Source organism: Pinus tabuliformis, chromosome 7, assembly GCF_031772625.1.
Source record: "Pinus tabuliformis cultivar Carrire ecotype Pingquan chromosome 7, CPIR1, whole genome shotgun sequence".
In the NCBI taxonomy this organism is placed as follows: Eukaryota; Viridiplantae; Streptophyta; class Pinopsida; order Pinales; family Pinaceae; genus Pinus; species Pinus tabuliformis.
Window position 1 is genome coordinate 362,818,016 of NC_142293.1, and position 72,089 is coordinate 362,890,104.

Here is a 72,089-nt window from a genome sequence, read left to right on the forward strand (position 1 = left end):
GTTAATAAAAAATTATAAACGGGTACAAAAAATGTTAATGAAAAAATAGATACCCAGAATATCTAGCGAAAGTAGGGGTTTTTTAAATTGGGAAGGTGTATTGGGTTCATATTAGCAGGGGTTTAAATACTGTGATTTATAGAGGCATTTTCCAATATGTAGTCAATTTAGGGGTATTGTTTTGTATGCCACGAACACACATGATATGTTAGAGGTTCATTGAGTGAAACCCCTGTGATGTATACATACTTTTTGTACAGTAAATCCGCTTGTATATGCTCTTTTTGTACAGTGAACCCACGTATACAACTTAACATACCTGGAAACATTCTTTTTCCTCAATTGCTTGATTCTGATCTGTAGTCCTTTGTTCCATCATCCTATTCTTTTGTACCATTACTCTGTTACCTCTGAATAGACCTGCTATAATGTGATTTTCCATTGTATATTACTTTTGAACTGATTCCTTTGAACTGTGCTGCATTTTTTCGCATTTGCAAACACAACTGCCATGCATTCTTTCACATCATGTTTATACTTTTATCAATTAGTTAATTCATCAAATGACAATAGTTATCAAGGACAACACACACTAACAATCTCCCTATATCAAACCTTTGACCATTATTTTATTCCATCAGTTTGTCACCTCTGATTTGTCATGTAGATTCATCTAGTTACCACATATTTGTTCTGCTACAAGTGGGTTGACATCAAGTACAACACATGCATCATAATGCCAACAAAATCAAAATCTAAAGCTTCCAATACTTGCTTCCCTGTAATGTGCCCTTTTATGCCTGCAAAACTTAATTTATCAGTTGCTTTGCTCTAAAGTTTATGGCAGTAATATTCCAAACTAATAAGCCTATCATTTGGAGCCACTAATCATGCAATCCTCTCTGATTAAGTAAATTAAACTTAAAGGGAAACCTTTGAACATAGGTCCTTAATGCTTTACATTTAGTTTCTAGTCGTGTCATAAATTTCTTCTTTTGGAGAACCTTCTTGATCTCCAAAATGGTTTCTGTTCTGTCAAAAATCTATATTTTCTCTAACTTTGTCCTTTTCTTTGAATTAAGAACTCTGATCATATCAGTAGCCTCACTTGGTTTATCTTTAAGCAACTATTTCACTTCATCAATGGCTACTTGACATTTGTTGTTGAGTTCCTCTTGCTAAAAAATTATCTGAATGGATGGCCATATTTCAGTGATGGCTTGATTAATGTCTGACCAAATTCTTTCGCTGGCTTGGACCAAGGTCTATGCCATCAGTAACTGATTGCAATTCTTTGATCCTTCTATTCAACCTGTGTGTTTTCTGCATTTCCTCAACATACAAACTGTCATTTTTTATTTTTTGTGCTTCCAAAGTCTGAAATTTCTTATGGAGCCTTTTGTTCTCTTGCTTTTGATGAATGAGTTCCTGTGAAAGTTTGTTCAAATCCTCTGTTGTTGATGTAGATTCCCTATGGATGATGAAGATGTAATAGGAATACTTGTGAGGGGGCTATAGATAATTGAGTAAATTGTTCTTTTTTTAAGCAACTTCTCAATCTGTTCCTCCATAGTTTTAATCTATACATTTTTCTCAATTATAATTTTGAGAATTTATTCCTTATGTTGTTCAATCTATGTTATTTCCTTAGTTTGGGGGTCCTCTGTAGAAGGAATTTTCAACTTTTTTCTCAATGCTGCAATATCTATGTTCTTTCTTCTGATTATATCTTCTGCTTCTTTTACATCATTAGGGTCATATCCTATTTTAATGACTAAGTCCTCCAATGACTTAACCCTATTATCCTTGTTTATATTATCTTCTGGATACATCGCATAAGGATTCTTTTTCATCGACGTTTAGATTATCCTATTATCCTTAGTTGGAGATGATATTTTCTCAATTTTCAATCGAGACTGCACATTTGATGGAGCAGTTTTAAGCTTAGACAATGCCATAGCTGTGTTCGTCATGGTTGAGAACAACATATCACCAAAATTCCTATGCATGTCCATTTGGTCAATAGGATGAATCTGATTGGCATCAAATGAGAATATAGTTTTCTTATAATCAACAAAACCTTTGGGAAAAGGTACTTGAGCCTGCAGAAAGGCCATCTGCATTCTTCCCTTCTCGTTGTCAAATGATGTTAGTAACCTATGTTGTGAAGTTGAAGTCTGCTTCTAGAATTGTGCATAGACATTAGCATTTAAAGCTTCATTCTTTTGCTTGATCTCAAGAAAGTTAGTGACAAAACTTGACTCCTATGTTTCACTTGGTCTAGCAGAGTAAGTAATTTCTATCAAATTTTGTGAAGTGGAAGAGGAATAAAGAGTAGTAATTACAGGCTCCTCAGTACCTATATATACCTGTGAATAATCCAGATTGATGACAATAGGCTACTTTTGACCTTGAGTTGAAGTAGTAGTAGTGGCCTTTGATTCAATCCTTGGTTTCTTCTGGTAGTGGATGAACTCCCTTTTTTCCATTGTTGATGATGATGATCCTTCACTTGGCATTTTTTTTAGCTTAGTTTGAGAAATTGGATTCTGATGAGTAGAAGGAGGCAAGACTTGTTCTTATTCTTCTTGAAGAGTATTCTCTTCCCAATGTTCCTGATTTCTAAATTTCTCAATTTCAGGCTTAGGTGTGTGATTATAAGGAGTAGTCTTAAGTTGCACCCTTAAATCTGAAATAATGTTGAATGGATCGTAGGACCAAGTGAAGCTGGGTTCAAAACCCATCTGTTTGAGTATGGCATTTACTTCTGAGCCAGCTGATCTAGTGTTGCAAATGAATAACCCAACCTGTGCTTAAATCTTAAACTGTGGTTTTCTCTTTCCTGAGATGAAATGTAGCTCATCCATATTCATCATTTGCCTGATATATTCCAAAGATAAAATTCTCATTGGAACATACTTTGGAAACTTATATGGAGCCAACTCACACCCATATACTCTGATCTCTGTGTAGTTCTGGTAGAGATACTAGTCTCCTATTCTGACTTGATCACTAAGGTGCAAGATCCTGTTGATTTCGAGACTGATTCTTGGTTCACTTTCATTGCTGAAAAGTTGTGCTATTTGGTGAATGAAAATGTCTATGAAATTTGCAAATTTGAACTTAGTTGAGTTCTTTCTAATCAATGAGGTCCAATGAAGAGTTGATTGATCTTCTTGCTGCTCATCCTTCTTGTGTAAAACAATGGGTAATTTGTCTCCCTACTGAGAAAAAAAAACATGTGAAATGAGACAAAAGAGTATTTGAATACTCCTTAGATTATGATATTCATAAGTTCCTCATGCATAACATAAGCCAAAAATTGACTGTAGTTATACATGAAGGTAGGCTTGTTTTCTTTTGAAAAGATAGATAAATAACCTAAGATAGCCTCGTCTACCCATTGATATGATGGGTAGCTCAACAATCAGGAAATGAGGGAAATAATTTGCTTGGATCTCTCTGGAAACATGGATGTTGAGTAAGGAGGATTTTTCTTGGGAAGCTCAGCATCTTCAGGGAGAAAAATCTCAAAGATCTGAGCTCTCTAGGGGAATGTAAGTTTATGATATAGGTCAATCATAGATGCAGGGGAGAAAAAGTTGAGGGAATAACTCTTAGGTATCAAAAAGATTTTGTTTATAGCTTCAGCATTGATGGTTATAGGATAGTCACACATAGGGTAATGCTTTGTCTTGTTGTTCTCGTGGTCTATGTTGTCGCATTGTTGAATGATGTTAAGTGTGTGATCACAAGTTTAAGTTCTACAAAAGTTCACCTTCCTCTCACACTTAGCCATTTCTTCAAAAATATTCTCGACCGAGAAACTTAGTTTCACTGAACCCCAACTGAAATTTTCATTTCATAGTCTCATCCCTCACTGATGCAACCATACTACCTAGAAATACGCAGTGCACAGTCACTTTCCCCCAGGAAAATTTCACTACGCAATTCCAGAGCTTAGTAGTCTCCCTTCATGCCTAGAATTGTGCAACAGTTCCTCCCAATCTTATTTGAACTGTACATTTTTCAATCCAAATCCTCAAGCTTCTCCCCTCGCCTTATCAAACCTCGCAATGCACAGAGAACCCAACTTTCCTTGCCACCCAAAACTGTGCAGAAGTGTCACCTAATGTCCTCCCTTAGTCGGAGCTCACTGATCTCAATAACTACGTAGGTATGTCCTCAAGGTCTCTCTGTTGCCCAATCCTCCTTGCCTCTAAAAACTGCACAAATCTGTCTCTTGGGGCCCCATCCTGCATCAACCACTGACTGTCTCAAATGCACAATCTTGTCTCGTAGTGGTCCCTACGCAATTTTCCCCTAAGTGAGGGTTTTTCTCAAAAGTTCCTCAGTCAAGCCTGTTCTACACTATACGCAGTCTCAGTGACCAACCTCTCTCCCTGTCACTTGGAACTGTGTAGTGTGCAATTACTGGGCCCTCTTTCCTAGACTGTCACATGTTCGGGTCTCATTCCATGGATAAAAATGCATCATATTAGACTAAGGAGTTTTTGGATTGATGTGGTCCCGTCATGAGTGAATTCTAGGAATAGGTACATTGTCAGATCATGGTGAGATGATGAAGAAGGACGAAACATGCTTGAAGACTCACTTGTAGTTGGACGGACAAAGGAATCTATCAAGAGCAAGTAAAAGGAACACATGTATGAAACCACCTCTCAAGAAGAAAGATCATTGAAGACCCTGCATCAACAAGCTATGTGGAGGAGAAGAGAAGGCATATCCAAGAACACGTCTATCACTCAGCAGTAATATAAACTTGGCATTGCCACATCAGCAAGCTAGTACATGTTAGCAGTCTCATGTCAAGTCGTGTCATGAGTTGTCAAAGGCCACATCATTATTATGGACCATGTATATTGTAAATCAAATGTATTGTAAAGTTGAAGTCCAATGGACACATATGAATACGAAGATTCATGTCAGTTGAAAAGTCATAGGAAGTTGAACAGTCGTGAGGGAATTCAAAGAGTCATGAGGGTCAAGCATCACTCCTTGGTGTTGTATACCCCCTCATTGTATGAGCAAAGGAATTTTCACCTTGGCTCCTCCTGTAAAGCACAGAGAGTTTGGTCAGTTCTTTGAGGAGCAAGGACTGGTTCCAATGTCCCGTTATTGGGGCTAGTGACGTATAATGTAAATATGTGTCTTGGAAATTTTTCTTAATTATAAAATCCTTCTTAGGCCAACACATTTCCATGCATGAATTATGGATGTTTGTAAGACTATTATGTAAGCATTTGTATTTCATGTTTGCTTTCATATGTACTAAGATAGTTGAACTATTTCGGTTGTTTTAATGCTTATCTTCCTGGGAATGTACTGTAATGGTTGTCACTATTGTCTCATCCTTGTGGACTATTCTGCAGGATACTAGACATACATTTTCTTACTCATCAGTTATAATGACCGTCCCAGTCAATAGTTGGAAAAATGTCCTAGTCAATAGTTGCAGATGCAACATCATCAAGATTCAAACTTCATTGGATTTTGGGAATAAATTGCTTTCATGGCTAGTGCTTTTTGTATGCTAAAAATTTGGTGAAAATTTGTTTGAATTTCAAATTTAAGTTATTGAGATGGTATAATGAGTGTTCTAGGGTTTTTTAAGAGCCAAGAATTCATTTGTAAATTCAAATGTGTAATTTAGATAACAAAATATTGTGATTTCACCATCAAATGTAAAGCCAATGTACCTATAAATTGTTGGAATTATAAATTCCATTTCTTGAAACTATATAATTTAAGTGTCCTAGAGTTTTATAAAGGTTTCGAATCTATTTATATATATTAAAAAATGGAATTTAGGTGACAAAAAACATGTGATTTTACCAACAACTTTATAGCCGGATTCTAATGATGATTGTTGGAACAATGCAAACAATTCTATATTCTGATGCCATTGTTGCAACAACTCATTGATGTGTCATTGATGGAAAAGTGTCTTAATCAATAGTTATAGATGCAACATCATTAAATTTCACACCTCATTGGATTTTTGGGAACAAAACTTCAACGTTGTGAAAATTCATTGGGTAACTATTGCAACAACTCACATATGTGATGTTGCCAACAAAATGTCTCAGTCAAGAGTTGCAGATGTAACATCATCAATATTCACACCTCATTGGGTTTTGGGAATAAATTTCTTTCAGGACTAATGCTCTTGGATTGCTAGAAATTTGGTCAAAAATTGTTGGAATTGCAAATTTTTGTTATCGAGATTGTATAATCTAAGTATTTTGGGTTTTTTAAGAGCCAAGAATTCATTTGTAAATACAAAAGTGCAACTTAAATAACAAAATAGTGTGATTCCACCATTAATTGTAAAGTGAGAAATCTAGTTGGAAATTGTTGGAATTATAGATTTAAATTCTTGAGGCTGTATAATTTGGGTTTCCTAGGGTTTTCTCAAGGTTTTGAATCCATTTAAATAACAAAATAATTGGGATTTCACCAATAATGCATCAACTTCTACTATGGGCATGTTGCCATTACCTCCCGTGCAAACCCCAAATGAAGCGATGCCCTCCCCTCCGTCTGTCTTTTTCTTTCACATGTCAAACTATACAGAAAAATTAAATTATTACTATTTATAACAATATTAGATTATCAATATATCATTATATAATTAATATTAAAACAATTTTATAAGTTAACTATGCTTACCATTTTTAATATACTTTTATATATATGAAGAATTTAGCCATAAATAATAACTTTATAGTTATAAAATATAATCAATAATATCAGATAGGATGATATTCATAACATTGTTTTATATAAAAAAAAATTAAAAATATAAATTAATTTTAAAAGAAAAAACGAAATTACAATAGAGATTCGAAACCTCACATCTTAACTCTTATATACCATAGGATTTAAATACTTAAAATTTAAATTTAACCATAAATACCCACAAGGTCGTTGTGGTGGTTATCGTTTCCCTATTTAACGACAATCATAACCGTTGCGGTGGTTCTTGTTTTCGTTATTCATGACATATCATTTCCGTTATTGCAACTAGATGACGTGCATTCAAAGTATTTGAAACTAATTCATCTGTATGTGCGTTATCGATGTGGTTTAATTATTTATTACGATGATAAGATGAGATGAGATGAAAAGATAAGATGAGATGAGATGAAAAGAAAATCTTGTCCGGTGCCCCATAGAAATTCAAGATAAACGTCTCATTGATGTTTGCGATATCGAAACAATTGGCCCTCGCCCGTCACGGTCAGGGTAAGGTCCGTTGGCAAAAAGCAAAACTGAGACGATGATACCGTAACTGTCACGCCCCTACACCTGCGGTAGTCTTTCAACCGCTTATAGCGAGGTGTGGCACTACCAACCATTTTCTTTTCACCAATACTCACAATTGTAGACTGCGCCTTAATATTCCATACTTAGTTTTAAGTTCATTACCAAGTATTATTAATGTGCCTTTATACCAATGAACACCCATACACATCCATTATCAACAACATTAAACAAGAGAAATGCACAACAGTATAAAGGGAGGGGCAACTCCCTGCAATATGAGTCTGCCCGAATATCAATATATGTATAATTTTCCACTTTTACAAAGTATAGACTAAGTCCTTGGGAAACCCCAAATTTATACTTAGCTAAATTTCCAACTTTGGAAAACTCAGTTGCCCAGCTCATCAGCACCTCCGCACGGTCGCCACATGACTCACCAACCCATCGTTCACCTCGTCGCACGTCCTCGCCAGCTCGCTCTTCGTTTGGTCGCAAATGCCCAAACCGTGTACACCTACCCACACGCAGTCCCACTTGCCAACATTTGACAAATGCCCAAATCGTGTGAACAACACGTAGCACCGCCTGCCCAACTCTATGAAATCCGGTTCCAACCTTCGTTCACCTTCGTGCACACTTGCACAATGGGCGGGCGCTCACCCGAGCCACCAAGACACCCTCGCCAAGTCTCGGCACAACAACACCTCCGCACAATCAACCCGGCATGTCTTGCCCAACGCATTCACCTCTCACCAAGAGCATTTCCACCAAGTGCGTTCTACCAAGGAGAGCGCATGAGCTATGCACTCATCTCTCCTCAAACTTGCGCACAAGTGTCTCTCCCCCAAGAGCGAAGTGCGTATGAGAAGTGTGAAGTTCGTTGGTCGAGTTTTGAGCTCCAACACTCCAACATATATAGCCATCTTCATGTGTGGGTGGGCTGCCCAGCCGACTGCCCACACACCCCATACTCGCATTGTTCGAGTGCTTGTAAAGTCGGCCACACCCTTCCACCATGGGTCGGCCAACCCCCATCGCAAACGCTCCTCACATATGGGTATAAGCAATGCTTCGTGCCTTAGTCGTTTCACCAAGCTCGCACTTATCGTCGCATACATCGCACATCGGTCGGTCGCTCCTCCGTCGTTCGGTCGCACGACTGCCCATCGCACCTCCAACATGCGCCCGTCGTGCCCGCGCGCCCGGTCGCCTGGCGCCCAACCGTCGCACAACTCCGAAGGCGTTACATCCTCCTCCACCTGAAATCGTTGTCGTCCTCGACAACATATCATCCTGGTAGCCACCCACCAAGATCAACCATGATGTCAACTCCTCCACATACTGCAAACATCTCTGCAACATATGTAGAACCACTATCTCCACCATGTCTCGCCTCAGCAACCATCTGTCACCAAGATCACCATACCAAGGTATACACCCCATCGGTATGTCATACATCAGAGATCATCTCAATCCATGATCATCGATCACCCTGTCACAATCTCCACATGCTGCTCTCCACCATGGAAGGCTAGCCCCTCCATCTAAGCTACATGTCCAGTGCAACATCCTGTGTCGACCTCATCATGTGTCATCATGTGAACTGCTGCCATGATACTCCAACAAATACTAACACATCTCTGCACACTTCCGGACCCCATGTTTGAACTAGTCGGGTGATCAGTCGAACTATCACACTCAAACCATGAGAATGCACATCCTCATGCCATCATCAGTCGTTTCTTTGAACATCCCGTCACATCCTCGACTCGATCAAGAATCCATCTCCATATAAGTAAGCCATGCTCAGGTCCATGAAGTAGTCCTCATCTCATCTGCAACATGCTGTCCATGATGTCTGGTACTAATGTGCTGCATGAAATCAGCCACATCTACCCCAACATCATCATCCATATGTGTATCTCCTCCATATGAAGAGATCATCTCATCAATCTCCAACTCTCAGTGTGCCACATCCAAGTCCATGAAGCAACCTCCATCATATCTGCAATGTGCCATCCCTCAAGTCTGCCATAGAAACAAGTATACACCTGTCTCATCTATCCATGTGCTACCCATGATCATAGATCAATCAGCTCTCATGTCAAAAGGTAGTTGAGTCTCGGCTCAACCCATGCCCAAGTGTTGCCACCAAGGCATCATCATCGTCGTGACTCCATCACTCCAAAGTGTCTCATATCGATCCTCCACATCAAGTCACTCTTTCAAGCCATTCCCATACATGTACTTGAAAGTATGCACCCCATCCTGCATCAAAGTCTCTGACCTCAGCTCCTCAATGCATCAGATCCTCCAAGTCCACCATATATGAAGTCCCCAAAAGTCACAACAATCTCATGTCATCATGAGCTCCATAAGTCATCCCCAACCAACATCTTAGCAAGCATACAAGTCTCGACCCAAAGGACTCTGCAAGATGCTTCAGCTCTCCATGTAGTAGGAATGCTCCATAGTCTGCTCACAACTCAATCCAAGTCCATGGCCTTGTTGTACAAGAGTGCACAACCTCTCCATCGGCTCATAAGTAATAAGTCTCCATGTCACACTAGCAAATCCATCTGCACAACACCCCTGCCCTGGCACTCGTTATTGGATGTCCATAAGTGACACCTCTACAAGTGCTCCCACATAATGTCCCTGCATAAGACTGCCATGCTCCATGTCTCCAACCTGATGTCCATGACTAAGTTGCCCATGTAGTCCAACCAAGTAGACCCATCACAACAATTGATCATCCTCATCCAAGTCTGCAATCTTTGGTCTAGTGAACTCGGTCACCCAACCATGTCATCATCATGAGTCCCTTCCATCATAGCTCTCCCACTGAAGGTTCCACCAAGACTATCTCTTGGTCTCGGCCATGAGAAGTCCACCCAAGCATCATCATACCCAAGAGTGTGCCCTCCAATCTATCCATGAGCCATGCCGGGCACTTAGCCAAAGTGGCTAAAGCATGACCCAATCCTCCACAACGATCATCATGTTCCTCCCTTGTCACGAGCCTTCATACCTTCTACCATAAGGTCACAAACAACCCCAACAAGTCCTGCAAGAGTCAAAAATCCTTGCTTCTCCATACAAGGTCTCATCATAGTCATCCATGGCAAGATCCTCCATAGCATCGACAAACTGGCTTTGCCTTTCCCTGCATACGGTCCATCTACCAAATGCTCAAGTGAAACACAAGTATCAATACCTACTTCATCATCATGAGGCTCCTCCATGTGAGTATCCTCATCCATCCATGTCTGCAAACTGCACGATCCTGGTCCAACTTGATCAATCTCAAGTTCATCCTCCATCGTTGTCACATCTGCAACATCTTCAATCATCACGGCTTCCTCCTCCTTGTTAGCACAATCTGAAACTTCATCCTACTCCATTGTCCAACCAAGTTGAAGAATTTCGTCTTCAACATTCTTTTCCAAGACTTCTAGTTCCTTTCAAATCCGAGGATTCTCTTCTTTCATCCGCTTCAACCTGTATAAGGTAAGCAAGAGCTTCCCTTCGCATTTTTCCAAACCTGCCATGTCTTGCCGTTAAGCTTGGTCCAAGCACGATGCTTCAACTCTGCTAAACCTGTTTCACCATTCACCAGCTTCACCAAGTTTCCTGCAACCATGAATCGGCCCTTGTTCCAATTGTATGTGAAACCAGCTTCCTTCACCTGCAAGTACCTGCTTCCACTGTCATCAACTGTCAAGTTTCCAAGTGTACCCACACCTGCACTTCGTCACGTACCAGCTCTGATACCAACTGTCAAGTTGTGTATCAGCTTCAATGCTTCAACACCCGAACCTATTCAACAGCTCTGATACCAACTGTCACACCCCTACACCTGTGGTAGTCTTTCAACCGCTTATAGCGAGGTGCGGCACTACCAACCGTTTTCTTTTCACCAATACTCATGATTGTAGACTACGCCTTAACATTCCATACTTAGTTTTAAGTTCGTTACCAAGATTTATTAATGTGCCTTTATACCAATGAACACCCATACACATTCATTATCAACAACATTAAACAAGAGAAATGCACAACAGTATAAAGGGAGGGGCAACTCCCTGCAATATGAGTCTGTCCGAATATCAATATATGTATAATTTTCCACTTTTACAAAGTACAGACTAAGTCCTTGGGAAACCCCAAATTTATACTTAGCCAAATTTCCAACTTTGGCAAACTCGGTTGCCCAGCTTGTCGGCACCTCCGCACGGTCGCCGCACGACTGACCAACCCGTCGTTCACCTCGTCGCACGTCTTTGCTGGTTCGCTCTTCGTTTGGTTGAAAACACCCAAACCGCGTACACCTGCCCACACACAGTCCCAGTTGCCAACCTTTGACAAATGCCCAAATTGTGTGAACAGCACGTAGTACCGCCTACCCAACTCTACGACATCCGGTTCCAACCTTCGTTCACCTTCGTGCACACTTGCACGATGGGCGAGCGCTCACCCGAGCCACCAAGACACCCTTGCCAAGTCTCGGCACAACAACACCTTCGCACAATCAACCCGGGCACATCTTGCCCAATGCGTTCACCTCTCACCAAGAGCGTTTCCACCAAGTGCGTTCTACCAAGGAGAGCGCATGAGCTATGCACTCATCTCTCCTCAAACCTGCGCACAAGTGTCTCTCCCCCAAGAGCGAAGTGCATATGAGAAGTGCGAAGTTTGTTGGTTGAGTTTTGAGCTCCAACGCTCCAACATATATAGCCATCTTCGTGTGTGGGTGGGCTGCCCAGCCGACCGCCCACACACCCCATACTCACATCGTTTGGGCGCTTGTAAAGTCAGCCACACCCTTCCACCATGGGTCGGCCAACCCCCATCACAAACGCTCCTCACATATGGGTATAAGCAATGCTCGCACTTATCGTCGCATCCTTTGTCGCATATCGTCGCACATCGCTCGGTCGCTCCTCCGTTGTTCGGTCGCACAACCGCCCGTCGCAACTCCAACATGCGCCCGTCGTGCGCGCGCGCCCTGTCGCCCGACGCTCAGTCGTCGCACAAGTCCGAAGGCATTACAGTAATGATCCCTTGCGCGGGCCCTACCCTCCTTATGATATTTTGGCACCGACATTGTGGTAACCCGATGTCGGTTCCATCTGACCATTGTGGGCATGGTGCGTGTGCGACGCGTAGGAGCAATACGAAAGAGGCAAAGAGACCGCCACACCAAAACTATAAATACCACATTCTCCTCCCTTATTTCCATCTACTGCGTTCTCTCCATTTGTTGTTTGTTATATCGTCTGCAATTTTTACCAACATATTTACTCATCTTAGCAAATTTTTACGAAGTTATTTACTAGATGGCGGAAGAAGCTCCAGAGCACCAGGACCGCGGTATGTTCGGTCTATTCGGCAAAAAGAAGGAAGCTGAGGGAAAGCAATGTGATCACATTGTGCAGACTCCTGCTCAAACTGAGGCTGCCTCTTATTATCCGGCTCCTCCTCTGTATGGAGCCAAACATGGCCAAGGTAATGGTTACGAGGGGCAGTTTACCCCTAAGGAACCTGAGCAACAGAAACACACGAGATAGCTTCACCGCACGAACAGTTCGAACTCCAGCTCTGTAAGTCTCTCTTTCTTTCTAATTCTTTTATTCCTCACTCATTGCTTCGTTTCTTTATACCTCATCTTTTTTCGTGTGAGCTGAAAAATGAGTTTATATATATATATGTATAATTGTAGTCAAGCGATGAAGAGGAGGAAGGCGGAAAGAAGAAAGGCGGCAGAAGGAAGAAGAAAGGGTCGAAGGAAAAGCTCCCCGATGACGGAAAGAAGTATTCCAGTCAGCATGGGGGTGAAGAGGAAAAGAAGCCAGGTATGGTTGATAAAATAAAAAAGAAGCTGTCGGGACACCAAAATAAGAATGACGTGGAGTAAGAGAAGGTAGTGTAAAGAAGACCCTCTACCCATATAATATGTGAATCTGTGTTTACTCGTTCAGGGCGTTGCTTAGGAGCATGCATGGATGAGAATATTGGTATGTGCGTGTTGATTAGTAACGTGTTGTGTTTCAAGAGGGGATCAAAGTTACGGCTGTAATCTGAGGTCGGAATTTACGGTTTTATAATAAATGGGGTTTCAGGTACTAGCTTACCTGAGCGTCTATCTAATTTATTGGTTACGAGTTATGAATTAGAAACAGTTTATGTGACCAAACTTTCAGCAATGTTCATCACGAACATTTTTAGTCGCAACAAGAAGCCGCAGTCTAAGTGTCACACCTCCAACCTAGCGGTAGTCTTTCAACCGCTCTTGGCGAGGTGCGACACCACCGAACACTTTCTTTTCACCAATACTTATGTTCGTGGACTATGCCTAATTCACTTTTCCCTACTTAGTTTGTGTTTTGCAACCAAGTATAATTATGTTTATCCTTTATACCAATGAACACCCATACACATTCATTATCAACAACAATTATAAAAGAGAACACAATTGCATAGTATAAAGGGAGGGGCAACTCCCTAAACAATGAGTCTACCCGAACAATATATTATAACAGTTTACAACGCTTTACAAGTATACTTGGAAACTCCAAGTTTCATACTTAGCCAAGTTTACAATGTTCGACATTCACCAAAGTTTCATCGTGCACACTTGCACGACGGGCGGGCGCTCACCCGAGCCACCCAAGAACCCATGCCAAGTCGTTGCACAAACGGGCGCTCCTCCGTTTCACCGTTGGGCACCTTCACACAAACCGGGCGCCACACCCGTGCACACCTCAACCGTCCGTCGGGCGCCACACACCCGTGCACGCCCTCACCCAACCGTCGGGCGCTCCTTCCCGCACCTTCACCCACAACCGCGCTTCACCGTGCACGCTTGCCCAAGAATGGGCACATACTAAACCTGCACCTTTCCTTAGCTTCTGTGCACTAGAACTGCACACTTCTTCCTTAGAGCGAAGATGTATGAGCGTTGGATTGTTGTCCAAATGCCTCCATGCATTCACCAATATATATCCATTGTAGGGCGAAGTCTGGCTGCCTAGCCGACTTGCCCAGCGCCCACAAACTATCACAAACTTGTCCAAAACATGTGTCGGCTTGCCCAAGTTTGTAGGTCGGCCTCCATATGTTATCACACATGCTCCATGACATATAAATGGTAGCTCGCCCTCTCACATATGCGCATACACATCGTACACTTCAAAAGAGCTCACACTTCGTCGTTCCAACCGGTCGTTCGGTTCAACCGCACACTCGTTCAGCGTTTGCCCACGGTCGCACATCAACCGAATGCGGTCGCACTTCGGGTGGAACCGCAGGTCATTACATCCTCCTCCACCTGAAGTCGTTGTCGTCCTCAACAACATATCATCCTGGTAGCCATCCACCAAGATCAATATCAATGTCTGTCTCATCCTCGGTCCATGATGTCAACTCCTCCACATACTACAAACATCCCTGCAACATATGTAGAACTCCATCTCCACCATGTGTCGTCCTCATCCTATGAACTGTTATCCTTCTTGCCTTCCTGATGTCAACATCTCTCTGGTACACTGCTAGCTCCCATGACTTGAACTAGTCGGGTGATCAATCCAACTGTCACGCTCAAATCATAAGAATTTCCCTCCTTATGCCTTCCACCAGTCTATCTTGGATTCTGCCACATCTCGAACTCACCAAGAATCTCTCCACCATGTTCAGGTCCATGGAAACTCCATCCATCTACAACATGTCATGATGCTTGATTCCAAGCCATCCCTGCACCATCTGTCATACCTGCTCAACATGTTTTAAGGACTCACTGCCATGAGCAGCTAACAATGAGCCCCATCTTCTATATCACCTAAGAAGATGTGGAGGGAGTAGAGCCTGAAGGCTCACCCTCACTAATCAACTCAATCCACCTGTCAGAATCTTCTATCTCCATCCTCTGTAGATAAGTGACCTGATCCTCCTCCCAGACATTCAGCCTCACATATGCCTCCTCATCATCATCATCATCCTCAACCACTTCTAGCCTTCTTGACAAATCCAAGATACTATCTGAAAGTGTCCTGATGACCAATGACTGTTCGGTAAGCTTTGCCTCAACAGCAGACAACCGCTTACTCATGTCTTCCATTCGCTTCTCATCCTCCATTTGCATCACTGCTAACTTACAATCAGGTCTGGTCACACCAATGGTTGGAACACCAATGGGTACATCTTCCCTTCCATCGTAAATGTACAACTTCTTCAAATGTGGAACAATCATAGCATCAAATTGTTTCATGAATTCCATCCCCAGCACAGCCTCATAGTCATCAATCCAAACTATAGTGAAGTCGACCTTCCCTATCCACTCACCTAGTGTTATGTCCACCTTTTCAGCTACACCAAGAACTTCAGCCGGAGGAGAATTCACTGTCTTCATCTGTGCCTTCACTGGTACAAATTTCAGCCCAATTCTTCTCGCAGTATCTTCACCCATGAAGTTGTGAGAAGCCCCACTATCCACCATAGTGAGTAAGTCAGCACCTCCAACCTTCATTCGAACATATTCCAAACAATTCCTCTCAGGATCCCTCCGAGAGACCACCTCCGTAGCAGTAGCAGCTCCAAGAATCTGCATCGTCCCCACAGAAGCTTCTTTTGCATTAGATTGTGCAATAGCAGCCACTTTTGGTTTAGAAGGACAATTCTTCACCATATGTGGTCCAACACATATCCAACACTTCAAGGCTTTCTTCATCTTCGAATCATCATTCGATTTTGAAGCATCATCCTTCTTCTTCTCTTTCGGCTTATCGGACTTCTGCTTCCGATCATCAGAAGTCTCATCATAATGCTCCACCAACCTGTCCACAGCAGCAAAAGCTTCCTCAAGTGTTCTAATCCTCTGCCTCTTCACTTCATTGCGTGCCCAAGGCTTCAACCCAATAATGAAATTGAACACCTTGTCCCTCTCCGCCATGTCAGGAAGTTCCAGAACCGCACTTGCAAACTCCCGCTGATATGTCTCTAGGTTCCCTGTCTGCTTTATGAACTTAATTTTCATCCTTGCTTCCCACGTTTCATCCTGAGGACTGAAATGAGCATGCAAAGCTTTCTTCATGTCATCCCACGAAGTAATGTCACCAGCACTGCCATTGGAAATCTGATCCATCCTCCTTCGCCACCACATCTTAGCATCCTTTTTTAAGAACTGAGCAACTACTTTCACCTTTGTCTCATCATCAGATAGACCCAAGCGTTCCAAGTATTGCTCCACGTCCCATAGAAAGTTGCCAAGAGTCTTTGCACTCCTTGTACCATCGTAAGGTTTCGGTTCCTTGACTTTCACATGAGGCACTCCTCCAAGAGATTTATGCAAGCCCATGATCTCATCTCTGGCTTCATCAAGAGATTTATGCAAGCCCATGATCTTTGCAAGACCTCGGTCCCTTGCCTCTTCAATCTCCTTGACCTTTACTTCAAGTTGTGTACACATAAGATCAATGTACTCGTGTTGAGTCCGAAGTTCATCGAGTTCCTCCCGCATCTTCGAATTGGAGTCTTGTTCCTTATCGAACAAGTCCACCTTCTTAGTCCAGAAGTTCTCCATGTCCTCCATTCTTTCCAACACTTTTTCCATAAGTGCTAAGGTAGCATCCTTCACACCGTGACTAGACCTAGCCTAAGATTCAACTGCCATTGCTAACAACTTCCTTCTCTTTTGCAATCTAGTTTCGACCATCAACAGCTTCACCAAGGTGCCTGCAACCCAAGTCCTTGATGCAACACTTATCAGGAAGTGTTTCACCAACCTCTTTCACCTGCAAGTACCTGCTTTACTGTCACCAGCTTCCAAGCTTCTTCAACCCTGAATACCACCTGTCAAGCTTCCAAGTGTATCCACACCTGCACTTCGTCACGAGCAGCCCTGCTCTAACACCAGCTCCAACCGAGCTCTGATACCAACTTCACTTCGGTGAAGTTGTGTAGCAACTTTAACCAGGATATCAGCTGTGATACCAACTGTCACGAAGTGACAGTGGGATCAGCTTCGTCTGCAAATCCCCTCTACGCTTCACCAGCTCTTATACCAACTGTCACGCCCCCAACCTGGCAGTAGTCTTTCAACCGCTCTTGGCGAGGTGCGGCACCGCCGAACACTTTCTTTTCACCAATACTTATGTTCGTGGACTACACCTAATTCACTTTTCCCTACTTAGTTTGTGTTTCGCAACCAAGTATAATTATGTTTATCCTTTATACCAATGAACACCCATACACATTCATTATCAACAACAATTATAAAAGAGAACACAATTGCACAGTATAAAGGGAGGGGCAACTCCCTGAACAATGAGTCTGCCCGAACAATATATTATAACAGTTTACAACGCTTTACAAGTATACTTGGAAACTCCAAGTTTCATACTTAGCCAATTTTACAATGTTCAACTTTCACCAAAGTCTCACCGTGCACACTTGCACGACGGGCGGGCGCTCACCTGAGCCACCCAAGAACCCGTGCCAAGTCGTTGCACAAACGGGCGCTCCTCTGTTTCACCGTCGGGCACCTTCACACAAACCGGGCGCCACACCCGTGCATGCCTCAACAGTCTGTCGGGCGCCACACACCCGTGCACGCCCTCACCCAACTGCTGGGCACTCCTGCCCGCACCTTCACCCACAACCACGCTTCACCATGCACGCTTGCCCAAGAATGGGCGCATACTAAACCTGCGCCTTTCCTTAGCTTCTGCGCACTAGAACTGCGCACTTCTTCCTTAGAGCAAAGATGTATGAGCATTGGATTGTTGTCCAAATGCCTCCACGCATTCACCAATATATATCCATTGTAGGGTGAAGTCTGGCTGCCCAGCCGACTTTCCCAGCGCCCACAAACTATCGCAAACTTCTCCAAAACATGTGTCGGCTTGCCCAAGTTTGTAGGTCGGCCTCCATATGTTATCACACATGCTCCACGCCATATAAATGTCAGCTCTCCCTCTCACATATGCGCATACACATCGCATACTTCAAAAGAGCTCGCACTTCGTCGTTCCAACCAGTCGTTCGGTTCAACCGCACGCTCGTTCAGCGTTTGCCCATGGTCGCACATCAACTGAACGCGGTCGCACTTCGAGTGGAACCGCAGGTCGTTACACTAAGTAAATTTCACGAACATTTTTAGTCACAACGAGAAGCCGCAGTCTAAGTAAACTCCTAATTCGATGTTTTGTTTTTTTAAAGATATATTTATGTTTGCAAGTAAACGACCAATTCATGTTTTTACGTTTTACGTTGCACTTAGTGATTTTCATGGACAATTTTTTTAACTAAGAATTAATCATGTTTTTAGGTCGCACTCGGATAATTTTTTAACTACTATAATAAGAATTAATGTAAAGAAATTTTGTTTACTCTTAGTGCATATAACTTAGTTATATATTTTGATATTTAAAATGGTATATCTTAATCATTTTTATATATTCTTATCTTCAAATGAGTTATTCAAAATTATTTAACATTCTAATTTTAATAATATATTTGAAGTATAAAGATTTTTTTTTAAGATTATTATAATTTTGCTAACTTAAAAAGTCAAAATTTATAACATATAATATTTTTTGAAAATTATATTGAATAAGTTTCTCTAAATAATACACTCATTTATTCTATAATATTTTGAAAATTAATTAAGAACTAATTCTATTATAAAATATAAAAAGTTATTAAACTAAATCTTATAAACCTTATAAAATTGAAATTTATATAATAAATATTTATATACTAAAGTGCTCTCTATCTATTAAGAAAAAATAAATTGTTTTTTATTGTTAAATATTATATAGATGGCCATGATTCAATAAATTGTATTCCACTCACCAAAATAAGCCCCCTTTAAAATTCATGTCTTCATTTAAAATTCGAATCGTGGGTGTCTATTCATTTCAAATTCGAATTGTGCATTTTCTTATTGGGTTTTAATTTAAGTACATGCATTTCTATTTAAGCGTTGACTTTATGTCTGTGTTTATTTATTATGTCTTTGTTTTGACTTTATCTATCTTGATTGCAGATTTCAATCTAACAAATGGTACATTGGCTAAAAGGTTACCCTCATCCTTATTCATCAAAATTTAGAACAAACTTTGGTTAAAATGTTACCCTCATCCTAATTCCTTAGTATTTAGAACAATTTTGAAATCTGTAATAGAATTGAATTAAGTCTAGTTGTTTTTTTGCATATTTTATGATGCATTTATTTTATATTTCATTTTAAAACTGCCCTCTTTCATAGTCATCCTTATCTTGATTATTTTCTTGTAAATTTTCCTCCCTATTTCTTTTATAAATAAGAGCCCCTAGTTCTCTTATAAATAAGAGCAACCATCACTCTCATCAATTAGGTTGTGCGCCATTTTCGCTCTTACATGTAGATAGATGTTATTGCTTTTATATATATATGTTCATGTTTTTTTCCTTTCAAATTGTTTTTATATAAATAATCTAATTAGGTTGTTAATATTTAGAAAATTCCCAACACATACTTTGATGGATGTTGCTCTCTTTAGTGAATTGGTTATACTTTGATGCATGTTGCTCTCTTCAGTGAATTGGTTAGAGCACCCGTCTGGTAGCAAGGATTTCATGAGTCCAAGTTACATTTCCAGTGACTTTGGAGATGGTTCTCAGCAATTGATGTATGTTGCTAGAATTATATAAGTGTGCTTCTCATGAGAGGACATGTTCTTGATATAGGAAGAATAATAGAAGGAACACAGAGTTAGCTCCAACTGGTGGAAACAACAACAATGAGGAGGTTGGGCTTATAGATGTGGAGGCTTCAATTTCCTCTTAGTTGCTCATATGTTAAAGTTTATTTTATTTTATTTTATTTATATATATATATATATATATATATATATATATATATATATATATATATATATATATATATATATATATATACATACATACATACATACATACATACATACATACATACATATATATATATATATATATATATATATATATATATATATATATATATATATATATATATATATATATATATATATATATATATATATATTGTTGGGTTTGTATAAGCTTGTCTCAACAGGCAAACTCTCTAGATACTTGAGAGTCTCACTATCAATTGGTCTAGGTTTAGGAATTCTGTTTTTTCAATTTAATTTTGACTTTGGACAATGCATGGACAAAAAAATTATTGTTTTGTCAATTATTTGGTTTCCCCAAAAATAGACCAAAGACCAATAATGATAATAATGACTTTAAAATTATGTATTTTTATTTATTTATTTATGAGAATCAACAAAATTTAGTTTGTCCAAAAAAACTAATTCTAATAATAGGTGAAAAATCTTGTAATTTGATATCAATTTTATAAAATATTTTCAAATATTTATTTTAATTATAAAACTTAATTAAACATTTATTTTAATTATAGATTTGTAAAATTTAATTAAACATTTAAAATATATTATATTTTTCTAATCTTTTTATATAAAAAATTCTTAAATTTTCAAAATAATATATAATTATATTTTAGGCGGTATGTATCTGAGATGAATCACTTTTAATGTGATTATGAAAATTGCCTAAATTAAAAACTTAAAATAATTATGGAAACTTTGAAAAGTCATGGATTAAAGTTAAGCATATACGATGACACCATAACGTCATAATAATTCAATAAACGAAGATAATAATAATAGCTAAAAGTGCTACCTTAAAGCCACCAGGAAAATCATTTCATTCATCGAAAAATCTGAGTATTCTCCTTTAGTATTCAATCAATTGATGCTTCCTCGATGTGATGAATTTAAGCACCATTTGTTTACGAACTTTGAGATATCTTTATTGAATGACCAGAGAAGAAAAGAAAACAATGAAGATGCACAAAGGAATTGTGATTAAGGGAAAGAGAAGTAAAACAATAACCATCAGGAAAAAGATGTTGGAAGAGGAAACACCATAAGCCCACATGCCATAGCTGAAGAGTTTATGAAGGCGCAATGAAGTGCTGCGTTACACAACAATTTTCAATGAATAAAACCTAAATGGCCAAATGATATATCCAAACGTTTTATGCGACCGTTGGACCTTGTGAGCACATCACAAGAACTTTAATTACGCCAATAAGCATCGAAAATCAGACCAGACCAACCTTCGTCTACCTTTTCGTCGTGTGATGACATATGTGCTAGACAAGAGCCAAAGACCACCAGCTGGGAACGCTAAAACCCCTAGCTACGAGCAGAAAACAGCCTAGGAGAAGCTTATCTTATTCTTTAACAGTGTGTATGGCCGCCCCAAGTAAAGTGCTCTCCAGAAATTCCATGTGGCGTGAATTCTATGAACATATTGTGAGACGTCCTTATCTGCCGCTTGCTACAAAACCTTATAGGCTACCTACTACAAAAACGCCAGCACAATCACTCGCAGGAGAGGGATTTCAGTCATGCAAAAGGAAAGAAACAGAAATTCCGTGATAGAAATTCAAGAGGGGTTCATATCGAAATGTGATTTATCTTCGTCGTCTTCTTTTTCTGGAAACCCTATTTTCTTTATGGGAAACCATGGCAGAAGAGGGGTTCATATCGAAATGTGATTTATCTTTGTCTTCTTCTTTATCTAATTTTTCAGCAGATTGGATGGCCTCCTTGGCTTCCTCGGATGATATGACGGACAACGGAAATTTTTCGTGGGCTTTCTCGCCTCCATTGATACCCCATGGAAACGCTACATTTCGAACAGGACTGTTGCAATCTTTTGCTGATTTTGGTTGTTTGTTTGAGTAATTTTCAGGAGGGGTTTGTCCAATTTTTTCAATGGCAAGTCGCAATCATACATGTGTCTAGAAAATATGAAATGCGTAGAAGACCTCACCAAACCGGTGAAAAATCTCAAGGCTCCCGTAGCTGGGAACTCACGATAAAATCATCATATAATAATCAAACCAGCAGAATGTCAATATTCTAGGCAACTCATGGTAAAATCATCATATAATAATCAAACCAGTGGAATGTCAATATTCTCGGCAACTCATGGTAAAATCATCATATAATAATCAAACCAGTGGAATGTCAATATTCTCGGCAAGCTCAAATGAATCCATGAAAATACCCCGAAAGACTTCCCATAGATCGAAGATGGGCCAGAAAAATGGTCGCTTAATTCCCACGAAACCAGATAGGCTACGGTTATCGCCTCCTAAATAAATAATATACAGCACACAATACGGAAATTTATAGATCCATACCCAACATAGTGTCTAAATAAATAATATACAGCGGACAATATAGAAATTTACAGATCCATACCCAACATAGAGTGTTAAACGTTGTACATAGAGCTCACCCCTCCACAACAGCTTGTTGGTTAATTGTAAACTTCCACAACAACTTTTTGGTTAATTGTAAACCTCTAAAACCTTGACGGGTTTCGAATCAGGGTGGAAGAAAACCCTGCTATATTGCTTCAATGCATTCATTTTTAATTTTATTTCATACTATTTATTTATTCATGGTTGGTTTGTTCATGCTCCATGTTAAATTAGGGAAAATTTAAAAGGAACTCTTCATTTTCACGAAAGAAGCTAATCAATAACAAAATAGCGACTGTTGTAGTGGTAGTCCATGCCGGGGTGTTAGAAGCATGAACATTGCCATATACGAATTCAAGTTATGCTTCACTTATGGCTTTTACAGGGCTTCATAGGTATATCTTGTCTTCTCTATGACTATACATATTTTCCATGTTCCTGCTCACTTGGAGAGTACTCAAAAAACATGTGCACTGTTCCAAGTTAGTTCTTTTCAGTTGCAAGGACATAACCAAGAATAGGTAATTCAAAAAAGGAAATGTATTCTTGATTTTGGTAGTTTATATTTATCTTGTGAGGTACAATCAGTGAACTGGTGATCCAGCAATCAAATTTTTGTTCCTTATAAAATAAAATATAGTGGTATGAATTTATGTTGCTTTTAAAATCCAGTTGTAAGAATTTTTTTTTAAATAAAATCCAGTTGTAAGAATTTATGTTGATTTTAACATAAAATCCAGCTGTAATAGTAGTTGTTTTATGGGTAGGCCGTCTAAGAAAGAACGTGCATAACACTATCAAGCATAGCGAAATTAAGGCGGGAAACTTGTATGCTTGCACAACTAACACCTCAATGACAAATAGCTGCACAATTCAAGCTATAAAATCAAAATTCATAATATGCCATTAACATTTTTTAGCAGATACCAAGCAGTCTATATATGCAAAACATTGCATCACCAATGAAATCAGTAGTTAACAAAAGTGAAATGCATATACATTTGAAGGATTACTGCAAAAACAGTGCGAAAACGGTGTAGAGAAATCCTAAACAATGTTAAACCCCAAGATTGTGTAAGCCCAAGAAATTTTTTGAGCCCAAAAAATGTCACGACCATACCTATCAAATAAGACTTCAACTTCTTGCCAATTTTGGAAGAGTTCCGGGAGCTGCACTAAGCGTTCCAGTGTTGGTGGTCATCCTTAAACCACCGCCCTTTATACCAACATTTTAGAGAGCACATTCAGCCTAGTGTTGCCATGCATTTTTGCACATTTTATATTACAGCTCTCTTCTTGGACTCATACATAACCCTTCAGATTAAGGGGGGGAATGTTGGACACCTAATCCTCAATGGGTTAGTGTGGAAGCTGAATAGACAAAAGGAGTCCAAGAGGCCTTGGGATGTGAAACCCAACAGTCACAATATGTACTATAAATGTATATCTCTTGTTAATAAAAAATGATTCTCATGTTTTATCTTTCATATTTGTTGCTGCCATGTGGGTGTTTAACATGGTATCATAGCTGCAGGAATATTCCTGCCCTGCATAATTACTTTGAGCCATTTGTTTTATGGCCTTTATGTGCAGATCATTTCTGCCATCAATTCTGCATTTCATGAATATTTTCTTAGCTAAATTTTAGCTGCAACCTGTCATTTCTCTAGTGCCATTTTTAGCCTCTATCTGCCATATTCTTCTCATTCTTCTTTGTGTGATAATCTGGCTCTACTCTCTGCATGGTAATATGGGTAACGCTTGGTATTCCCATACATGCTCCTACAATGTTGTCAATGTTCCATTGCCAGCATTCCTATAGTGCTGCCAACGTTTCGGTGCAGCGTGAGATTTGACAACGGAAGTCTGGTATTACAATGCCCCCAGGTCTGTCTGTCAGTTTGAATAATTAAATTCTGTGTTAATGATAATGGTGGTTGTTCATTGAATAATGAGCTGTTCGTTGTGACTGTGGTTGGTTGTTCGTTGAATAATGAGCTGTTCGTTGTGACTGTGCTTGGCTGTTCGTTGAATAATGAGCTATTCGTTGTCTACGCCATTCTACGCTCTGTGTTACCCACTGTGTGGCTTTTGCGCATAACCATTGTCTGCCATATTCCATATATTCCGACATGCCGGATACGAACCAGAGATTCCCTTGCTCTTGCACTTTTCTATGATCTGTGGAACTCATGGAGGTCTGAGGTTGATGCCACTCACGGCCACTGTGATTAATCAACACTTTTTTTACGAAACCCATTTCTAGCATCCATCCATCCGCACGTATATTTTAGCATCAGAGCAATAATTTAAATTCTTGCCTGCGTATGCCTCAGATTCAGATAACTTCATGAATGTTCCTTTCTTGGTCATGGATCTCTGTTAGCAATGATCCGCTTGCGGAGTTGAAAACTCTCCATGCCATTGGCGACCACAGATTGAAATGTTGATGGCTAACCTGGGATGCTTGGATATACTTGAGGTGAAACTCGAAGTGTTGCAAAAGTAGGACAATGCAGGAGCTGATCTAACATTTGTATATGGATAGCGATTTTATCCCGCCTTATATGAATTTCCAGGATCAAAGCAAACAAGACCTCATCGTCAGGTACATTATCTACCAATTGTATGCCACTGTGAAGCAGCGCATAGAATAGTATGCGACATCTCATGAGTTACAGGTTTACGATCGTGTTTGAATCCAACTAGCACAACCTTGCAAACAAGCTGACGAAGACAACTCATTACAGTACCTGGAGAATCCAATACCCCTTGAGGGGATCTGCTGTCCACTGTAGGATGGATCAAAACCCTTAACCAGAGATTGATTTATACTTGTTGCTGGATCAGTTACCCCATGAGGAGGTGAGCTGATAATGTGCAGTAAGGTCATTGAGGAAGCCAGATTGGAAGCTTGTGCAATTGATAAATTAGAAATAGACATGACTGTGCATTAGCCATTTTTTAGGACCGCGGATGCATATAATCTGTGTTGAGGACTGTTGATATTCACCATTCACTATTTTTAGTCATTGTTCTCTAACTCTCTCTATCTCACGTTGGAATTCGAACTGGTTTTCGTTGCTGGGACATGAAACAAATCGAGCATCTATCAAGGTTTTTCATGGTGCTCTGATCGCTGGATTTTATTAGTCTTTTGAACATGAAAGGCGCAGCAGAGTCAAGGACGAAGTTGTCATTGCTGGTCATGCTGGCACAGGTCGACATCCATGGATCAATTAAATAAATAGTGATTTTGCTATAATCGATGTAAATATGGGATAAGAGCCTGAGTTCCCGCGTCCCTGCAAGGCCATCCTGCGACTGAAGGTACCGAAATCAAGCAGCAGAGAGACACGACCTTTCTTCAGCCTGGACGTTCATGGTTTAACACTCCAGTGAGGCGTTGTCTTGTGTGTCAAATTACACACCTTAGAAAAAGTCTTGGAAAATAGCAATTTGAATTGCATTAAGGAAGCATGAGACAAAGGCTATACATTGTAGTTTTGACGATTGGACTGTGCATTATTTTTGGATGGAATTATGCATGAGGTGTTTTACATAAGTCTGTATGTTGGGTTGACATAGTTTTTATGGCCGTGTGTTGTTTCCTTTTTGATATGTTTTAATGGTGTGTTGATCGTCATTTCAAGCTCTAACATATAGAGACAATATAGAAACCCTAACAAGTGACATCACTTTGACATTTCTTGATATCTGATATTTACCTTCCAGCACATGTTTCTCTATCCCGTCGATTCGTTATCAGCAGTCGGAGGAGTCAAGTTTCCAACATTAGTGAAAGAGGATGGGATAACTTGAAGAGAAATGTAAGGGTTCTCTATTGAAGCTGGTAGAATAAGGTGATTATTTGAGACAATGGACAAATGAACATTATGTGAACTGTATTGTGAGCTTGAACTCTTCCAATGTACTTATTGTTTGTTGGCATACAATAGAGGAATTTATTTGACAGCCGGACATAAAGGAGAATCATTTTTCAAGGGAAATATTTATTTCTTGCAAAGGATTATCAATTGATTAGATTTCCGTCTTATCATTGGGCACATTTAATTTTGAAGAACATTGCATTGTTAGCTATTTGCCTTTACAAGCACATTTGTGATCATTTTCTGACTTGAGTTGTTTAAATAATGACAAAAATTCATCTATTATTGGAGTTATTGAGAACTCTAATCGTGTCAACTACTAACAACACAGTGCAAATCAGTAAAGACGCTCTCTATGACATTCAGGTCTGTCTACAAAATCCACAAGAGAAGATAGAATTTTTGCAGCTCGAAACTCAGCTACAACAAGAAGAATTAAAACAGAAGAGTCATCATTCTGAACATGTTTATGTTAAGAACATTAAGACTGTAACCCATCAGAAGCAAGTCAATAATATTACAGTTGATTCAGATTTAGTACCCAATAAAGCAACAGTTGTACATGCAGATGCAGAAACTCAGTCTGCACTTCCCAAGCCCATCATCAGACCTTGGGAACAGCTTGTCCATAACCAGCACAAAACTGGTCTTGAATATGAGAAGGACTTATCCTTTCATATTCCAAACTACTCAAAGCCCATTCAGTTTCAGAGTGTTGGATTCCTTCATGATAGTTCACATCTAGCTATTCGAGATTCTGCCCCTCTTCCACAGCAACAACAACAACAACAAATTGTGAAATGCCAACACTGTGATCGATTTGGCCATTTGAAAGATCACTGTTTTGATCTTCATCCATGTAAGCACTGTCATAAAACCACCCATTCTTCACACAGATGCTTCAGAAACAAACGTCTTGCAAGAAAAAAGATTCATCTTGGATGGATCGCTTCTTGGCAATGGGCATCAACAACCAAGAAGATATTCCAATCACATGTCAAAACTTGTTCTAGAGTATTGAATAGTCTTGCAGTTGAGTTTTCTCCATCATCTTACCTTGTATCTGACAGGGGAGGAAATGATGGTCATCTACAAGCTTCAAAGTCACATCAAGCGAGCCTGAGCCACAACCTGCCACACCAGTTTCAGAGTTGTAGCCATAGACAAAGATGCCCGTGAACATGCCTTCAGTTGGTAATCTAGGACACTTCCTCTAGCAGAAGATTTCAGCTTCTTGCCAGTTTCGAAAGAATTCTAGGAACAAAATTGAGAACACTTCCTCTAGCAGAAGACTCCAGCTTCTTGCCAGTTTTGGAAGAGTTCAAGGAATTGCATTAAGCATTCTAGAGTTGTTGGTCATCCTTAAACCATCACAGGTTGAGACTTCCCTTTTCAGGTTTAAGTTCTCCCTCTTATGCAGGGTGAGACCTCCCTTTCATGGTTGAAGGTTTCCCACTTCAAAACAATAGGAGCACTTCCTCTAGCAGAAGACTTCAGCTTCTTGCTAGTTTTGGAAGAGTTCTGGGAACTGCACTAAGCGTTCTAGTGTTGGTGGTCATCCTTAAACCACCGCCCTTTATACCAACATTTCACAGAGCACATTCAGCATAGTGCTACCATGCATTTTTGCACATTTTGTATTACAACTCTCTTCTTGGACTCATACATAACCCTTCGGATTGGGGGGGGGGGGATGTTGGACACCTAATCCTCAATGGGTTAGTGTGGAAGCCGAATAGACAAAAGGAGTCCAAGAGACCTTGGGATGTGAAACCCAACGGTCACAATATGTACTATAAATGTATATCTCTTGTTAATAAAAATTGATTCTCATGTTTTATCTTTCATATTTGTTGCTGCCATGTGTGTGTTTAGCATGGACCTCAAAGGTTGTCAAATTAAACTGGACTTCAAAAGTTGTAGTAGTTCACTGCTTTGAAACTGTAATGTATAGAGGTAAAGACAAATTGTAACGTATCAAGCTAAAGACAGAGCTTTTAAAGCAATCCAAAATTCAAACATAGTCTATAATTTCAAAGAAATCTAAATTCCTTTTCATGAAAAATGTAATAACACTTTATGTTATGGACTAATGCTAACGTAAAATGGACTAATGCTAATCTAAAATAGAAATGTTCATATGAACTTTGGTTAAAACCAACAATTCTTTGGATAATGCTAATATGAACTTTGGTTAAAAAAGATCATTCAGGCAACTGCACAATAAGGCGTCAAATTTTTATAGCGAATAATATTTGAAAGAAATGGTATTTAAAATATAATTTATATTTGTACTTATGGAAACTTTGGTTTAAGAAAATGCAATAGTTTAGATATGTATTTCACAATTTTCACAATACCACGAGGTAGTGAACTTTCTCCACCTCTGACGCTTGAAAATAGTATAACTAGTCCATGTAGGAGAAGCAAAAGTAGATTTAGAGTAGCATTAAGTGTTACATACCACAAAAATAGATTTAGAGTAGCATTAAGTGATACATATTGCTTCTTCCGTACAGAAATGATGCTCCATGAGATCTAAGATAGTTGACTTGTTCTTTGTTTCAGGGCATGTTGTGCTTATGAGTTGATGAGAGAGCTTTTATTCCAGGTAATGTAGCTGTTATACAATCACACTAAAATATGTCAGTGGGAGATGCTTAGTGCGAGACATATACAATGAACATGTATGCATTGCATTAAGTTGAGATAGAGACAATTATTTTGAAAGAAAATGTACCTGAAGATCGAACTGTTCATTTGCAAAGCAGAATTCTCTTTCTGGTGTTGACATATTAATTCTCTTTCTGATGTTGACATATTGATAAAGGAGGAAAGCAGATGTAGCAGACCTGAATCATACAAAATTCAATTTGAACATCAGTATAGATGCAAATATCAAAAGAAAACATAATTTAATTCTAGAGACAGATCAGGAGACATACCATAGTCGAAATTTGCAAGTCGAACAATACAATTGCAGAAGTTTTCTCGAAAAGATGAAAAGCTCCAGAGACATCTACCAACTGGCAGAGTTGTCAAATCAAGGGTGTTTCTATTTTAGAAGTTGGGAGATGCAGAAGCTTTCTTGAAAAGCTGGTCCAGAGACATCTACCAATTGGTAGAGTTGTCAGATTGGGGGTGGTTCTTGATAAATGACTGTTTTTTTAGATCAAATTTGCAGATTTGCGGAACTCGATATGAAAATTGACAAAATTTTGGAATGTCAGCAATCGTTGCAGGAATAATGTATGTGACACCAAAAGCAAATCATGAATTAAATGATCTATCTGACATCAGAGGCAAATCACAAATAAAATCTTGGTGTTAGATTGCAAAAGTTTCATTGGCTGCCAATCATAAATGACTAGATTAGATGTTTTTTCAAAGTTACAACTACCTTCACTAACTTTCATCTACCCAATTAACTGCTTGGAAAAACAATAAAGGACATCGGTTGTCAAGTTTAGCAGTTGAGTCCAATAGGCTCCAAATTCTTGGTTCTGTTGTAGTTAACAATTTATTCTATGGACAGTTTTAGAGTGTTAGATACAGTAGTGACTTTCAGTCAGGTTTAGCGGTTCAGTCCAATAGGCTTCAACTTCTTGGTTCTGTTGTAGTAAGCAATCTCATCCATGGTTTTTCTAGCTTGGCCATTGTTAAGGTTATTGTGACATAAGATCAATTAGAAGTTGCAATGGTAACCTTGAAGGCAATATTCATTACAGTAATGACAAATTTTGCAGTAGCATAAACTACACCAAATGCAACAGTTCAGCCTTGTAATTGTTAAGTTGATTGTGATATAATATCAATCAGAAGTTGTAGTGGACAACATCATATGATTAATAGTTGGATAGGAATTATTTTGCTTAATAGGCTTCAAGGCAATGTTCATTACAATAATGACAAATTTTGCACCAGCGTAAACTACACCAAATCCAATAGTAATAGCATCTCCAGCCTACAGATTCTTTAGCTAATTCTACATGATTTTCTGGCAGTTCTGGCCCCCATGTGCAATGCATGATAAATTTACTTGTGTTAAGGTAAAAGCTGATGACTATGTAGAAATTTTCTGAGGATTTCTATTACCTGTCATGGATGCTGTAGAGGCAGAAGCATTGGATGGATAGTCTAATAGCCGAGGATTTGTCATAGATTCCTATGCTCCCCATGATTGATAGTTGGGGTTCCTATTCGAGATGTTATTGTTAGTGGTTGTTTCTTGGTTTCCTTTTCCTTTGTGCTTCTACTTTTAGGATGTCCATAATCAGAAGAGTCACAAGAAAAAGCGCTAAAAGAAACAACACTGCCAGTTGAGTAAGTTCGGTTATGCTAATGGATTCCATGTAGCTTGTTACTACATTGATCAAAAATGGTATTCAGATTGAGGCTATGTTATATGAAGTAGAGAGATGTATGTCAATATATAGGTGCAGAAAGAAGTTATGTCTTCCAGGAAAGTGAGAAGTTGGGCATTGCTTTTGCCAATTTATAGAAAAGTTCAAGGTGTTTGCAAGTTGGTTTTAAGTGTGAATGGAACTAAGTTTTTGGGAATATTTAATGCTAAGCAAGAGGTAATTAGTTGAAAAGATTGAAAGATAGTGGGTAATGGATGTCATTATGTACAAATGGCTTAGCTGGCAAAAAGCATGATGAAATTTTGACAATTAGCAAAGGTGTCATAAAATTTAGTTTGTTGATGGTTGGTGTAGTTTGTAGAACCTCGTGGAATGAGCCTTTTTGGGGCTTGCTAAACTAAAGGCCATAGGAAAAGAAAGCAAGGAAGAGCTACCTAAGGAAAAGAACTTCAAGTAAATCTAAAGTACATGGAAGATTATTTTATCTTTTATTAAAAGACAAGCTGAACAGGATTCCAAATGGGCAGGGAGAGACATTTCATAAATGTTTGTTCCCCGTTGCATTTGATAGTTATGCTCCCACCTCTATTTCTATCTTTGTGATAGACTACCTCCCATCAAACTACGAACGAGACAAGGGAGGGAGAGGTGACATATGAACTCAGGAAAGATGACATCATAGTAAAAAGACTACGAACAAAGCTTGATGGGGTCCGCCTCTTTAGGTTTCCCTTTGTGGAACCTATAATCTGGCACCGTGGGTGCTCCCAAGTGGGTTGGATAATAGGTAGGTAGGTTATTTAGCAGCTCCACTAGTGGAATATTAAGTAGGGACAAATGTGTCCATCGGAGTATATATTGATATTCATTTATTGAATTGTTCTATAAAGCAATTTATATGTTTTTTCTTCAAAATAAAATATGTTAGGAAAGAGGTAAAAACAAAGGAATAGAGGAATTCCCAACAAAGAAATGTAATTGAGATTTCTTTCAAACATGTGGAAGTGTTGGAATCTCAATGCTGGAACCACTCTCAAACGGTGACATAAAAGGAGGAAACTACTCATTACTTCAGATTAATTTTACTGACCACAAAAATTCTCAGATTGAAAGGCAAAAAAAATACTGGGGCATTTTATGAGCACTTAACAAGGGAAAATATCGCAGGAAATGAGAGATACTTGGAAGAATAGAGGAAAAAACCCAAATGGAAAATTTATGAAAAAAACAGATTCATCAAGGACAACTCTATGGGAGAGCAAAAATTTCAATCTTGAAACTTCATCTAGTCAGGGTTGGCGTGACGTAGATAATCCACGTGACTGGGTTTTAAATGGTCAAAATCTTCTTCATTTGATTACCATAACATAACATATAAAACAACTCCCTCTAGATAATCATGGCATCCTAACACATAAGGTTCTTGGCAGAGCTCTTAAATTTCTGCTTTATCTTCCAGGCAAAAGTTGTATTAAGTGGCAGAGCTCTTAAATTTCTACTTGATCTTCAAGGAAAAAGTTGTATTGAGTGGTTATAACTATAAAGTGGTTATATCTCATACAATTATAGATGTTAAATTTGCTTCCCTAGAAATAAAATATTCTGCACTATAATCCACAACCGCCTGGTGCTAGATATATGAAAATGTGTGCAACCTCTAATATTTTGGGAGTATTCCCCAGAGTTACTTTAATAGACTAGGAACCCAATTATATAGATATCAATAGTCCGCATCTCATAATATAAAGCATAACTAGTAATAAACACACATTGAACAGAAAATCAAGATAGTTCTACAAAGATGAAAATCTACTAATTGCTACTGTACATGCACATACCAACATAATCATGACTATATTTTGGGGATAGTTGGATTGCTTGATGAAAAGCAAGATCAGTCCCTTGAAAAGAGAAGACAAAATAACATTACCATATCATAATGGTTTCCATTCTCTATAACTGGAAATTAGGGGAAGTAGACCACAAGGATACATACCCAAATTAAAGTCTTCTTTCCATTTTTGTTCTCCCTGTTATGATCCATCTCAAGCTCAACCAATGCCTTCCTTCCTGTCAACATTTCTCAAGTAAAATATTTGGTATAAGCAGTGTCCAAATTATTTGCATGAGCATTTATATATGTCCTTTATAAAGCTACCACATGACATTTTAAAATTTTCCGACAAGAAGCAGCAGAAGAAGGTTTCTTGCATACCATCTGCAAGTTCGGATATCCTTTGCAACAGTAAAATGGTTGCAGATAGGTGTTCAATGTTGTACTGAAGGCGAGAATGCAAAAGATTTGTTGCTGCCTCAACAATGATCCCTTCACATATACAGAGAAAATCTACAACATAAAATCATTATATCACTAAAATAACCCACAAAATTTTAAGATGTATCAAGGAATCTATCTATGTCTGCTTCTGATCTTAGCATGTAAAGATCACCTTTACTCTACAGAAGTACAATTAACTCTGGTAAATCTCTCTCTTTTTGTAAGAAGGCTCTACAATGCAATATGAAATATTGTTACATTTAGATGTCATTTCATCATCGTAAAACGTTAGTGATAAAATGAAATTAGATTTCATTTCATCATTGTAAAACCTCAGTGACAAAATAAAACAGAAATCACCTCTGTGTATCATTTAGCAACAAAAAAAGAACTTCACTGGAAGCCTAGATTTCACATATGATATATAGCTAGATTATTTGAAAAACAGTATCTGAAATGAATTATAGGTTATGGTGACTTTGGGTCAACTTCTATATTCAGAGGCAAGACAGTGAACACGAATTTTCAAAAAAGAACACAGATTTTCAAAAAAATAAAGATGAGTTTTCACAAATTCAGAATTTGCTAGAGAAGGGCTAGTAATGCAGCTAATTTTATGTAAAAAATGATGCCTTAACCACGGTCTACCAGCAAAACACGTACGTTTACCATTACAGGGAATCCATCTCGATGACGAATTCCACGATAATGAGAAATAGAAATTAATCTTTCAATGAATGCTTGTTTTACCCTATGAAATTCCCAACAAACAACATGATCCTGACTCATTTCTGGTTAAATTTGATCAATTTGAGACTTATTTCACTCATTGACCTTTATATTATCACTAATAACTAACTAATAACAAACCTGAGTGGCTTCTTTAAGTGCAATTCCTGAGATTTCGGGCTTTTTCAGAATAAATTGTGACCTCCAGGGAAGGGTCTGTGGTCTTTGTTTTCCCCAATCATGAACATGCAAGTTTATTTTGAAAATAAATTTCATCAAGGTAAAAGGTGGCCGCAATTATGTAAGAATCCAGAGCAGAGGAATCTTACAGAAGCAAAGGGAGTGGAGTATTCTTTGTTGGATTCTTGGGAAGCTTAATTTCACAAATGCAAGGGGCACATGTTGAGTGAATTCATGAACTTGTTGGTCTCAAAGCCAATGCACTAAGCAAAGGTAGAAGGATCCATTAAAAAAAAATTGTTCTTTTATAACAAAATATTACCAAATTGTGTACTTTTATAAGAATGTGAAAATATATTCTTCTGGAAAGAAGGGAACTGAACACAGACAATAAAATTTGGATGACTAAGAAGCAATTTTACATAGTAATTACAAGCAACAATCCTCCTTTTAAACTGAGATCTTTATTAAGCATAAAACTGGAGAAAATAACTCAAAGAGAAAAAGAACTTCAATATATTACCCAAAGGCTAGTTTTTTTGTGATTTCAAGTACACTGATTTGCAGTAATTTGCTACTGACAAATTTGCAATCAATGACTTGAACATTACAAGGTTAGTATTTGAGCATGTCAATACAGAAACACTTAATGAGAAAATTTAATAATGCAATGAATAGTATGCATAGGCCAAAAGAAACTCACACATCTGGGGTGTCAGTGATAAAAGAACTGGTACAATATAGTAACGCACTGTTAAGAGACCTTTTCAGTCCTCACCTTTCACCCCAACCACAAGAACACCACATGGACCAGTTGGTTCTCATAATAATGCACTTGTATGAAACACAAAATAGAGTTTCTCATATCAATGTTATTTTTTTAGGCAAAACGAAGTACTCATGTAAATATTGGCCAAATGAAAGTAAAAAGAAATAAAAATGAACAACACCGAAGATAATGGGAGTTACATGGACTCTAGTGGCCTTTGAATTTCTCTTCATCTCTGCCCCTAAACTTGTCCTAACCAATAGCACCGAATGTACCCTGTTGCACCGTTAATCGATCCTCCAACCCCGTCTTCACAAAGCCTCGCACAGAAAAAAGGAAATGACAGTCAGCCATATGACCTTGTTCATGAAGAAAACAAAGGAGTTTAAGTTAATTGCAATGGTGAGGCCAAGGAATTCCCACACCCCCATCGAGAGAGGGCTAAGATCATGCCCCATTATGTTAGAGATAAAAATGGAGAATGATTAGCAGCCTTACAAAGTAAGGGCTGCAGGAACACTCTAAGTTATCAATAGTGAGAAATTATTGAATCACTGATTTCACAATAAACTATTTCACCGATGCAATAATCTATTGGAATTATTGTTCACCCATCCAACTAGATTTTACTATTTGAATCAGTTACACTGTTGATGCAAATGCAGATTTGAACATGGAAACCCCAACTAAATTTCTGTCATGATATACCGATAGTGTGTCCACTGACTTGGGTAGAGGGCCATAATTTCTGATAGCATAGAACTCCTGAGTTCATGAGTTACAATTTCCCATAAAATGCAGATAATAAATTATAAGATGAAAAATAAACATCATGAAGTAAATGGCAATACTAGCATTAAGAATCACTTATTACAAGATAGGAAATCAAATATTCAAGAAATAATATAACATTACAAGGTTGCTTCTCACCTTAGTTGGACATTTTCTAGACATGTTATGAATGTAAACCCTGATAGGAAATCAAATATTCAAGAAATAAGATAACATTACAAAGTTGGTTCTCACTTCAGTTGGAGATACAATTCACTGTTGCAAATAACGTTTTCTCCATGCATAGCTATAGTAGCTGCCCATGCATTGATACTTGCAGTCATAGTATAATAAAAAGCCATTGGTATTGTACTATGAGTGGCATATCCTTGGAAATAAAAGAGAAGTATTCATAGCATATAGGATATCTACTTATTGCATACTAAGAAAGGAGCAGTGAATGCTCAAAACCAGAGTAATGAATTTCAGAATTTCAGAGAGACTTTTTAAAAATTATGGGTAGAAGTAGGACAAAAATAGAACAATTTCTTTTAGATAATCAGCAGAAATTATGGAACATTATGATAATCAAAAAATAGTGTACAAGAGTATTGTGCCATAAGTACATTTTCTTGGTAAATGAGTGGAAACTGCAAGTTAAATAGTTCTATTAGAATAAGACCATAATATGAAGAAACATATTCATATGACTTTTCCATTTGTTGTTTACGTGAAGGCAGTCAATCACATTGAACAAGCTATTGGATTCCAATAGTTGCCATGTTGCTGGTTTTTGTGATTTGTGCAACAAATAATTAGTTAAAATAAAATGATAACATTATGAATTGAACAGAGGACATATTTGAAAGAAAATATGTTAAGGCATATGTTGATGTACCTTCCATTTGTCAGCTGACATGTAATAGTTCACTATCTTCATTCAGTGTGAACTTGCTGTGAATTTTGAGGTCACTTAACATGTATACAGTGGTAGCTTTCTGTTCCAGATATGCTTCATACGACATTGGATTTAAATCAGGAAGTAAGTCATGTAGTAAAGGCTGTCTGATAATGCAATGCATAATGTTATTCGTAATAGATTCTATTACAGTATTTATACAAGGCTTGTAGATGAAAGGGCAATTATTATTGCATTGTGAACAATAGATTGTCCCATTGGTTATCAGTATGGATGAACTGATTAGAGAGTTACAAACAACACAAACATGTTCAAAAGGAGTTGAATATGAATTTGCTGCCATCAGGATACCTTCAACCTATTTATAAAATATTCAAATTTTAATGTACATTATTACATATGAAATACAAAGTTAGTAAGAAGATCATTATTGTTATACTTACAACATAAGTAGATGTAGTTAGTTTTGTGAGATTCTTTACTGCATCTGTGTTAAGTTCAGTTATGAATGTTGACTTTGTTGTTTTGAATATTTTTTCTTTTGTGTCTGTCCTTTTTGTTATATTCTTGAAAAGAATCAGGGGGAACTCTCCTTTTTGAAGTTGTTGTTCCATTAAAATAAAATATTGTTCGTATGTGTCGAACAATTGCAACTGCAAGAGACAAATTACAATAATTATATAATGAAGTAATGCATGTTATCTATTAAAAATTACGAATAAGTAATATGCAAATACATATTGTTGCATTGTCATTTTCAGAATCTCCATCTTTGATATGGAGTAGGTAATGCAATCCAACCCTTTTGGAAAGTGTAACGGCTACAACAATTGTACCAATTGGGTACATTTCCTTTTTGTTTTCAAAATGCTTAATGGTTGTATCTGGAATGAAACAATATTCTTTGCAAACCTCAGGCACAGTTTCTATGATACTTGATTCATTGAGTGAAATTATTTTGTCACAGTCACCGTGATCATAAATAGTTTTAGGCAATATTCTAAAATTTGTAATTCATATGTTGTTGCCTTGCAAAATTTTTTGTTCATGTTGCTCAACTAAATGTGTAGGTATAGTTAATGTTATAGTGATCATTCCTTTAGCATCTGTCAAATCAGCGCATAATATTTGGCGTGATTTGTTTACTTTATCAAGAAATGTGTTATACACAACCATTATGTCTCCAACAAATAACTGTCCAATTCTACGACTGTTCAAGTCTTCAATTGATACTTTAACCGGGAGTATCTGTTTTTGCCTATAAAAATTGCTTAGTTAGATACTTCTATAAACATTTCTACAATGCTATGTTTTTCTATAAACTGTAGAAGTATAAATAGATTATAATGTTGCATTTCATATGCATACCTTTTTAATGTATCATTTCATAGATTTGTTGAATCAACTTTTGTTGTTTCTATTTCAGTTGCACTAAAAAAAGTAGTTTCATATTTCAATATGATCTAGCTATTATCGCATGTATTTTGCATAAGCAATGAATAAAAATTTTATGCTTTCTAACCTGTACATATATTGTTGCTGCATTGTCTGGGAGGACTTACTACTAGTGCTTTCTTCACTTCTCCAACATTTTCTAATTTATATACATTTAATTATACATATGTAAAAACAGAATGCATATATAGTAAAACATTAATATTGTAAATACAAATTAGCATATTTGTATAGTTGTCATAGACATACCTTTTTAAAACAAGTGGTTGGCTTGCATTGTCTATTTGGCCTATGCTTGTTGCTATCCTGTTGCAATTACAGAATAGGAACATATTTTGAGTTTGATTTTCCAAATACAAAAACATATGCCATGTTTAAAAATTATTTGTATTTAATTAGTTATACAAAATCTTCTTGTACATATTGTTGCTGCGTTGTCTGGAAGGAATGACTAGTGGTGCTTTCTTCACTTATCCAACATTTTTTAGTTTATATACATTTAATTATACATATGTAAAAACATAATGCATATATAGTAAGCATTAATATTGTAAATACAAATTAGCATATTTGTATAGTTGTCATAGACATACCTTTTTAAAACAAGTGGTTGGCTTGCATTTTCTATTTGGCTTATGCTCTCTATCTCTTCAGTCGTTTCTATTCTGTCGCAATTACAGAACAGAAAGATATTTTAAGTTTGATTTTCCAAATACGAAAACATATGTCATGTTTAAAAATTATTTGTAGCTAATTAGTTATACAAAATATTTTAACTGCATCAATGTAAGTAATTTGTGACAAGTAAAATTGAAATAAAAGAAATGATGGAGATACTTATCGGCATACTCTTTGGTAGGTTCTTGCTCAGCCTGTTCTTTGGTGTCGCTAAACTTTTTTTGTTCTTCTTGATGTGTTTTCTCTTTTCCTTTTTCAAGAGTTATACCATGCTATAGAATAGTAGCATATATTTAGTTCAATTTAAAAAAACATATAAAAGTAAAAAAGTGAACAAGAATATAAAAACCATATAAAAGAAAAGGCAAGAAGAATATACTTTCTTGCTTCATGTTCCATGTTCTTGTTCTTTTTTCTCATTCGTTTTGTTTAATTGAAAAGGGTTTTACTGGTACAATCTGAATTCAAGAATATATGAAGTCATATGTGTAAATTTACAATAGGGTTCTTGTTTTGCTTAATTGAAAAGGGTTTCATTGGCACAATTTGCATTCAAGAATATATGAGGTCATATATGTGAATGTATAATAGGATGCATAATATATATGGTCTTATTATTTGGTTTATTACAGAGAGAATATGCTAATATGCTTTAGTAAAATAGAAATGGCAAAAACAATGACATATTTCAAAAGTATCAAAATTTGCAATTTTGTAAAGTGTTTCATGTGTATATCATAGTTGAAGGACAAGAGATATTGTATCTTGATCGACCAATATGTACCTAATATGAAAATTTTAAATTCTATATTTGTTAGATTTGCCCAAACATGGTCAATGAATGATTTATGGATGTTATTAGTTTTTTTAATAAGAAAATGAAGATTGTAGTTTTTCATGTAGCTTTCTAGCTCTTTTGTTTTTTGATTGCAATGTACCATATCAATATTGAAGTCCCCCATTATAATTATGATATTGTTTATATCTAAGTGGCATAAAGCTTTTGCAATGACATTCAAAATATTGTTCAAATTTATATGTGGTGATGCATATATATTGAGTACTACAATTTGTGATCCATGAACTTTTATTTTTGCCAACAATGCTTCTACAAGTTGCTCTTCAAAATGGATATGTTCAAGGATAGTTTTTTTTATCAGTATCATTAGTCCATGCTTAATGCAACTTGAGATGCAATTGAAATTTTTGAAGTACTCATTTTGCATACACAATGACATATATGTTTCTTGTAAGCATAAGATAGTAGATTGCATTGTTTCATAATCATTGCATATGTCATTAAGATGTGCATGAAGATTACGAGTGTTCAATGAAAGAGTAGAGATGGATTGCAATGATTGTATTGATGAATAGTCATATTCTAATTGCCATTTTGCAGTGCTTTGCAAACGTTGCATTTCACAATTTACTTTCTGCTTAACCTTAAAATTATTGCTTCTAAGAGCATTAAGCAAATACAATGATTCTATGTTTCTAACACGTGATAGTGTTGTGTATACTAAGCCATGCACTTGTACTCCAGTAGGGTCGAATGCAAGCCTATCCAAGGTTAAGCCCTGTGATCTATGTATTGTGCGTGCACATGCAAGTTGAATTGGGAATTGTTTCTGTATCTTCAAATGAGTCATCTTTGGTGTGATAAGCATTGCTTTTGATATTCGCAATATTGGTGTCCAATTATGTGTTATGTCTGAAGTATACAAATAAGCCAGTTTTCTAGATTGTTGATGACCAATATTAGGGTCATGGAACTTAATCCATAGAACATCGACCTTATCTATATGGGTATATGATTTAACTATTCCATATGCACCATTTACTAGCCCATCTGGTGGATCATAATTGCAAGCATACATTTCAACTAACATGTTCAACTTTATCACAAGTTGTGAAGGAAAATTAGCTGTATGTTGATGTCTTGGAAAATTGTTGTTATTCTCCTCATTTTCATCAATTGCATTAATTAAAATTTCATTGCCAGACATGAGCATTAGCATTGTCTTGTTATGCATTGCAACATCCTTGTTTTTGTAAAATAAATAGGGAAATGTTGGTTCATTTGGTACAGGGCACATATAAGTAGTATTAATATATGTTAGATCATCAGATGTTTGACAATTTGTTCACATTCTATTTAAAACTGATATGAATCTCTCATATATTTGTCACATAGTCATATGCAATTGGAAGCACTTGACATTATTCTTCCAAAAATCATGTGTTATTGTTTGATTGTTGATTCTTGGTTGTTCAAAAATAAGAGAGTCTTGAATAGGTTGCGCTTGATAGAAATCACCACAAAATATGATGTCAATGTTTCCAAAGTATTTGGTTTGGACATGTTTTATGTTTCTGAGTCTATTGTCAATAGAATATAAGAATCAACTACCGATCATAGAGGCCTCATCTATGAAAGCTAGTTGAAATTTTTGATATAGCTTTGATAAGTTGTCTAATACTTCTTTGCTAAGTGGCAACAATTGAGACTTGTTGAAAGGCATTAGTAATGCAGAATGGATTGTTGTTCCACCTGCATTATATGCAACTTTTCCTGTATATGCTAATATTAGACCCTTTGGTTTCATAGGATCAATTGTGTTCTATGAATCATAAATTTGTATAAGCATTTGGAAAATTGCTTTTGCTGTCAGTGTTTTACCTACCCCTGCTCCACCTGTAATAAATAGGTAAATTGGTTCATCGAGGTTTCTTTTTTTTTTATTCCAACGTCTTTTACAATTGCTTGTTGCTCTTTGTTCAACATTCTTCTGAGTTTGTAATACTCATTATTCTCCATTAAAAATGGATGAGCAGTTATTTGAAATCCAAGATTGATTTTTTTCTTCATCTCAAATTGTTTTGGAAATTGCAAGTCTGATTACAAATCATATTCCTCATAATGGGATCTGTTTTCTTGGTTTCACATATTTATTTGATTGGTATTCAAAGAACTAATTTGTTCATTTGTTGCAGTCTCTAAATCACCCCATGTTGGATTGATGTTATATGTAAATTTAGCTTCATTGGTCTGAACTGTTTTTTCATGTAATGTATATGAAGATAGCCATGTAAGAAACGCTTGTTTCAATGTATTTTCATAATTTTCAAATTGCATATATAATAATAATTTATTTCTACAAAAATTTTCAACATCATTGTATTTGTTATATTTGACAAATCGGATAACATTTGGTTTTTTCCTTTTGGATATGTGTGTGCCATCTTTCTTGTAATTTGATACAAATTCTGCAACGCAGATTTTGCTAAAGGAACTTGGGCATCCGATATAGTAGTCAATAATGGAGTGGCACATCACATCCTCTGAATCATCAGGTTCTTGTTTCAAGAGAATAGGTGGTTTAAGCATAAATGTGTGTTCATCAACTAGAGATGTGTTTATGAATATACATTCTCTTGAACTACAACTCAATGGCAATGAAAGTGCTATATGCACTGCTTGTTGAGCTGACAATTGTTGGAGATTAAGTAATGTATTTCCGAGTTTACAAATCATTTGCATAGCATCAATTTCATTTTTCTCATGCTCTTTGCATATTCTTCTAAATGCATTTGTCATAGACTTGTCAATTTTGGTCATATATGAACTACAATATGATGCTGCAGCATATGCATTTAGCACAAATCGTGCATCTATATTTGTATTCCATATAGTAGGCATAACCTTTGCAAAACTGTTAATCCAAATGTGAGAAGGTTTTCGTTTCAAGAAAATTGTTGGTTGCTTTATTGTACATTGTAATAGTTGTATGTACTCACTTTCTATTAGTCCTATTTCTACCAAGAAATTGTCACGGGTTATTGAATCATTGTAGTTTGTTTGCTCCAAAAATGCCAAAAGTGATATTGATTTCTCTGTGAGTTTTTTATTCGGTACACTGGTTGGTTCAATGATCATTGTTGATTTCATTGGTGGCATGGGGAAATTGTATCTACAGTTTGAATTTTTTCGCTTCTTACAGCTTCTTCTATGGTGATGTTTATGCAATTTAGCAACATCTGGCCCCAAATGATTTGTATCACAAGTTATGTAATTTTCAAGAAACTTCTCAATTTCTGAATTGCTTTGTTTTCCATATATTGGAGCATTTTCTATCCATAATAGTCCATGTTCATGTTCGGTTCCTCTATTTTGAAATTCTGTTATGAAATAGTAATCAGATATTTTTCCAAAGAATGTAGTATCATGACATATCATTCGCTTTACAACACTAATTCTATGTCTATAGTATTGGCTACATGTGACTGGATATTTTCTTATAAGGTAATCAATGTCATCATCTTCTAATGTATCAGTATCATTTTTACTTGCTTTATTTCTAAACAATGTGACCAATGTATCTACTAATGGTTTCCACTGATGTTCTACACTTGTAAATGTCACAAAGAAAGTTGGAGGTCCCAATTGTCGTATCACTGCAAATATGTTTTTCTTATTTTGTTCCAAATGATAAGGAGATATGCGAATGTTTATAAAATCTATGTATCCAATATCAGATTTCAATAATTTTTCCAAATTTGCTTGATACTTGACATCTCTTGCTAATATTTTTCTCCCTCTTAGTTGTCCTTTTCTTATTCATACCCATATGCAGGAAAGCACTTTATCAATAATTATTCGCATTGTCTTGAAAAAAAAATTGTTGTATGATATGAGAAGTCACCACTTGCTTGTAACAATTCCCATTGTACAATTTTTTGGTCGCTAAACATATTGTGATGTCATCATCACGCGCATCACCATAGAATAATGTTGGAAAGTTCATTTCTTCTTCATATTTGTCCTTGAAAATCCCCAGTGGTGATTGTCCTCCAGCAGGTGCAAGTTCAATAATCTTGTCTTGCAAATTGTAGATGCGTTGTGACTCTATTAATCCATGTACCAATGTTTTAGTAGGTGCTTCATTATTTGCATCACTGTTTGTATCACTTTTGTTAGCCTCCTATTGCAATAGGTTTTCACATTTCGTGATTGACAGTGGAAGTGCCAAAAATGTTCATCTTTTCCATGCTGCAAAAGTTCCATTTTTGAAGGATTTCACAGTTAAGGGAAGGCCAAACAGCTTAATCTTGGCCTCCCTAGTTTTTCTCATTAACCATCCTCCCAATGCTTTGGACCCCTTCCAAAGCATAAAATCCTTCTTCCTATGCGTTCAACCCTCCATCACCCATGTTTTAACCTTTTCAAGGCTCAAAACCCTCATTCATACTTTCGGACCCCTTCCGAAGTATTAGAAATCCCTCATTTTCCCCATAAAACCCTTTTCCCATATATAAAAACCCCCTCCGATTTGATATTCCCCATCTCCGATGCATAATATCCTTCCTCCAATCGGAGAAGCCATCTTCCGATCACATTATGCCTTGGCCGAATCATAAAATATGCTTCTGATCCCATGTTCCTCCCCTCCGACGCGAAATCGCTGTCGAAGGTCACAGCAACCATGAATTGGCCCTTTTATAGCCTCCCCGACGCGATGTAGCGATTAGATCGCAACCGTCCAATCTAATCGCTCATCCGACGGTCCATATGAAGTCGCTTGCCCCCATATATCGCATCACTTATAAACAATATCGCAGCGCCCATTCCTCCTCCGATCGCCGATGCGATATCGGCGATCGCGCCATCGCAATCCACATACGCATATAGCCCTCCGCCCCGCCGATAGCGATATCGTCGACATAACCCCAGTCGTCTGATCGCCCTGCCAATCTAACGGTCCAGATCACGTCACAACCTTCGTTTATCGCTGTATATATATATATATATATATATATATATATATATATATATATATATATATATATATATATATATATATATATATATATATATATATATATATATATATATATATATATATATATGTATGACCCCTCGCTCCCCCACCGATGCGATATTGCGACTTCATCACAGCCGTAGGATCTGCCTTCGCGCGATCCAACGGCCCACGTTCAATCTTCCCTATTTTATTCAATATTGGTCGCTCCAACCTGGAAAAGCAGCCATTCCCTGTGTAAAGTGCTTTTTGCCCACCTATGGGTTAAAAAGGCTTTTTCTTCATATTTTTGATTCGGCGCCCACTCGCACTTCAGTAGCAAAGGTACTAGGTCATTTTCTTCATCGCCTCCATGTGGAAAAGCTCCAGACATCAAGTTTAAGGCCTCAAGCACAGTTATCATTGTGCGGATCTTCCGCCATTTTGCAATATTCCTCATTTTTTATGATATTTGGATCGGCCAAGCGCCGAAACACTTCTAAAGCCCGCGGAAAAGCAACAAAAGCACAACAGCAGTTATATTTTGCCTTTTTAGTGATAAAGCAAGGGTGATTAGCCGAATAAGGAGTATCAGTGGAGAAAAGTCCATCAATTCAGCATTAAAGTGTATCAATCCAGTTAAAGTGTATCGGTTCAAGCGAAACATTAAAGTGTATAAGTGGAGCAGTAAAGCCACAGCAAACGAGCATTTAAGAGGATCCAGCAAAGTCAAAGAGTATTGGAGCAGGAGTTAAAGCCATTAAAGGCCAAATCTGATCACAGTTAAGGAAAGCAGAGCCGAATAAAAGCAGCAGTTCAGGAATAAAGAGCAATCATTGTAAAATTGACAGCACAGAGCCTAAAGGACTCCCATAGTCTCATGTTTTGAATGTTGTTGCCTCATGCGCAACCTTAGATGGATATTTTGAGATGCTAGCTGCCCCAGTGCGGCTGTTAGATAGATATTTTATTGCATTTATGTTCAGTAGAAGGTAGCTAGATCATAGTTATTGCCACAGATCTTCCATGAGATCTGTTTTGTAGATATTTTTGGATATTTTCTCTATTTAAACCACCCTATGTTATGAAAAAAGGGTTGGTTGTTTGATATGCTCCAAGAGAGACTCGCACTGTATGTTTGAGAGCTTCTATAATCAAAGATAGCTGAAGAGTTTGTTGATGGACTTTCTGTTGGATGTTTTAATGGCTGAAGAGTGACTACAGGATCCTCGCGCTCCCACATGGCTCAATAAGTCTTCCTTGTCTCTATTTTTCAATTTATATATGTTATACCATCTATATGTCATGATCCAAGTTGCAGAAAGAAAGATTAACTTAGAATTTGCCTAGCAACAACCTATGCTCAGTTTCTGTGATTTCCATATGTTTTCTTCTAATTTAGGCATAAATATGAATACCTCATGGCTCATATCTGCTCTATTTCATCCATATATGTCTATTATTTAGGAATCCTTGACTGCTCCTAGATAAATTTCATTCAACTTTCCCTCTGTTAGTTGGATGAAAGATCCTTAGTTGCCTTTCATTTCTGACTTCCATCTCACCCTTATTTCAGCTTGAATGTTGTTCTGTGTGTAGCTATCCTGCTCTGTATTCCTCTTGTGACCAAGAAAACGCACCAGCAGCCCTAAACCATGACTCCACGCCCAATGGTTTGAACCTCTCACACTATACATGCCTCCCTACTTGAAAACATCAATCATCCCACCAAAATCAAAACAAAACCCAAGGACATCATAACTAGCCTAAAATCAACCCAAAACAAAGCTAAATTATAAAGAGAGAGCCCTCTCTGATTGCAGGTAGGCTAGGACCTGCAATCGAAAGATTGGTTTGCGGTTACCTCGGTCGTGTCCCTTAAGGAGCTTTGGGACAACCTGAGTGTTAACAACTTTCATTGTCACTGTTTGCATTTGGTACGATGTATTCATTATTTTCTTGTAAAACATGGGTCCAATTCTCATTTATAAAAATGTTCTCAGCCTTATATAGACTTATAGAACATAGTTCGTTCAATGCTTTCATGACAATAATTGGATGTACTTTACCTGTTTGGTATGCATTTTTTTATTGCAATCGTCTTTTCAATGCAACTGCAATTGTCATTGTATCACTTGGATATTGTGGCAATGCTTTTTGCACAACGTCCATATGAACTGGTACATTGATAATTGATCCTGTTAGGCAAATCTGTGATCGCTTATATCCCCATTGTCTGATTTGTGCAAATGCAATTCTTAGTGACACAAGTCTTTCTTCTAAATCTGAAAGTGTATTTATAGTTGGTAATGGAATGTTACATCTTATTTGTTCAGGTGTTGCAAATTGTGGAAGCTTTCCATTGTGAAGTGATTTTTTGCAAGCAACACATATGTTTTCATTGTTGAAGGTCCTATTTTTCAATGTCAAATTCATATGCTTTTCTTGCAATTCTCTAGTGAAGCATGTGATATTTTTTTGCAAAATGCAATTTGGTACAAACTGCACATGTATTCCTAGGTGTGTCTTGGACTTTGTTTCATATAAATGTATTTTGCATCTTTCTTGCTTGGATGGATTTGTTTCCTTATTGTATTTTTCTTATTGTTTCCGATGTTGTGCAATATTTGTTTTAATCCAACAAATGTCATTCTTGTCTTCTTATTAGAAGATGCTTTTTTATATGAAGTTTGCATAGTTCCATCATGGGCATGTCTGGTTGTTTTGAAATCATTATTGGATATTTCATTGCATCTACTTCTTGTACGCATAAATTGTTTTATTTTGTGATAACTAAGCCTTGGACACTTAGTCAGAGTCATTTGTTGTGAATCATATGCTATCTCAGATTCAATGTTGTTGTTAAATGTATCTGGGAAAGAGAATTTTTTTGCTTCTAGTAGATGCTTATTTGGCAATATGTTATCATTGTTGAATATTTCATTGCATTTGCCTCTTGTACGTATGAATTTCTTCATTTGGTGATAAGAAAGCTTATGACACTTGGTCAATTGTTGTAAACGAGATGCTATTTCAAGTTCAATGTTGTTATTGAGATGTATGCGAGAAGTAGATTGTTGATTTTCTAGTACATGCTTATGACAAAAGATGTTATCATTGTTATGTACATCACTGCATTTGATTTTTGTACATATGAATTTCTTCATTTTGTGATAATTAAGCCTACGACGCTTAGTTGGTTGCATTTTTTCTAAATGAGATGCTATCTCAAATTCAATATTATTGTTAAAATGTACTTGAGATATACATTTTTGTTTTTCTAGTATATGCTTATGACGCAATTGATTACAATCCTCTTTTTCTTCCATGTACACTTATTGAGAATTGCGATCATATTGTTTTTGTAGCATTGCGTGGTAGTGAATATGTAACGTATCTGTTTTGAATGACATGATGTTAACAAGACGATTGCATCTTGAATGAGCAGAACTGTAACTAACAAAGTTATTAGCAACAAAGGACCATAGTTGGATGTTCACTTTGAATATGACAGATATCCATTGCAAATAGAATGGTCCACCCTCTACCTGCCCTTTCTCATATGGCATTGCCATATTTATGAGATATTGTTGCCAGTTGTTATTAATTGTATAGTGTATCACATCAACTATTAGGTATTGTTCTAAACAATGCAATGCTTCTTGATTCTTATGCATAAGTGCATTGCAAAAATATTGGACAATGTAAAGTCGTAAACACTGTGCATCGAATATTGTTGCTACTAAATATCAAATTGCATTAAAAAGACTGTCACCGCAATTAGATGTCATTTGTTTTGCCATCGTTAATTAATTTAAAAGCATATTATGTGCAATATGCATCCAATGGCTTTGAATATTTTTCCAAATAGATGACAGGTAGATATTAGATTGTTTATAAATGCATATTGGGAAATTTTGGTAAAGCAATGGTTCATAATGACCACTAACAAGATTTGCATCATGGAAGAGGATGCAATATGGAATTGTATTTTCATGTTGATTAAAAAGCAAATATCTTGTTTGCCTTGTTAATGACCAAACTCCAATTGATATATTTAGCCATTTAGCTAACCAACGCATGCAAAAGGTATCCCTCCATAGCCCTCGTTCAGACTCCTTTATATTTGTAGATGCAGAACAACGCATTTTATGAAGATATGTACCAATATCATTAATTCCATGTAAGTCGTATAGGAAGTCAGATGCTAGTTCATATTCATATGACTCTATTGCTTCAACATCATTATTGTTTAAGCAAAAAAGATAGTGTTCTATTAACCCATTTCGTAGTTGATTTGAAGTATAACGAACATGTAGAAGCACTTCGAATGAGTCAAATAGACAATCCCCTACAGTCTAAAGAGACCATTTCTTTTTAATACACAATCAATGTTGTTAGGCACAATGCATTGTAATCTAAATTTGTAAATGTCAACATCTATTATTTCTTCCATCATTTCCAATTTCTTACCAGATTTTCCTTGTGCAATTGTCTTTGCAGAAACTCAATTACTTTAGCAATTTTTTCTATTTCTCTTTTCTACAGATTTGCAAAGGAATCTGTAGTAACAATAGGCTCTAGTAACAAGTCATTTTTAGAAATGGCAAAGGAATTGAAAATGAAAAAATCACTTTGGAAAGCAATATAACTTGATAAAGAAAGCAGTGGAAAGACATAATGAAAATGACAAGTAGTGTTATCTGTATAAAAAATGAATGCATTAAAAATGCTTAGAAAAACTGGAAGAAGGGAAAAACAAATTGTTAACATATTTATGTGACCTTGAAAATGATAGGGTTGCTTAAGAATCCTCTGCCTCACTCCACCATAGTCAAAGAGGTCAATCAATACCCTAATGAAGATACAGAAGAGGATACAACAATGGATATTTCTGTTGTAAACTCTATTTCAGAACAATGTATTCGTACATCATCTGAACTGAGCATGTTAGACTGGGATGGAAGAGTTGCAACCGAGTCCCTTGTCAAGCCTCAGTTAGTGGATTGGCGGAATCACTGCAACTTTCATGTTAGTATTGACGACCCTTAATTTCAAATGATATTTAGTTTGCCAATACAATTGTTTGATGGACTTTGTCATCTTTTTTATTATTGTGGAAAGTCCACAGTGGTCAAAGTGATCAACGAATCTTGAGCTTGCATGCAATGAGTCATCCATTGATTGGTATAACCATTGGCAGAATTGCAGTATGCAACAAAGGTTATTGTCAAATTACAACTACATTTACTGAAAAAGCCATGTCTGCTTTGTCATCATACATAATATCTAGATATCTAACAACTTCAAATGCCAAATCCCATAACACCGATCACTTATTTCTAAGCACAAGAAAAGGTAAAAATGTAGCAAATATTCATAGGGAATAAACATTAAATGCTCAACTTACATTAAAGTCAATACAAAATAATGCTAATTGTTATAGGTATCTATAACTGTTTAAATAGGATATTAATTAAAAAATCTCTATAGCTAGCATTTCTAGTGGCTTAACTTAAATGTAATTTGATGGTTTTTCAAGCTTTAATGGAAGAAGGGGGCTGCAATTAGTTGTTTTCCTCAAAACTACTTCTTCTTACATGGCAATAGAATGTTAATTGCACACCTCCCTCATAAATAATAATGCTCCTAGATTTTTGAATTCTGAGACCAGTGATGTATGGTATGCTTTTAATATAACTCCCTACACAAGAAGCTTAACAAGGATATTTTCAACATGAAAAAGAGATCTGAAGATTCTTTGATTGTATCTATCTACTACTCTAGATTTAAATACTAAAGATTGGAAAACAAAGACCATACATTAAATTATATTGTTGTGAGTCCATGTGTAAGATCGTTCTTCGAGATTAACAAACGGATTGTGAGTAGTTAGTCATGAGTAGTTGTTGAAAGGGAGACTCTAAATTCACATTTCTTTAATTTCCTGAATTTCCTTAATCTCTTATCATGTAGCCTAGTAGGACTCTAAATTCACATTTCCTTAATTCCCTAAATTTCTTTAATTTCCTATCATGCAGCCTAATAAAATTTGAAGGCTACAACCTTTGAGTCCATGTGTAACCTTGTTATCCAAGAATAGCAAATGAATTGTGAGTAGTCAGCCATGAGTAACTTTACATTTTACACATTTATATTATTTCTTTTAAACTCATAATTCAATAATCCCATATAATGATGATGACAACTTATCAGACTGTCAGTAAACATAGTTGCAGCCTACATGATTCATTTCATGAACCCTTTGACATTCAAAGTTGAGGGTTTGCAGGATATGGCAGCCCACCCATTTCAGCACCCTTTGTAGGTGAAAAAAAAATAGTAGACTAATTAAACCATCCAACAGCAATATTTACACAATTTGTGTATAAATATAGTAACATATCGTAATTTTCCTTCCCAGAAACAAATGTTTAACTAGAAATATCATTGTTAATATTTAAGTTGGAAAAGACTAATATTACATTAGGTAGATGGTGAATCTTCTAATGTTATAGAGGTTGTGTAGATTCATCGTTGTGAACTAAAATGTAAGAAACTGGAGAAGACTAATATTACATTGGGTAGATAGTGAATCTTCTAATGTTATAGAGGTTGTGTAGATTCATCGTTGTGAATCTTCTAATCCTGAACTTTGAATGTCAGAGGGTTCATGAAATGAACCATGCAGGCTGCAACTATGTTCACTGACATTCTGATAAGTTTTCATCATCATTTTCATGGGAAAACATGGGAAGAAACAAAGCTTCCCTCTAGGTTCAGGGTATTGATCATGTTCAATGTAGCACTGTGGAGGGCTTATTGATTGCCCCTTGGAAATGCCTATTAGGTTGGAAGTTGTGTTCCACTCCTTTCGTGGTTGTTCTCCTTCCAGTTCTTGCTTTGACCACCATTGGATCCCAATAACACTGCCAAGGTTCTAGTTTCAGTTGCCTTCCACATTATGAGGAGGATACAAAGCCTTCATAGCCTATCCAAAATATTATTCCTCAAACTTTAGGGCCATCAACAGTGGAGGAAGAAGACAATTCCTTAGTAATGCACAACGGGCTCCACTGACGGTTGGACGTGCCTTTCTACCAACCCCGCCATCACTTGCCCCTTCCCAACAATATTGGTAGGTATGGTAGTCCTTGTAGCCCTTTGTTTTTTTAAAGAGTTCTTCTCTCATTCGTGGAGCAAAGAAAGCGGGATTCGCGCAAAGCACAAAAGATCCATGGATGTGAGGCCTATCAGAGACAACATTCCTGCAATTCCAACGAATAAATATAATGCTACAGAATGTCATCGCAAATGTGTGCCCTCATAGGAACTTGCAGCAGTATCATTTCGCATTTCAAACACAAAAGTTGTACTTAGTTTCCCATTCATTGTTGAAAATGAAACAAAAATCTCATTAGGCAAAGTGGTTCCGCGACCCCAAATTGGTAGGTCGCAGAACCATCCTTCCGCTTGTGTTTTTGCTGTGAGATATAGTGGACAATGTTGTCGTGAGATACAATAGACAGAGCCAACCATGGGTTGTTTGAGAGAGAGGTCTGAAAAAATATTCTTTGGTACTTTTCACCTATTTGTAAATTAAAAGAAAATAAATCCCAATCATCTTGACTACTTTTGGCCATTGTTGGGTATTAATATATGTTATGCTTACTACTGTTATGCATTGGTATAAAAAGATTTCCCACTCTTTTGCGCCTATTTTTTTGTGTATCATTAATGCAAACCAAGCTTGAAGAAAAGGTATCCCTTGTATTTATTTTTCATTGAAAATAGGTGTTTTGATATTAAACAAACAAGCTAGAAAAAAACATCAAAAAGCTAATTTAATCATCTATAACTGTATCATGATAACTCTTTTGCGCATATATTATTAAGACAAGGGATACTCATTTTTGAAGGGAATGCCTAGTAAAATCATTGACATAGACTAGCCTGCATGACCAAGAGGATTCAAACTGGGAACCTACCAACACGGAACAAGCCAAATGTTGAACAAAAATGGCAACAACCAATTGAACTTGGTGGGCTAATATTTTTCCAAGGTCAATCTCACAGGTAAGTCCAAAAGGTTCTTCCCTACATTCATGGCCCTAGTAAATAACATAGACTAGTGTGCTTAAACTAGGGAGGCTCAAACTAGGCACCTGAACAGTGAATAACATTGGCCATATATGTTTTGAAAATGGTAGGTTTGCCCATCTGTGTTATGAAAATGGTAAAAATAAATCATCAAACCTTTATTACAAGACACCTTCTTATATAAAGGCATACATTACTGTGATTAAATAAATGGAAGTAATTTCTTTTTAGTTGTTGTAGATGGTGCATGGTTGGATGTTCAAATATGGTATGATGGTTTTATGAGGTATAAATGTCGATGGGGTTAGTTTCAGGCGAGCGAGCTCAAAGGTATCGCTTTTTATACCAAGTATAGCCAAGGAGGAATGATCATATACTTTTGGTGCTATGGAGCTGGGCTTGCTACTATAACTGCTACTTTGAACAATCTTCCTTATTGTTTCAAGACTTCCAAATATGTTCTACAGAGATAAGTAAGACCCACTATGGGTAGGGCATAGATAACTAAGACCCATTATGGGCGAAGTCTCGGTCCTTTCCAGGTCATCAATATATCCAGGCGAGGAGGAACATGAAAAATATGTGTAGGTCATAGAGAAGACAGGATATACCTATGAATGGGTACAAGAAGCCCTGCACCTGCAAGTGTCGCTTTATTGATCAAAGAAAGGATTCAGGTGCTTGAACAGGAAGATCAAATCCATCTGTCATTGGAATTTTAAGATTCTGGAGAAGAACAATGAGAGAAACTTTTGCATAAATTTACCTCCATAAACGGGCATATAATATGGGTTACTTGAACATATCTGAGGCATTTTTTTGTGAAGAACCTAGTGAGGGAGCCTTGATCCTTACTATAAAAGCAGCCAGACCAAAATCAGCAGGTAGTATTGCAACAATAAGTGTTGTACATGAAGGCCAAATCTACCCAATAAGGAGAGATGGAGTTGTTTGTGAAATATCAAGTGTTGTACATGAAGACCAAATCTACCCAATAAGGGGAGATGGAGTTGTTTGTGAATTAGAGAAAAGAGAGAATTTCCCCAATTTAAACGTTGATGGGTATTGTTAGCCCTCTATCAGCTGGGGTACGTAGACTTTTTTCACCAAAGGTCTTTCTCTTGCAACCTATTTAAGGCTATCCTCCATTCCTACATCATATTGCAATAAGGTCGTTTGATCTTCTTAAAATCTTGCAAAGGGCATTTCCCAGGAAGTCCAGGGATTCTTGGTTTGTTTGGGATGCCAAGGAGAATTCCAGACTACCCATATGAATACACCTAGTGTAATCTATTCTCATGAATTAGTCAAATGATTTCAGTTATTACTTATCTTCGGATATGTTCACCCTTCTGCAGGACTTTCAGAAACTGATATACAGAATATGGTAAAATTAGTGGAGATGTATTCTCAAAAAGATCAAGAGAGAAAGAAATTGATTGAGGCAAAGAGCCAGGCAGACAACACCATATAGACAGACTCCTCATGGACTTATGGACGAGGCAAACCCAAACCCTCTAAGGACAGTTGCTTTGACTACGTTCATGGAGCAGTAACTTGCAGGGGAACCCTTTGGATGTGAAGACTCTCTCATGGATTATACAGACTATTTTTCATCACCCTTGAATCTGACGATGAACAGGGGGTCACGGATCAATTGTGATTCACTCAGCCAGGCACAACTAACACCTCAATGACAAATAGCTGCACAATTCAAGCTATAAAATCAAAATTCATAATATGCCATTAACATTTTTGAGAAGATACCAAGCAGCTTATATATGCAAAACATTGCATCACTAATGAAATTAGTAGTTAACAGAAGTGAAATGCATATATATTTGAAGGATTACTACAAAAACGATGCAAAAATGATGCAAAGAAATCCTAAACAATGTTAAACCGCAAGATTGTCTAAGCCCAAGAAATTCTTTGAGCCCAAAAAATGTCATGACCATACCTATCAAATGAAGATGGACCTCAAAGGTTGTCAAATTAAACTGGACTTCAAAAGTTGTAGCAGTTCACTGCTCTGAAACTATAATGTATAGAGGTAAAGACAAATTGTAACGTATCAAGCTAAAGACAGAGCTTTTAAAAAAAATACCTCTAAGACCCGCAAAAAAAAAGAAACTGGAAGACACTTGTAACACATGCATAACAAATGTATAATACAAAAATATATTTCAACACGTAAAACCCTGTGAGCCCACAATTTTATCACTTGCCTGCCTCTCGTATTTTTTGCATACCCAAGGTCTCTACTTCCATCTCTCTTGCATGTCCAACGTGTCTACTTCCTAGCTAACCAACTCATTAAGCAAAACCTCAGATGAAGCTAACCCCAGAGAAGTATCTTAGATTCGAAAGGCCCTTGATTTAGTAAGGAAAGATAGGAAAAAATCTGCCTGTTGTTTCACTCTCGACAATACGGATTGAACTCTCACAGAATGAGATAAAGAGGGCCTGTTAGACATGGAATCATAGAGTGAGATAAAGAGGGCTTGTTAGACATGGAATCACAGAGTGAGATAAAGAGGGCCTGTCAGACATGGCTTCGTTGTGTTTGTTTACCTATTCATTTTGAGATAAACATTCCAAGGTGTAGCAACCAAAAATGGCTCTGGGTTCCAAGCCCAGGCTTGGCTTCCTTTCAGACCCAGAATCACCTTCGTAGAGCTCAGGGTAACCTGCCTTTCTAGAACCTGCTTTTCTTGGAAGATCAAGAACAAACAAGAGGTACTAGGTTTCAAGCCCAAGCTTGGCTTCCTTTCAGGCCCAGAATCGCCTTCATAGAGCTCAGGGTTTTGCCTCAGGTAATACCTGGCCTTCTTTCTAAGTGAGGTTAGTTCCTGAGTTGCGGATACAGCTTCTTTCTGCCTTATGAACCATGCCCTAAATGTTATGATTTATGCAAAACATGCATGCGAAGATCCAACTTTGAAGCCAAAATGGGTACATAGCGGAATGTAATGCTCTATACACCTCTGGGAAAGTTATCTCTTTTCAAAAGCCTTCCTCTCCTCGACTGGACTGGGTCTTACGGCCATGTGCTCCATCAGGCTTTCACCCATTGCGGAAAATTCCCCACTGCTGCCTCCCGTAGGTGTCTAGGCCGTGTCTCAGTCCCAGTGAGCAGAAATTACTAGAACAGAGATAAAGAGGGCCTGTCAGACTCAGACATGGAGTGAGATAAAGAGGGCCTGTCAGACATGGCTTCTTCGTGTTTGTTTACCTATTCATTCTGAGTGAAACATTCCAAGGTGTAGCTTCTTTCGTATTTTTGGTCTCTTGCCCTGTTTGGTCTCTGCACTGCACTGCTTGGAATTTGTTCCTGTCATGTAGCCTCACTTGAATCCAACAAGGGCATGAAAGACATGCAGCCTTTCTCAAATCCAACAAGGGCATGATATGTCTTCTCATTTGCAATCTTGTTGGATTAGGGCATTGTAGGTCTTCTCGTTTGGGCATTGTAGGTCTTTTCGTTTGTGATTTGTGAAGGTATTTTAAATTGGATAGCTAGGAAATAGAACCTGCTTTTCTTGGAAGATCGAGAACAAATTAGGCCCAGAATCGAGCTGAGGGTTTGCCCTCATGTAATACCTGGCCTTCTAGAAATGGTAAAGTTGTGCAGAAAACAAGAGGTAAGTGAGCAGAAATTACCAGAACAGAGATACCCTCCGCAAACCCCTTCCATTTTGCATGTTATACCTTACATGGAATTTGATCTCCAGTTGAAACCTTAACCATGATATCCCCACCAGCAAGCAGTCCATCCCCACCAGCAAGCAATCCACTTTCCTTCGCAAACCCTGAAACTGAAATTCCTCAAACCATGAAACTGAAATTCCTCCACCCTCCTTCACAAACTCCTCCCTGATTGAAACTAAAACTCTCCTCCTTGACACCTGAAATTGAAGCTCTCCTGAACCTCTCTGCTTTGCTCCTGAAACTCTCTCTCTCCTTTGCAAGACACCTGAAACTAAAACTCTCTTGAAACTCTCTGCTTTGCTCCTGAAACTCTCTACTTTGCATTACACTTCTTTGACACTTGGCTCACCGCACATGCATTTGAACTTAGCCTAAGCCTAAAACTCGTTTTATAAAATATAAAATGAGCTAAATAAAACTAGGCATTTATGAGTAGGTCTTACAGCACGTCTCTTAGTCTGAGCATCTTAGTGATAGAGGAAGGATGCCACTTGGATACATGTGGGCAAACGTGGAGGATTGTGGACAACCGTTAGACATCTGTCATCACATCAAATAATAAAAAGTTTCTATATAATATCTTGAATAATGAAACTTTGGATATCTTACGTGAACCCTTGCATAGTTTACCTTTGAAAAATGGAACTTTGGATATATTACTGAACCCTTGTACATTTTATTTGGAACTTTGGTTATTCTATTTTGGCTAGAAAATAAATAGATCGAAAACTGTGAAATTAGCAATAAGAGGATAAATACAAAAGCTTGGTTAACTTGTGATGAAACGAAATAGCCAACAAAAAAGTTTGGTTAAAATTTGGTAAGAGGTTTGTTCGAGGCAAACTAATATGAATTTAATGATTGATCGATCGCTATAGTCCCATGCTGGAGGCAGGGACTAATAAGGTAGTCCCATTTAACTCATTACATTAATAGTTTCTTAAGGTAATCCCATTTAACAGCTAATCAATAATAAGGTAATCCCATTTAACTCGTTACATTAATAGTGTGTTAAGGTAATCCCATTTAACTCATTAAGGTAATTTTACAACTCAATCAATTTAAAAAACATTCAGTATTACATATCTAGATATTCATGGCACTCAAATTCTACTATAAAATTGAGCAAAATCCTCTTTTCATTAAAAAATGGTTAAGATTAGCTACCGTCAAATCAGATTCTTTAAATTAAAGATCACAGTGGGTGGTCCTGACGTGGTCTTTAAATAAGAAGCAATGACCAATCATGTGGTGCTTATCCTTGTATAGCCTTCAATTCAAAATTCATCTCCACCGCCATTTGAATCCTTCTGCGATGCATATGTTTATGTCTGTTGCACTTTTAATTCTTCACATGCCCTTCCCTTCTAAAGTCTTTCCATTATAAAACATTATCCCTACCCAATCACTTTTCATAACATATTTATATCATATTTAAAGAAAAGTTAAATGTTGTACGTCGAATTCAATCAGAATAACGTAGTGGGTGTGTTCGGGTACTTATCCAGTGGAGCTTATCCTTGTATAGCCTTCAATTCAAAATTCATCTCCACCGCCATTCGAATCATTCTGCGATGCGTATGTTTATGGCTGTTGCACTTTTAATTCTTCACATGCCCTTCCCTTCTAAAGTCTTTCCATTATAAAACATTATCCCTACCCAATCACTTTCCATAACATATTTATATCATATTTAAAGAAAAGTTAAATGTTGTACGACGAATTTAGTCAGGATAATACAGACGGGTGTGTTCGGGTACTAGTTCAATGTCATAAAGCATAAATGACAAATCATAATGCCAGGTTGTACAGCATCCGTGAGTTTATCAAAATTTTACTAAAACTTTTATTATTTTTTGAGTAAAATTGTGGTTTTGTTAAATTATTTTTAATTAAGATTTTAGATACTATTAAGGTTCTTAAAAATGTTAAATCTATTTCTCACATTAAAAACAATTCAAACACTTCCAATTTAAAATTTAAAAAAAATAATAATTCACCCAATTCTAATCACCATCCTAGCAAACTTGTCACAAGTCCCAACTAAAATAATCAAACAGATAAGTATGATCTGATTCATCCACATTGCCATGTTTAGTACACAACTTAGTTGGCATTTGGTGTTTACTCACAACGAGTTAGGGGTTAATTTAACTACACGCTTCCATGTGTACTTATTTAATATTTACGATAAAAAAACGTCTCATTGGCCTTCTATTTAAACCTCAATATAACTTGTAAAGTCATTGTATTTGGATGACCATTCTTTACCGAATCAAAATATTATGTATTTTGATAGGTATAGTGTATTTGGGAATAAGGTTTCTAGGAATTTATAAATGATTTTGATTTAATAATTTGAGTATATTTTTAGTTGTATATATAATTTAACAAATGGAATTAGGGGTTTTAAAATAATTTTTTATGCAGTCTGTTTGAGATTTCTATTATATTAGGGTTTATAAATGTTTAGTGTTGTAAAAATTAAATAACATGTTTTGATGAATTTCTGTGTTTATTATCTATTTAATTTATATGGATATTTTTATATTTTTTTGGAGTAATTTTTGAACTCAATATTTTGATTGTTTCTTCTAGTAGTTGGAATTTTTATATAATAGTGTAATCTATTTTAACTAGAGATTTATCATGAGTTGAGACGGATCAAATCTTTAGAAGTGCAAACTTCTTTATCAAATTTTAATCCATTTTGATACATGAAAGATTCATAATTTAAGATGGTGTTAGGAATAATTGAGAAAATGAGATAATTGACACAACACATTACTAAATGTGATTGATATAGGATAACCGGTGCCATTATAAAAGGTTAAAAATGACTTTGATTAGTGTCTATCAAGCACATTTATTAATGTGATTGTGCAAATTATATTTGAATTACAAGTTATCACCAAGCAAGAATAATATACTTTAATTAAATTTAACTATATTATTTTTAAATAAACATTTATCACGTGGGTTATCAGATGCATCCAAATGGTCTCATTTGTTGTGCTTATTAACGGAGTTGCTTCATGTTTCTTTCATGCATAAAGGGGTCTTTTGCAGGGGTGCCCCATGTATCCTCTTTTATTTATGTTGGTTAATGAGGAGCTCAGACAACTTCTAACAGAAATGAAGTACAATGGTGAATTTCAAGGATGTTTCATGACCCGAGCCCTTACAATTTCCCATCTTCTCTTCGTTGATGATATCTTAATATTCTACAATAGAGAAATTTGTGAGGTGGCTTATCTTAAAAGTATACTTTCCTCTTTCGAGAAAGCCTTAGGGATGATGATCAAGTTTCAAAAATATTTTATGTTAGTTTCAAATCTAGAAGAAGCTAATATCTAGTGTAGCATTGAGACTCCCCATGGCATAATCGCATATTGAGGAAGGTCTAAAATATCTTGGCTTCCGTTTGAAGCCCAATACATACAAAATCATGGACTCGAGATGGATGATTACCAAAATTGGAAAATGGATTAACATTTGGTGCAATAAATGGCTTTCCCATGCAAGCCGCTTGGTCTATTGAAAAGTGTGGAACTAGGTTAGGTCTTCATAAGTATATTCTTGTAAATATAAAATGAAAAATAAATTAGTATTATTATTGGAGCATGGGTTTCATGCTCAATTTCTTTTATTGTATAGGTCAAGCACCCATTGAGTGCTTCTAGGATTTGTCCTAGGCATAAGATTCATTATCATATATGGAAGACCCTATGGCCACATTGTAAATTGTAAAGAAAAAATTATTTTATCTTAAAAGTGTCAAATTACCTCCAAGACCAAGTCAACCTAAGGAGTTGTCAAGTCGGCCTACATGAAGAGTCACATCCATCCTTGAGGAAGCCTATATATAAGAGGAACTCGTCCTCCATTTGGATCACTCACTCACTTATCTTGTATGCGAAGAAACAGAAGAATAAGATGTCGAAGAAGGAAGTGCAAAGAAGTTGAAGTGTTTATGGGCCTTATCTATCTCTCTTGTGAAGATCGGAGTTAGGGTTTTTGTTCTAGGATCATTTGCGACTCGATCTTGGAAGAAGAAAAGAAAGAAAGGAAAGTGAAGGTCTCTTAGGGTATCTTATTAGCCCTAAGACTCAAAATAAGGAAGGAAAATTCAGGAGGGAGGCTATTAGAGGGAGATCAAAGTCTCCAAGAGAAGCAACAATAGATGTAGTAGTTGTTGGGGAGCATAATTTCAGATCTACTAGGAGGTCGAAGATATTGCAGCAAGAGGGCGTGGTGGACTTGATCTTGAAGTGTATTTGCCTAAGTATTATGGTATTCATTAATTGAAATATCTATAAGAAGAGAAGATATTTACGGGTTTTCCCCTCAAGAGGAGGGGTTTTGGCCCTGGCTTTCAGCCTATATACTGTGTCATTGTTCTTACTGTTTTGGTAATTGTTTGATGTATTACACATTGGAATAATAAAAAACAAAGATAATAAGCAAAAGATAACACAAACAATTATCAAGTTAAGAGAATTAACATATTCATTGCCCTACTGAATTCTCAACATGGAATGAAAGATTTGGTTCTCTAAAGGCATCATGAATATCTCCTCTACAATGAAGAAGGTCATCAAGAAAATTACAAGCCAACTCAAGAAGGGTATCAAGGAAGCATGGAGTTTGTTATTCTCTTCAAAGAAGGCATCAATCAATGAAAGGGATGAAGGTCTCTTCTCGGATCTCTCTCGTACAATCCAAGATGAAGGCATCTGGGTAATTGATAGTGGTGCATCAAGGCACATGACTGGCAACTCCAACCAACTGAAGATCTTATCAAAAGGAAAAGTTGCTTACTCTGTGGAACTTGGAGACAACAAGAGTTATCTTGTGTAGGGCATTGGATCAACTTCCATAAAACTCGAAGATGGAAGCAACATCAACCTCAATAACATTCTATTTGTTCCAGGTTTGCACAAAAATTAACTTTCTATTTCAGGTTTAGAAGACAAAGGAGATAGGGTAGCCTTCATTGATGGAAAATTAGTTGTTTGGTAATAGACTCAAGCATAGATCAAGCTAAAGTTATTGGTATCTGAGAAGGAAGGCTTTACATATTAATATCTCCTGTAAACCAAGCCCTAGTTCACACTGAGATTAGTTCATGTGAATTTTGGCATCGAATGTTTAGTCATCTACATTTCAAATACTTCCAAATTTAAGTTCCATCGTAGATGGAATCCCAAATCTAAATGAATATCATGAAGTTGTTTGGAAAGGATGTGCATTGGGCAAGAATACCAAGAGACCATTTGGAAGTAGTGCTTCGCAGTCGAAAGAAATCTTGGATCTCATTCACTCTGATGTGTGTGGCCCTATGACTCCAAAATCACTTGGAGGCCATCTATATTATGTCACATTCATAGATGATCATTCAAGAAAGACCTGCATTTACTTAAATAAAACCAATGATGAAGTATTTACAAAATTTCAAGAATTCAAGGCTGAAGTGGAGAACCTTACTGAAAGAAGAATCAAGATACTAAGATTTGATAATGGAGGAGAATATACATCCAAAGAGATTATAGCAATCTATAAGGAGTCTGGGATTAAGAGGGAGTTGATAGTCACATACAAATTATCTCGAACAAAATCGAGTCACAAAAAGAAAGAATAGATTTATTGTAGAAAGTGTAAAATAAATGTTACATGATCAAGATCTACCTAAATTTTTGCGGGGAGAGGCAACAAAGAAAACGGTCTACATTCAGAATCGATGTCCTCACAAATATCTAGATAACAAGAGTCTGAAAGAAGTGTTCACTGGAAAGAATTCGTCTGTAGATCATCTTCGAATCTTTGGGTGTCCTTTGTATATTCATATATGATCATTCAAGAAAGATGTGTGTTTACTTAATGAAAACCAAGGATGAAGTATTTACAAAATTTCAAGAATTCAAGGTTGAAGTGAAGAACCTTACAGAAAGAAGAATCAAGATACTAAGATCTGACAATGGAGGAGAATATACATCCAAAGAGATTATAGCATTCTGCAAGGAGTTTGGGATTAAGAGGGAGTTGATAGTTACATACAATCTTGAACAAAATGGAGTCGCTGAAAGAAAAAATAGATCTATTGAAGAAAGTGTAAAATAAATTTTACACGATCAAGATCTACCTAAATTTTTGTGGGGAGAGGCAACAAAGACAAGGGTCTACATTCAAAATTGATGTCCTCACATATCTCTAGATAACAAGACTCTGAAAGAAGTGTTCACTAGAAAGAAGTTGTTTGTATATCATCTCTGGATCTTTAGGTGTCCTGTGTATATTCATATACCAAAGGACAAAAGAAATAAGTTGGATCCTTCCGGTATGAAAGGTATATTTGTTGGGTATAGCAACTCATCAAAAGATTATAAAATCTATATGAAATATGGACTTCACATTGAAGTTAGTCGTGATGTCATATTTGATGAGAGTATTGCATTCAAGAAGTCAAAAGAAATTTCTATATATTTTGATGATGAAGAACTTCTGACATTTGAGGAGAAAGCTGACAAGGAAGGAGAAGAATCACACCATGGAGAAGAAGGGCCTAGTGAACTTGTTCAACCCATGTTCATTCCATAAACAAGGAAAAGACCTAATTGATTGAAATCCACACTACTTGACGCAGAAGCTCGTGAGGCAATGCAAGGATCATTTAAAGAAAGTAAGAGACCCAAGAAATATTCTGGATATGCTACATACATGAAAAAATTAATAGAAGCAGAACTATTTACCTTTGAAGAGGTTGCAGAGCATTGATAATGGAAGGATGCCATGAATGAAGAGTATCAATCTATAATGAAGAATGGAGTCTGGGAGATCATACCTAGGCCCGACGACAAATCTATGGTTAATTCCAAGTGGATCTTTAATATCAAGCATGCAACTGATGGAAGTATAGATAAGTATAAAGAAAGATATGTGGCCAGAGGTTTCTCTGGAAGCATCTATGGGATGGAACATCCGTCAAATGGATGTCAAGATTGCATTTCTGAATCAAACCATAGATGAAGAAATCTATATGGAAACAACCCTTCGGATTTGAAGTCAAAGATAGGAAGATATATGTTTTCGAATTGAAGAAATAATTATATGGCCTCAAGCAAGCACCAAGGGCATGATGATGTTTTCTTGACAAGTGTAGAAGGTCGAATTGAAGAATGTAAGAAGAAACTGGTAGAAGAATTTGACATGAAGAATCTTGGGTTCATGCATTACTATTTGGGACTAGAAGTCTGGAAAGGACTGAATGAAATCTATTTGGGTCAAGGAAAGTATGTGATCAAGATTCTAAAGAAGTTCGACATGATGGACTGTAAACCTATGACCACTCCAATGATCACAAACTTGAAGAGACTAAGGAGTTATGAATCAATCCCTGTGGATCCTTGTAGGTATAGACAACTCGTTGGCTCATTGATGAACTTGGTGAATACTCGACCAGACATATGTTTTGCAATAAATGTATTCATTCAATTCCAAGTGGAGCCAAAACATGATCATTGGATGGCAGCAAAGCATATTCTGAGATATCTGTGAGGAACCATCAACTATTGTCCAAAATAAAATAGAAGGAATGATGTCCAGTTGATTGGATATATAGATTCCGACTGGGGAGGAAATGAATAGGATGGAAGAAGCACTACGGGAGGATGTTTTAGTTTAGGATCCTCCATGGTCTCATGGACGAGCAGAAAGTAAGATATCGTTGCTTTGAGTAGCGATGAGGCTGAACATGTTGCGTCATGTGAAGTAAGTAGAGAATAAGTATGGTTAAGGAAGCTGCTATCCAACCTGTTTAAAGGATCGATGAACCCTACAATGATACTTTGTGATAATAGTAGTTGCATTCGTTTGTCTAAGGATACATTGTTTCATGGAAAGACAAATCACATCAACAACAAGTATCACTATATTTGAGAGCTAGTAAAAAACGGTGTGCTGCATCTACGGTATATCTCCACTGATGAACAGGTAGCTGACATAGAACAAGGAGCTTGTATACTTAAGGGACAAGCTTGGTTTGGTGGATTTTTCCTCCCTAATTAAGAGGGAGAGATAGACACTACATTCTTGTCTTCACTTGGGAAGAAAGAATGGAGGATTGGGTAACCATCTGGCATTCGATACTCTTTGAGAATGTGGCAAGGAATTCAAGACAAGAGTAGTCGTGGACCGATATTATTTGACGATTAGCTACCCAAGATAAGAATAGTTCAATGGGAGATCATACTCTGTGAACACCCGGGTGGATTATGTACCTTGGGAGACAATTATGATGGTGTCTATACATCATTGGTCTCGCCAGCATTGTGCTCTGATCTTGTGAAGATATAGAGTTGTTAGTCAAGGCCTTTCTATGTGACAATGTTGGTTAATATGATGTTAGACATATGGGTTACCAATCTAACACTTCTTATGGATCTCTTCATATTGAGAATGACCATGTACCTCTTATGAATACCTCCCTAGTTAAGAGGGATTTAAAAAATGTGTAACTAGGTTGAGTCTTCATAACTATATTCTTCTAAATATAAAATGAAAAATATATTATTATTATTATTATTATTATTATTGGAGCATGGGTTTCATGCTCAAGTTCTTTTGTTTTATAGGTCAAGCACCCATCGAGTGCTTCTAGGGTTTGTCCTAGGTATAAGAGTCATTATCATACATAGAAGACCCTATGGGCACATTGTAAATTGTAAATAAAAAAATATTTTGTCTTGAAAGTCTCAAAATACCTCCAAGATCAAGTCGGCCTAAGGAGATATCAAGTCATCCTACATGAAGAGCAACGTCCAGCCTTGAGGAAGCCTATATATAAGAGGAACTCATCCTCCATTTGGATCACTCACTCACTCATCTCTTATGTGAAGAAGCAGAAGAAGAAGAAGTCGAAGAAGGAAGTGCAAAGAAGAGGAATTCGAAGTGTTTCTGGGCCTTATCTGTCTCTCTTGTGAAGATCGAAGTTAGGGTTTCTATGCTGGGATCACTTATGATTCGATCTTGGAAGAAGAAAAGAAGGGAAGGAAAGTGAAGGTCTCTTAGGGTATATTATTAACCCTAAGACTCAAAACAAGGCAAATGAAGTCAAGAGGGAGGCCATTAGAGGGAGATCAAAGTCTTTAAGAGAAGCAACAACAGTTGCAACAGTTGTTGGGGAGAAGAATTTCGGATCTATTGGGAGGTTGAAGATATTGTAGCAAGATGTCGTGGTAGACTTAATATTGGAGGGTATTTGTCTGAGTCTCTAGGTCATGGTATTCATCAATTGAAAGATCTATAAGAAGAGAAGAGATTTACAAGTTTTCCCCTCAAGAGGAGGGGTTTTGGCCCTAGCTTACAACCTATATACTATGTCACTGTTATTATTGTTTTGGTAACTGTTTGATGTATTTCACATTGGAATAATAACGAAAAAAGATAACAAGTAAAAGATAATACAAACAATTATCAAGTTAGGAGAATTAACATATTCATTGCCCTATGGAATTCTCAACGTGGTCCTCATAAAATTCATTCTTGAAGCTATTACGATGTACTAGTTCTCCCTTGCCTAGATCCAAAAAGGAATTATGGAACACATCAAAAGGATTTGCTACAAATTCTTATTGTTGGGGTAAAATTTAGGATTCACGCTCCCATGGGTAAGATGGGACAAAATCACCATGCCCAAATCTATGGGGGGATGGGGATTGAAGAATATTTTTATCTTTTCTCATGCTCTTGTTGCCAAATGTGGATGACACCTTCTAACTACTCAAAGTCTATGGACCATTATTGTCATAAACAAATACATATCTCCTTTATCGGTGGAAGATTGGGTGCATCAAGCTGACAAGCCTCGTCACAATATTTCAGTAATGGCATGCAATTTTGAATACATTTAAAATCATTCACAATGGTCTCGTATGGAGAGTTGGCTCTGATGTTTTGGTTCGTTTGAGCATGGATCCATGGTCTGGCTCAAATCAGGACCATATTCTCCCAATGCCTTTAATTGGTTTCCTTTGGGATTGTGGGACCTCCAAACTTGCTCATGTAGCTTATCTAAATTCTTCCACAATTTGGAATCAAGGGTGGAAATTGGTCGAGGATTTGGGAATTCCAAGCATCTTTCTTAATTAGTGGGAAAATTACATCACTGCTTTTCCGAGAGGCCATGTCCGTTTGTTGGAACATGATGATGAACTGATCTGGTCTCACAAAAAAAAATGGTTTCTATTGTCCAAAATTTGGCTATAATTATATCGCTACTAAGCATCTCCAAGTTGCTCCTTAGTGGTGGTGGTCTTGTGTATGGAAAGAAAAGTGTCTCCCAAAGGCCAAGCTATTACTGTGGTGTATTATGGAGGGGAAGGTCCCCACTTTGGAGGTATTAAAAATGTGGTTTTCCATCTTCCATGCATGATCTGTATCATGTCAAAGGGAGGACAAATCTATTTAACACCTTTTCTTACATTGCCCATTTCTCCAAAATATATGGGATCACTGTAGATCTTCATAACCACAAATTGGTCTCTGATCAAGCTTTTCTATAGATATTGTCGAGCAACAATAGCCCTCCTTCCCATCCTCCTACACATTCAACGCCCTTCCTCTTATAATCTGTTGGAGAATATGGATTGCCCATAACAAAGTAGTCTTACAAGATCTCCCCTCATCCCCAAGGATGATTGCAGGTCATACCATGACCATTCTTAGTCACTTAGGAGAAATATGCTCGCATGGTTTGTGTTCTTGTGGATGAACAACCAGACCAATCTTTCCCTTGGGATTTCTTTGATGGGGCTTCGATAGATAAGGGAATATCATGTGGGAGTGGCTTTTTTTTAAATCTATAATCATATATCTCTTTTGATGCCTTTGTGTAGGTTCAAATAATTATGTTGAGCTCCAAACATGTCATCTTCTATTAGTGTTTTCCATTGAACATGGTGTCTCTCAACTATAACTCTACGAAGATTCAAAGCTTGTAGTTAGTTGGTTAAATGGAATTAAATCATACAAAAAAATTAGTTTATGTCCCATTTTGGATGAAGCTTTAAGATTAAAGAATATGCTTACACTTTTATCATATCAACACATTTACAAGGAATTAAGCTGTGTTACTCGACTAATCTGTTGTTTAGTCTTACCATATGTTAGGTATGCTTGTTCAGAAGTAGGATTATTCAAATTTAAATATGCAAGTTTTCTACTTCTCTTTCACAATTAATTTTTAAGCAATTATTCTTGGTATTTTCATATCACACCGGGAATGTTTTTAACCAATGATTCTATATGTTTTCATCTTAGACAGGAATTAGTGGCTTAAAATGTTTTTTTCCTAAATATATGTTTGGAGAGTTAGAAATTTTGGGGGATTTTGAAGCTTTAAAAAGGGTTGGTACTTCATATTCATGTTAAGAATGGGTTAAAAGTATTATTGCTCCAAAATTAAATTACTAATTAGGTTCATAATATGCAAACTTGCAACAATGTGTAGACAAAGAAATTGGATAGTGTTAACCCTAGGCTGTTTGAATGAATCATTCTTGTGGAAAGGCTTTTGTCATCTTTTAAATTGTAGAATGATTCGATTATGAATGAAGTTAGGGCTATTTTCTAAATATAATTTTTCTTTTTATTTATTTTTTCTATTTTCAACTACGAATAATATTTTATATAAAGAAAAAAACACATTATAAAACGAGGTGGAAGAAAATTGCAAACTAAGAAACAAAATAAAAAATTAGAAAAAAATTGAACTAGCATAGTCATATAAATGTTGATAGACAAAAATTGATAATAAATGTCAAAACAATTATTTCATGATACATCTCACATTGTTAAGATTAAAAAAATAAAAATTAACTAAATTATAACTTTATTTTAAATTCTTATATTAATAATTATAAAAGGAATTAATGTATAAGTTAAACATATGTACATCCCCCACTTTACCATGGAGATTCTTTAGATGTAAATAGGTTCATTGCTTATCTATACCACATGCCAAAAAAGACACTTGTTGATATTAAAAAAAATATTAACTAGGGGAACCATATAAATTAAACGACAAGTACATATAAGCATCAATCCATAATAAACATCAATACACTTACTTGATCATACATATCAAATTGTTAAAAAAAAGCATAAGAATTTAACTAAATTATACATCTATTGTTATTGTTGTCATTATTTATGATTAAAAAATAATAAAAAAAGAGTTCAACATATATTTTAAAAAAAACATGTAACAAAATTCTTAACTATGAATTCACCATCATATTTTTATGAAATTCTTAATTTGTAAATAGGATTTTTTACAATACCATGGCCCAATACCATGGCTTATCAATACCACATACCCAAAAAAATCATAACTCATTTCATATATCACTTCTTCATATGATTCATTTTTTAATTAATGAATTTAATTAGAAAGGAAAATAAAGACATAACTACTTTGGAAATAAATCTCCCTTTGATTTCTGTATACTACTAAGAATATTCTAAAATATTTTATTTAAGCTAAATAAATCTCCCTTTCATTTCTGTATACTACTAAGAATATTCTAAGATATTTTATTTAAGTTAAATCCCTACCATCTACATAATAATTATTGACAATTAAATTAAAATTATGGAAGCGTAATTATAAAATAGACATGTTTGTCTACATAATTAATCAATTAGTTAAAGGGATAAAGGGATACAACACACATAACTAATTTGGAAATAAATTTCATCCATTAATTTGTGAATACTACTAAGAATATAATATTATGTGGAGGTTAAATCCCTACCATTCACCTAATAATTATTGATAATTAAAATATAATTTTGGAAACAATATTTCAAAATAGATACACTTATCAACATAATAATAATATTTGTTTTAAGTTTTAGCGCAATACTCAAGTTTACTTTATTTTGTGGTTTGAATGAGTAACATTAAAATTACAAATGTGGTTTTCATGCTTCTAATTAATTATTTTAGTGGCAAGATTTCCTCTCAAACTTCTAATTAATTGATTTAGTGCATTGATTTAGTGCCAGGTTTCCTCTCAATACTCAAGTTTACCTATTGTGGTTTAGTTTGTGGCTTGAATGGTTATCACTAGGATTATGAATGTGGATGCTAGTAACTGAGTTACTTAGTACTCATAATGGATACATAGTGATTTTTTTCTTAGACTTATTGCATCTTGTTCGTAAATATTATCATTCATTGTTCATTATGCCTTATCTTAATATTGTTAAATCTCATCATATCAAGGGTTAATAGGAGGTCATCATATTTTTCAATATCAATGGAATGATAAAAGTTGGTTTCCATTGTGATTGCGTGTTTTCCAACATTTGATCTCTTCCTATGCTATAATATGGAGCACAAGAATATATGTTAGTGTCCAATCCTAACCCCTTTATTTATGTAATAAGCCCAAGGGGCATCGTTAGAGTCATAATTATTTAGATGAGTCAATACAGCCCATAAGTGATTATCTACAGTAATAATGATTGTAAGTGGTTGACCCGCATTATAGAAAATTGACCACAATTAGTCATAAATGGGCCATAGTTAATAAATAAGGTGGTTAACGTGTATTGTGCAAGGGACCACGAGTAGTTAGGGTTTTGGATGTCATGAATCTATAGATAGTCTTAGATAACAAGGGAAGTCTCGACTAGTTTTACTATAATTAGGATCCGCTCTGCTAGAAGTTGCCCCCTCGAAGAGGAAAGTGAACATTGCATTCTTTATTAATAATATAATATCTTTGCAGCTTCTCTCATTTCATGTGTTATTTCGATGTTTTTGGCAATATTGTTCTTGTATTTCTAGCATTCTGATATTCTTCGCAGGTCAAGTGTATAACAAGCAGTATCATAGCACTTTCCCGAGCCAATTGCACCTCCAATTTTAGGTAGAATTTTTTTAGGCTAGAGATGTGTTCTAGCGTCTTTAAACCATAGGATCGTTCGTTGAGCGCATAAACCCATGAATTTGGGGAGGAAAGCACGCATGAACTACAAGAGGTGGTCACACTTGTTGGAATCCCTTGGTATCCCTTCGAGTAGTAGCGAGTTAGATATCATCGCGCATGGATTGCAATTCCACTTACCTTTGGGTATATCAGAAGCCCCCCCTAAGTTAACCTGAAACCCAACCTTAGATAAGTCATCGGTCGTCTTTCTACTATAGTACACAAATAATAGCACTCGGGGAGATTAGTCGCACATATAAAGGGTAGTCGGGTAGTATGGCTAAGGATATGGTCGATCCTCCTTAGTTGGTGCTCTAAAATATTGGGCCAAGTACTACTGTTGGACCCCTATGTATATCGCGATCAATAGAACTTGACACTCCTTTGTGACCACAGTTCCCTCTATTATCTGAAGATGCCCCTTCTACCTTTCATATAGTGGGGGTTTTGTTACTGCCATCTAGATCAGATCCAACAGTTGGGGTGTCTGTCATCGTCATCTAGATCAGATCCAATAGTTGGGGTTTTTATTGCCACAATGTAGATCAAATTCTTTGTTCAGTTAGGGTTTTGGCTATCACATACCAAATCAGATTGTAGAAAAACATTTTGCAGTGTCGAGAATCTGGGGTTTCTACTACTACATACCAACTTTGATTTTCGCAAGACATTTTGCAGTATCAAACATTTTAGATTTCGATCGTTGTAGTATTTATTAGCTATAGGTTGTTTACAGGATACCTAGCCCACAAGGTTCAGGACGACGAGTTGATTGTAGTCGTACCATTCACTAGTAAGCCCCCAAATTTTAATGAAGTCCCAATGTTTTTCCCAGAGTGACTTCAAATGACCCACATCAATAAACTCCTGATATCGATCTATTTCTAACCACACTACTCTTAATTAAGCCTACATTTTACTAGGGACAACATATGACCAATACCTGGGCTCAAACTATGACTTTGGAGAAGGTGGAAAAATTAAAGAAAAAATTCCACGACTTCCAAAAGTCCTTTGAAACCACAATCCAAGAAGCAATGATAGAAGCCCTTAGCAAGGCTAAATCACCCATTGGAGATGAGCACAATGTTGATGCCCACATAGAAGGAGAATCTAGCCACCACCCTCATTTTAATGGGGGTCACCAATATTCGATCCATAAGACACCCAAGCTTGACATGTACAAATTTGACGGATCCAACCCAATAGTATAGGTCGCGCAAACAGAACAATATTTCCATATCAATAGTATGTGGGATGATGACACTAAACTACATGTGGGAGCTCTTTACTTGGACCAAGGGTGATGGCATTAGTGGAAATGGCATCAAAATTTTTATCTAGAGAGGCCAACTTAGAACATGTTCTCGAAAGCCTTTCGTGCTCGTTTTGATAGGGAATCTCATTTTGTAGGTCGCCTCACTAATATCGACAAATTGGTACAGTATGAGACTACATTACAGCCTTTAAACAATCGGTCGTAATGAATGAGGGCCTCAAGGATGCCTTTTACATGGAATGTTTCATCAGCGGCCTAAAGGAAGTCATCCAATGCCATGTTCGAATGTATCAACCAGCTACCTAGTTGGAAGCAAAATGCAAGGCCTTAGATGCGCAAACTACCCTAAATGCCCAATCCAACTGTCCAACTTTCGCCTCACAGGCACGTCCTACCCCTACCACGGGTCCCACCCAAACACTGAAGGTCCAAAATGTATCGCCGGAAGAAATTGTCTAAAGAAGGAAATAAAGACTATGCTACTACTGTGATGACTAATATTCCTCAAGATATAAATACAAGGAACCAAATTCTTTCAAATTGACACTACTTAAAACAACTCCAT

General features: G+C 36.7%; 1 pseudogene; it reads left to right on the top strand.

Moving 5' to 3' along the window:
* The first annotated feature begins 12,554 nt into the window (after positions 1–12,554).
* LOC149247462 (uncharacterized) lies at positions 12,555–13,412 on the top strand (annotated as a pseudogene).
* Positions 13,413–72,089: the final 58,677 nt, after the last annotated feature.